This window comes from Microcaecilia unicolor, chromosome 6 (assembly GCF_901765095.1).
Source record: "Microcaecilia unicolor chromosome 6, aMicUni1.1, whole genome shotgun sequence".
Lineage (NCBI taxonomy): Eukaryota > Metazoa > Chordata > Amphibia > Gymnophiona > Siphonopidae > Microcaecilia > Microcaecilia unicolor.
The window spans coordinates 344,288,192-344,359,391 of NC_044036.1; the positions used below are offsets into that span (position 1 = coordinate 344,288,192).

At 47.3% G+C, this 71,200-nt stretch overlaps 2 protein-coding genes across 2 annotated transcripts; one reads left to right on the forward strand and one right to left on the reverse strand.

The window, feature by feature from the left end:
- Positions 1 to 8,414: 8,414 nt before the first annotated feature.
- LOC115472381 (baculoviral IAP repeat-containing protein 5-like) lies at positions 8,415 to 48,356 on the reverse strand. Its single transcript, XM_030206633.1, has 4 exons — positions 48,112 to 48,356; positions 44,541 to 44,650; positions 22,142 to 22,259; positions 8,415 to 9,229 (listed from the first exon to the last, which is right to left on the reverse strand). The coding sequence occupies exons 1-4, from the start codon at positions 48,244 to 48,246 to the stop codon at positions 9,128 to 9,130; spliced, it is 465 nt and encodes a 154-aa protein (XP_030062493.1). The 5' UTR covers positions 48,247 to 48,356; the 3' UTR covers positions 8,415 to 9,127.
- A 347-nt stretch (positions 48,357 to 48,703) lies between these two features.
- On the forward strand, positions 48,704 to 49,160 carry LOC115472382 (histone H2A-like). The gene has a single exon (XM_030206634.1). It carries the CDS (start codon positions 48,726 to 48,728, stop codon positions 49,158 to 49,160), a length of 435 nt encoding a protein of 144 aa, XP_030062494.1. The 5' UTR covers positions 48,704 to 48,725.
- Positions 49,161 to 71,200: the final 22,040 nt, after the last annotated feature.

The following is a 71,200-nucleotide window of genomic DNA, read 5'->3' on the forward strand; positions in this document are numbered from 1 at the left end:
GCTCCACTAAGGACTAGGTCTAGAATTTTTCCTTCTCATCGGCTCCTGTACCTCCCTAGCGTGCCCCAATGTTACATTTACCCAGTCAATATCGGGGTAATTGAAATCACCCATTATTATTGTGTTGCCCAGTTTGTTTGTGTGTCTAATTTCCTTTAACATTTCTGCATCCGTCTGTTCATCGTGGCCAGGTGGACGGTAGTACACTCCTATCACTATCTTTTTTCCCCTTTACACATGGAATTTCAATCCAGTGATTTCAAGAAGTTTTGTTTCTTGCAGAAGTTTTAATCTATTTGATTCAAGGCTCTCGTTAATATACAATGCTACCCCTCCACCAATTCGATCCACCCTATCACTACGATATAATTTGTAACCCGGTATGACAGTGACCTACTGGTTATCCTCCTTCCACCAGGTCTCAGAGATGCCTATTATATCTAATTTTTCATTTAGTGCAATATATTCTAACTCCCATCTTATTTCTTAGGCTCCTGGCATTCACATATAGACATTTCAAAGTATATTTATTGTTCCTATTTACATGATGCTTAGTACTTGACAGTATTGATTTGCAGTCTTTTGTCTGATTTTTGTTTAAGGACACCTGATCTACTATGGTCTCTTTTGCAACCTCACTATCAGGATACCCTATCTTCCCTGTTTTGGTGTTATCTTTGAAAGATACCTTATCCTGAACCATGCGCTTTTGAGCGACTGTCGGCCTTCCCCCCTTTCTAGCTGCTCTATCTCCTTTTTAAATGCCGCCAGCAGCCTGGTCCCACCCTGGTTAAGGTGGAGCCCATCCCTTCGGAATAGGCTCCCCCTTGCCAAGAATATTGTCCAGTTCCTAACCAATCTAAAACCCTCCTCCCTGCACCATCATCTCATCCACGCATTGAGACTCCGGAGTTCTGCTTGTCTCTTGGGCCCTGTGCGTGGAACAGGTAGCATTTCAGAAAATGCTACCCTAGAGGATCTGGATTTGAGCTTTCTACCTAAGAGCCTAAATTTGGCTTCCAGAACCTCTCTCCCACATTTTCCTATGTCATGGTGAAACGTGAGGTCCTCCACCTTCACACCAGGCAGGCAAGTCACCAATCAATCCTCACATCCACCAGCCACCTCTATGCCTAATGATTGATTCACCAACTAGAACAGCTGTCCTAACCTTTCCCTCCCGGTCAGCACTTGGAGACGTATCCTCAGTGCGAGAGGATAATACATCCCCTGGTGGGCAGGTCCTGGCTACAGGAGTACTTCCTTCTTCACCAGGGTGATGCTCTCCTTCTAGGAGACCTCCCTCCTCCAAGGTAGCACAAAGGCTACCAGACTGGAGGTGGGACTTCTTTACAACATCCCTGTAGGTCTCCTCTATGTACCTCTCTGTCTCCCTCAGCTCCACCAAGTCTGCTACTCTAGCCTCAAGAGAACAGACATGTTCTCTGAGAGCTAGGAGCTCTTTGCATCGGGCACACACATATGACATCTCACCAACTGGGAGATAATCATACATGTGACACTCAATGCAAAAGACTGGATAGTACCCCCCTCGCTGCTGGACTGCTGACTCCATCTTAGTGTTTTTGAGTTTTTCAATAATTTAAAACTTGCTACAGTATTAAGGATATTAGCCTAATATAAAAGTGTCTTTTAGTTTATATAGTATATTGCATGATTTATTTAGTGTTTCCTTCTTACATGGTAATGAAATGTATTTAAAACGCTGTAAGAGCTCACCTTGCTTGTTACCCTAAATCACAATAACTGACTATAAACTAATTCAGAGAGCTTACCCCAATGAAAAATCTTAACTGAGGGATCCTGTCATCCTCCTCTAGATCACTGAAGGCCCCTTCTGACCTCCAGGAGGTTATAACCTCCCAAGTTATCAGCCCAGGCAATCCTGGGGCGTTTAGCCATAGAGGAAGCTTGAGCAGGCAGGACTCTATCCCTCCCAGGCCCTTAACACCCACACAAACTCAGGAGGAAAAGTGCACGTCCCCCTCGAGTGCCAAAGATAAGCCAGAGTGTTTCACTGACAAGATGCAGAGGGACATCAGACGCATGGGCCATGTCAGAAATGGTGACGGTTCCCACCAAAAGCATCCCCGAAGGAACAGACACTGCCTCCGCAGCCAACTGAGGGATACTCTTCCACAGCGTGATCCTTACCAGACCCCTCTGAAGCAACAAGCACTGCCAACTTTGGCTCCCCACACAACTTAATAGCTGCCCTTCCACAACTGCACACTTTACAGTGCTTAAGCTTCAACAAACTCATGGCTGCTGGAATACTGCCAGACCATGGGACCACAGCATGGGAGCGAACTAGGACTACCCACAGAACTCAGTCGTGAAGGACCACACTGCTACAGCACTGGGCTCTTGCCTATGTCTTCTTTCTTTTTTTTTTCCACAGAAACAGAAAAAGTGCTGTAGACTAGAGAAGGCACTCAAGGCTGCAACTCACATTACAGCAGAGGCACAACTGTCTACCCAGAAAGAAGTCAGAGAGGGGGAGAGACCAGGACCCAGCCACTCAGGTATAAAACCCCATAGCTAGCAGGCTCAGAAATAGAACAGTTGGTGCCCCCCCCCCCCCCCCCCCCCATATGAGGTAAATCAGACCAGAATTCACTAAAGACTCCAGAAGTAAGGGATACCCCTATCCCCTTTGGGGCCTACTGGACAGGCACAGCCTGCAGGTCCACCATCTGATGAAGACTAAGAACAAAACTGGCAACTGCACAGGGATTTTATACAAGTTAAAGTTTGAGTGTTCTCAGTCTCCGTCTGCTGGTAGGCGGTCATAACCCACATGTTAGTGTCTGGACTAGAGTTGCACAGGGACAGAAATTTTACCGAGCCCCACTGGAATCTCCTCTATCCGCACCTGTCCTTGCAAGTAATCCCCACCCATCCCTTGAACATAAATAACCCGACTTGTGGGAAAATAACCCAACTTAACAGTAGCCCAGGTCGATAACTTCCCCTCTCTGTGCTTATGGGGATTTCAATGCTATTGACCTGCGTCCAGTTCCACGGGAGCCCCGTAGACCTTGAGGGGATCCCTGCTAACCCCATTCAGCTCTGTAGTCTGGACCAGTTTGGCATGGCCGACAAAGAAAGGGCTCCATTCCAGTCACTGAACAGTTCAAAAAAAGTCTTCATCACCATACCAGCACGAAAAGTGACTTATCTGACAGTTGTTTAGCAGTGAACCCAAATAGAACATACTTTTCGTGCTGGTACAATTGTGTTTATGAAGACTGAGTGGAAAAATATTCCCTGTTTGTTTAAAAGTATTTCCGTGAGGGGTATAGGCTGGGAGACCCCTCCTGCACACAGAGAGATAATTGCCAGGTGCTCAAAAAATGCTTGAGGATATGTGATGGTCCTTAAGGTGGTGACATGGAACGTGGGAGGTATCTCATCACCGATTAAACGGCAGAAGATCCTCCAAGCACTTCATAAGCAACAGGTATCGGTAGCAATGCTTCAGGAAACACACTTAACAGCCAAAGAACATGAGAAATTATGTCGATGGTGGGTAGGATCATATTATGATTCATCAGCACTGGGGAAAAAAGCAGGGGTAATAATACTGATCAAGAAAGGGATCCATATCGTTACCCATAAGATCATAGCAGATAAAGAAGGAAGATATGTGTTGGCACACCTGACAATAGAACGTCAACCCATGGTTTTGTGCAATATCTATGCTCCAAACACTTATAACAAAACATTTTATAAAAAACTTCTACATCACCTAACAGGTCTAGAAGGAGTTCCCCTGCTGTTAGGGGGAGATTTCAATGAAGTAGGAGATCCCAACTTGGACAGGTCACATGGGGATAAAAAGAGGAGAGCGGGAGCAGAATCTAGAGGAATTGGGCTACTGAGTGGGGTCCTTGACCTGGTGGATGTGTGGAGAACCTTACACCCGTTGGAACGAGATTACACCCACCTGTCCCGGGCGCACGACACCATGTCGAGGATCGACTATATTTTTATCTCCCGTTCACTATTTACAAAAATTCGCAAGGCGGAAATAGGACCCATAAAAATATCAGACCATGCAATGGTAATGGTCTTATGGGAACCCACAGAGAGTAAGGCTAGCACATACCAATGGAAGTTCCCTACAAGGTTATATAAAGACAGAAAATTTCGGGAATTTATACTAGCCAAATATAGACAGTTTCAAGACACTAATCAGGAGCATAGGGCGACCCCCATATTATACTGGGACACAGCAAAGGCAGTATTAAGGGGTGAGATTATTGCGTATACTAGCCACCAGAAAAAGATATGGGAAAAGGAACTGCAAAGGTTAGAAAAAGAAATCACCCGCTTGAGACGCGAGTATGGACGCCATCATGATATACAGCTGAAAGTTAAGCTTTTAGAAATGCAGCAAACACTGAATGAAAGAATACACGATAAAACACAAAAAAATTATATGTATTATAGGTATCAATTATACAAATATGCAAATAAAAGTGGTAGGATGATGGCCAGGATGGCAAACCCAAGACAAGGAAATTATAAGATAAACGCGTTATATTCTTCAGAAGGGGTGTTAGAAAATAAAGATGAGTGTATAAATCGTATCATGCAAAAATATTATCAGAGGCTTTATGCTTCACCTGACCCGCCCCCGATGGATAGTGAGATTTACCTGGCGGGACAGGAGCTCCCGCAGATGGACACACAAAGTCTGGCCATGTTAAATGCTCCCATGTCAACAGAGGAGGTATCATGGGCAATACAGCAAGCGCCACTAGGGAAGGCCCCAGGCCCTGATGGATATAGGGGAGAATTATATAAATTGATGGAGGAAATAGTAGAACCCCTTACCGCAATGTTTAACATGATAGTGCAAGAGCAACGAATGCCCACGTCACTACGAACAGCACAGATTATAGTACTTCCAAAACCAGGAAAAGATGTACAAAAGCCTGAATCATACAGACCTATTTCGCTACTAAATTTTGAAGCAAAATTGTTTGCAAAAGTCCTGGCAAATCGTTTGTCCCGAATATTACCAGATGTTATAGAAGAATCACAGGTAGGGTTTGTACAGGGCAGAACTATTACTAAAAATGTAAGAAAGATATTGGTAACATTAGAGGAGGTATTTATAAAGGACACGCCCTCAATATTAGTAAGTTTCGATGCCGAAAAGGCGTTCGATAGGGTGGTCTGGGATTTTTTATTTGGCACACTAGATGCATATGGCATAAGAGGATTATTCCAGGACGCAATCAAAGCCTTATATTATCTTCCACAGGCCCAGGTATGGGTTAATGGAATATTATCCCCATCATTCTCTGTCCATAGAGGGACCAGGCAAGGATGCCCCCTGTCACCTTTACTGTTTGTGTTAACGCTGGATCCACTGCTTAGAGATATCCAGCGCAACCCTGATGTGCAGGGAGTCAGAGTTGGCACAGAAATTTTTAAAATAGCTGCCTTCGCTGATGATTTGCTGGCTCATGTAATTTCTCCAGAGACATCACTGAAGGCGCTATTAGAATGTATGGCAGAGTATGGGGATTTCTCTGGCTTTAAGCTAAACCTGGAGAAATCAGAAGTATTAAGTAGGAAAGAGGATCAAATGGGAGAGTGGCACAGACAGCTGCCATTGAGGAGGGCAGGGGAATCCTTTCGATACTTAGGGGTACGATTAACTATGGATACTACCATCCTGTACAGGATAAATATTGACAAGCTGCTACAAGATACCAAAAGGGTTCTGGAAAGATGGAATTACCTGCCTTTATCATTAATAGGCAGAATAAATCTCTTCAAAATGATCATATTCCCGAGATGGCTCTATATCTTGCAGGTGTTGCCAATACATATACTGAGTAAAGATTTAAGGAAATTAAATAGGATGTGTCGGCAATTTGTGTGGGGGGGAAAGAAGTCTAAACTACGATTTGAATACTTATATGATGGGTGGGCTCAGGGTGGATTGGGTTTCCCCTGTATTAGACGTTACAATCAGGCATGTCTTTTAAGACACATCAGGGATTGGATACTTAACACACATCAACACACGCCAACTAGCTGGGAGCGTGCATTCTTTGACCCGTGGCACTTGAATTTCCTTCTGCAGGCAAAAACAAAGAGTTTACCAACTACCTGCAGAAGAAGTATACTGTTGCAACCATTGCGACGTGCTTGGCAGTCTCTTATGCATAACTGGGGACAAGACCCTAATGTTAGTGACCAACTTCCAATACAGGGAAATAGGGACTTCCCCCCCGGATTGGAGAAAGGGGTAATGGCTAGATGGTTGGAAATGGGAATCACTCTATTTGAACACTTAATGAATGAAGAGGGGAATCTGCATAGTTTTCAGGACCTGCAGCAGAGACAGGTATTGGCCCAGAGGGATTATTATACATATAGACAATTGCATCATTACTGGCATAGTTTGGATCAGGCAGCCCTGGGCGCAAAACTGGGTCAGAGGGTGCGGGAATTCCTGGAAGGGGACGCACATGGACAGGTATCAATATCGAGCCTACATAAAGCCCTGGTCCCACTTGGACCCCCCAGAACATATGAGAAGCTCAAAGACAAATGGAGCAAAGACTTGGGATATGAGCTGAAGGGAATAAATTTTGCAAAACTAATTGGAAGCATACCTGGGCAGATGGGGGGGGCAGAATTACAAGAGAGTCAATTCAGGGTTATTCACCGAGGCTATATAACACAATCTCAGGCTGTAAGGGCGGGATGGAGCTCTGATTCTCAATGCCTTAAATGCCACAGAGAGAAGAACACATTTTTGCATGCATTTTGGTGGTGTGATAAAATAAAAACATTCTGGAGAGCGATACAGGAGTACTTAGAACAACTATTGGGACAAAGGTTACACCCCTCTTGGAGAGGAGTACTTTTGAACAAAACTAATGCATATGGGATATCGGATAAAAATTTGGAGGTATTTTTATGTAAAGCATTTGCAGTGGGCAAAAAATGTATATTGAGACATTGGATGCAGGAAGAACCACCATCTGTATGGTTATGGAGGAATAAGCTACATGAGCTAATGTTGTGGGAGGCAAGAGAAGCATATGACAACTTGAGGAGAAGAAAGAAATTTCTTAACGTTTGGAATCATTATTTACAAAATATATCCCACAAAGCCAGAAGTGCTGTACTTAACAGGCTGGGGTCGATATAATGAAGCCAGAAGCCCACGTGTAAGCAATTAAGGACTGGGCAAGGTTTGATGAGAATGTTAGTAGGAATCATGAAGCTCAAACTCAGAGGTTGTTGCTTCTCATTTCTTGGAAGGGGGGGGGGGGGGGGGGGGGGGGCAGTAAATGTTTTAAAAAAATGATGGGATAGGCATGTTGTAAGTTATGTTGTTAATATAGAAATATTGGAAAAGATATAAAATGTAAACATTTCATATGCTTGAACTGGAGTATGTCCATCAATAAAAACCGTTTATATATAAACAAATCAATAATACACAGAGTAAAACAAGAGACATAATTATTGGAGATTAATATAAAAAGTTTATTGGTTAAGCAATTGTCTGGTAATAGTACAGGACCACATTCATGAATACTTAAGAAGGAAAGGTAGGGGGGGAAGTTTGGGGGAGAATTGGATGATAGAAGTTTTAGGTTCATTAATATATGACGGAATTATTTGTTATTAGATTTATGCTGATGGACACAGAATTGTCTACCATGGGATCTCATCAATAATAATTGTTGAAATATTAAAAGTTAAATATAGAGTACAGTTAAAAGGGGGAGGGGATAAAAGTTATATATAAAAATTTGATGACTGTACGCAATGCTGTATTCTTGAAATGTTACATCGCTGAGTTCTGTAAAACTGCATTGATGCCGCCATGTTAAGGTGGATTTGAACTTTTTGACTTGTCATCAATAAAAACCGTTGAAACATAAAAGTATTTCCGTGTAGCTTCTTGAATAAAAAGTAGATTCACTTCTACTCGTACACCACTCGGGATTTTGTAGACCTCTTATATCTCCCCTCAGCCGAAGAGCCCTAACCTTTAGCCTTTCCTCATATGAGAGGAGTTCCATCCCCTTTATTATTTTGGTCACTCTTCTTTGAACCATCTAATCACCGCTAAGTTTGTTTGGTTCTATGCCTTTCATATCTGGTTCTTTTGCGTTTATCCCATAGATTTTTGAACATAGGTTTGTTTCAAAGGAGGTAATACCAGTTTCTGGTTTGTGAAGTACTGGAAGCATGAAATTAAGACATTGTCCCTATGTAAAACTCCTTGCAATTTAGGGAAAAAAACACACACAGTCTTAAGTGTGGCTATTTTCTCATTGCAGAATTATTCATTAATTGAATGTACTTACATGTAAAGTAAAAATGGAAAATAAATTAACCTATAATTATGTATTTATCTTATATAATGCCTGCAATTTTATCAATACATAGTGCAGTTATCTGTTTTATGCTTGTACACTGCTTAATTACATTGTAGCAATCAAATAAATTGGAAAAACAGCAAATTGGAGAGGAGATTAACACCTTATTGGAAACATTTTAGATACCACCTTTTGAGCATCAATACATGGATGGGAAGGAAAACAATTCAAATTACACTCCCAGGAGAAAGTTAATATCCTTTATTGAGCTATACTCTGAACAGTAAGACTTATTTATCATGCTATCATTGTTGCAGACTGACAAGAAGGTACAACAGTTTTACCCACATTAAACCATCAGGTGCAGTATAGTTGAAGGAAGATCAAAAGCCCTAGAAATACTTAAATCTCTGCTGTAACAAAGAATACATGAGCTTTTTTTAATTGAGAAAAATTAGAAAATTGAGGGTGGCTGCTGATATGAAGCAGAGGAATGCAAGTAGGCAGCCCAAAGATTATGCCTACACCCTGCTACTGTACAGCAGAATCCAGCCTGCACAGAGAGCACTTTGCTCTGAGCAACTACCAAGTCACTGCTAAAATCTCTCTCTTTATAGATAAGAACCAGATAAAAGCCAACTATGGACTGCAATGTTCAGTGGGCTCATGCTGCCACTATTAACAAAACCAGGAGAACTTCAGAAGTCAGAATGCAGTCCCAGGCAGAGTGAAGAAATGACTCATTCCAGGGCAGACATGTCTAGTCCCATCTTCTGGATGGAAGATCGCACCTGCTTAGCTGCTTCTTGAAACTGATCAATTTTCTGCATAACTTTCTTTTGCTAGAAAAGTTAAAAAAAAGAAAAAAAGCTACAAATAGTAAAAATTACACCCATTAATTCAAATAGTAAAAATCTTTGCTTGGCAAGGCAGGTAAAATTATATCTCCTAGGTTTTAAAATCTCGGCAAACTTGTAAAACTAAGCTGACCTGTGTGAACTTCTCCAAGGAACCAAACAAAAATAATTGGGTTTCTGTGCAAATGCCCATCTGTATGCTGTTTGGCATCATTTTTCAAACGTTTTCTAGATCAGTGCTTCTTGATTCACACCACAAATTATGGATATCCTGAAAACCCAACCAGCTAATACAGAGGAGATAGATTTGCATATGGTGGATGCAGTGGATGCAAATCTTGCAAGTAATTTGTTGTGAAAATCCTGAAAACTCAACTGGCAGGGCCAGGACAAAGGCATAGTAAAGCATTGTTGCTTACCTGTAACAGATGTTCTCCATGGGTAACAGAACTCAAACATGAAATTGCTAATCTGTTGTTAGTGATCTGTAACCTGTTAAAATCATCCCAAGTACCTGAAGATTGGAAGGTAGCCACTGTAACGCCGATTTTTAGAAAGGTTTCTGGGGTGATCTGGGAGATTACAGACCAGTAAGCCAGCCTGACTTCAGTGCCAGGAAAATGCTGAAAATTATAAAGAATAAAATTATGGAACACATAAACAAACATGATTTAATGGGACAGAGACAGCCCAGGTTCAGCTAAGGGAAGTCTTGCCTCACCAATTTGCTTCACTTCTTTGAAGGTGTAAACAAAACATGTGGATAAAGGTGAGCCGATTGATATAGTTTATCTGGATTTTCAGAAAGCATTTGACAAAATTCCTCATGAAAGACTCCTGAGAGAATTAAAAAGTCAAGGGATAGGAGCCAGTGTCTGTTGATTAGGAACCGGTTATTGAACAGAAAACAGATGGTAGAATTAAATGGTCATTTTTCTCAATGGAGGAGGGTGAATAGTGGAGTAGCACAGGTATCTGTACTAGGACTGGTGCTACTTAACATATTTATAGCTCATCTGGAAAACAGAACGAGTGAGGTGATTAAATTTGCAGAAGACACAAAACTGTTCAAAGTTCTCAAAACACATGCGGACTGTGAAAAATTGCAGGAAGACCGGGCATCCAAATGGCAGATGAAATTTAATGTGGACAAATGCAAAGTGATGCATATTGGGAATAATAATCCAAATAAGTTACCTGATGCTAAGGCTCACCTTAGGAGTCAGCAATCAAGAAAAAGAATCTAGGAGTTGTTGTAAACAATACAGTGAAATCTTCTGTTCAGTGTGTGGTGGCAGCCAAAAAAAGCAAACAGGATGCTATGAATTATTAGGAAAGGGATGCAAAATAAGACCATTATAATGCCTGTGTATCGCTCCATGGTGCAATCTCACCTTGAGTACTGCGTTCAATTCTGGTCACCTTATCTTAAAAAAAAAGATATAGCGGAATTAGAAAAGGTTCAAAGAATAGTGACCAAAATGATAAAGAGGGGGGGGGGGGGGGGGGGGGGTTAGGGATCTTCAGCTTAGAAAAGAGACAGCTGAGGGGGGATATGATTGACATCTATAAAATCCTGAGTGGTGTAGAACGGGTAGAAGTGAATCAATTTTTCACCAGAGGGCACTCAATGAAATTACATGGAAATACTTTTAAAACAAATAGGAGGAAATATTTTCACTCAAAGAATAGTTAAGCACTGCCGGAGGATGTAGTAACAGCATTCAGCATATCTGAGTTTAAAAAAAGGTTTGATCGGGGATGGGGGGGGGGGGGGGGGGGGATAGGTGGGGAGAAGGGACAAAAAAGAGTCTGTATTCACTGTAACATTGTACATTTGGTTGATGGAACAATTTGCTTTTCTTTGAAGATTTTGAAGAGCTATTGTTTGTTTGTTCCACTTTTGTAATAGAGAGATTTAAACATAAAAAAGAAGGTTTGGACAAATTCCTGGAGGAAAAGTCCATAATCTGTTATTGAGATGGATATGGAGGAATTGCCCGCCACTGCTTGCCCCAGGATTCTACCAGGTACTTGTGACCTGGATTGGCCAGTGCTGGAAGTAGGATACTGGGCTAGATGGACCACAATGCAGACACACTGGTAGCCCTTTCTGCGGGCTGCCTGCCCGGATACACTCTGCTAGCTTAAATCTGATTGGAGTTGTCCAGTCAGTAGAGAAAGACTCCTTCCCGCCTTGTGTTTGAACCGCAAAATCACCAGTTAGCTGCTAGAACAGCTGAAAACTGAAAAGGAAGAGTGAATAGAGAAAGACCACATGCAAGATGTCAAAACTTCAAAATGAGAAGTATATTTAACAAGGAGAGAATAAAACAAACAGGAATAATAGTTTAGTTTCTAAAATAATAAATTAGACATGAACCCCCATTGAGGGGATGGAGTATCTGCATTATCCTGTTACTCATGGAAAACACCTGTTACAGGTAAGCAGCAATGCTTTCTCTGTGGGGCAGGATAATGCAGCCACACTGGAGATTCCCCACCAGTGGGCTGTGAATAACAAGTCTCTAAAGAGCAACCCAAAAATAAGACAGGATGAGGGCACAGTTATGAAACCAGTTGCAACATTTGCATAGGAAGCTATATCATGACAGTAATGCTATGCAAAGGTTATGTGGTGTAGACCATGTGGCTACTCTACAGATGCCCAGAAACGGAACTCCCTTGAGGAAAGCTGTAGATGTCACCTCTGCACGAAGTGAATGAGCCCCAATGTTGGATGTCAGTGGCTGGTTCTGCTGGAGAGACAGTCTGCAATCCAGGTGGATAAAGTTTGTTTGCTCACCTGTGAGCCAAGAGATTTTTGATGATAGGAAAGGAAAAGATGTGAAGAATGATTAAAAAAATGAGAGTGTGTCAACAATCCAGAAATGCTTCTGTGGGGGAACAGTGGGTTTTGGAAAGAAAACAGGTTAAAAAAAATACCTTGGTTGAGATGGAAAGTAGTGATAACTTTAGGCTAGAACTTAGGGTGAGTGCATCAGGTCACTTTAGTTGGGAATAATTGGGTATATGGAAGATAGTGCACCAATGCCTGAAGTTCACCAACTCTGAGGTTACTGCAATAAGGAATGTCTTTCATTTTTTATTTTATTTATTTATTGCATTTGTATCCCACATTTTCCCACCTCTTTGCAGGCTCAATGTGGCTTACAATACATCACGAATAGTGGAGATATATGAGAAATAAACATTTAGTATTACAGAAGGATCTTAGGTAACATAAGTAATGCCATACTGGGAAAAGACCAAGGGTCCATCGAGCCCAGCATCCTGTCCACGACAGCGGCCAATCCAGGCCAAGGGCACCTGGCAAGCTTCCCAAACGTACAAACATTCTATACATGTTATTCCTGGAATTTTGGATTTTTCCAAGTCTGTTTAATAGCGGTTTATGGACTTGTCCTTTAGGAAACCGTCCAACCCCTTTTTAAACTCTGCTAAGCTAACCGCCTTCACCACTTTCCCCGGCAACGAATTCCAGAGTTTAATTACACGTTGGGTGAAGAAAAATTTTCTCCGATTTGTTTTAAATTTACTACACTGTAGTTTCATCGCATGCCCCCTAGTCCTAGTATTTTTGGAAAGCGTGAACAGACGCTTCACATCCACCTGTTCCACTCCACTCATTATTTTACATACCTCTATCATGTCTCCCCTCAGCCGTCTCTTCTCCAAGCTGTATAGCCCTAACCTCCTTAGTCTTTCTTCATAGGGAAGTCGTCCCATCCCCGCTATCATTTTAGTCGCCCTTCGCTGCACCTTTTCCAATTCTACTATATCTTTCTTGAGATGCATGATATTAATATAACAAGCAAATGGTAAAGACAATTCTGGGTATATGTGAAGGAGTTCATATTTGTTGGTCTTTGCGGTATGCCATGTAAGGAACTGAAGGAAGCCGATGCCAAAGGCTCAAAAGGTGGATGCAACGGTTAAGTAAGAACTAGATTGAGGTCCCAGGAAGGAGGTGGTGATTTGATTGGAGGTGAGTAGATGTGACGGAAGTGATAATGATCCAGGTGTGGAAAGGACACTGGAAACTGCAGCTAGATGCACTCAAAGGAAGGCTTTAAACCTCAAATAGGTGAAGTAAAGTAGGACAAAAAGGAAGAAATTGAGAGTCCAGACTGATACCATTTGAATGACACCATGGAAGAGTGTGTGGAAGGTTTGTTGGCAGAGTTTAAAACAGCCAAGACTGTCAATGTGGCAGGAAGTGACATGACTCTTAAAGGCTCCACGCTGTCAATAATAATTTCTTGGTATTGGGATGCAGAAGTGTGCCGCTCCAAGAGGTATTGGGCTTGACTGAGAAAGTTTGAGGAGCCATGGACGAGGTCAATTGGGTGTTATGAGGATTAGCACCACTGCACCCTAAACCACCTAGCGGATAATCTTGGGAATGAGAGGAAATACATAATAGAGGCCTTTTGTCCAAGACAGGTAAAAAGGATCTTTGCAAAGATTGAGTGTGGAACAACAAAAAAATAAAATAAAAAAATAACTGTTGGCATTTGTAATTGTGATCTGAAGTAAATAGGTCTATGAGAGCTAGGGACTACTCATGAGGGTAGAGAATACAGATCAATTTGTTCACCACGGCATTAGACGGTGCTGGGAGGAAAGAAGCCCGGAGAGCTGCTTGAAGGCGAAGAAGGGGGGTCCATGTCTGGGATGCTTCTACACAGGACAGAGAGCCTGTGCTTCCCTGCTTGTTCACATAGAACATCGTGACTTGGCTTGTCTGTTTGTAGCAGAATTACTAGTCCTTTGAGGAAGAAATCAAGTGTCTGAATTGCATAGAAAACTGCTCCAAGTTCGAGCAGATTGATATGCAAATTGGCTTCTGATCGAGTTCAATGTCCCTGGGTACTGTAAGGGGGCAGGGGAAAGTTGGACCAAAAGAATACAGGAACAGGGGCTGAAACCGATAGGAGGTTGCAGAAAGAGAAAGTTTCAGTATTAAGTTCCCAGTACACCAAAGGTTCGCCCCCTAGTGGCTGAGAGACCAGCCCAAGTATTGAGGAGGGTGAGGGACTACCAGTCCCAAGAATCCTCTCTTCCTAGGCAAGTCACACAGAAGCTGGGAGGCAGGGATTGGGAAATGATTTCTGATGACAGTGATGAGGAACAGATGGGAGAGCCAGGGGAGGAGGTGACTAGGGATTATGATAAAATGGAGATAGCTGAGGAGCTGGAGGAGGAAGGTATGGAGATTTGCAGCCCTGGCTCAAACTGAGGAGAATGCAAGGAGAGGTTTCCTAGTGGCCACGCTGAGTCAGTTGTGGAAGACTGGAGAAAGCAGGTTGAGGCGATGGGGGAAATCCCTATGGGAAAGATGTGCAGGTAATTTGCCTCAGAGAATAGAAAGGAGTGTTGCAGAGATTAAGCACCGGAGTAGAAGAAATGCAAGAGATTGGCTGGTTTGATGAACTGTGACTATGTGAAGAAATATACTGACGTTGTAAAGGTGTAGAAGCACATTAACTGCTGAGAGTTTTGAAACAGTGCCCGAAAAGTAAAGGCACAGTAAAACTTCTGCTAGCTGTGTGTGGGACTGAGGGGAGAAAGAAATTTCACTGTGAAGCTGTAAGCAGTACTGCTATGAATTGCTCAAATAAACTTTCATTTATAAGAAGGTTTTGCCGTGGGTGTGCATTTGTGGATAGAAAGAGCAGCAATACGGGCAGTTAGGACTGAAACTGAGCCACACTGAGCCTGCAAAGAGGTGGGAAAATGTGGGATACAAATGCAATAAAATAAATAAAGAGTTAAGTGAAGATCAGAGTGTGGCAGACCTGTCCAGTTGGCAGTGCGTCTGAGGAAGCTAAGCAGGGCTGACCAAGGCCAGACCTTGGATGAGGGACCGGCTGACACTACGAAAATGGTGAAGATGAGCCCCCCCCCCCCCCCCCCCATGGGGTGAAGCATCTGTTAATGTTAGCGTTTTGTTCAGGGAATGGAAGGGAGCTCCCTCGAGCAGACTGGGAGAGAAAAGCCACCATTAAAGAGCCTATTTGATCTGCTGGGTGGTGGCATTGATCTCATTGTTGTTTCAAAACCCATTGTAGTGGGCAAATCCTGAGTCACACTGTAAAGACCATCACCGTGTGTGGGCTTAAGGAGGGCAGCTGTTGAAGTTGATCGAGATTTCCTCCCTCTAGGTCTGGGATGTTGGTAGAAGTTTGGTTTTATTGCCTTGATAGCAGCTGACTGAAATATGTTTGGTAGCATTTGCGGTTGAAGGTTGATACTGAAAATTCTTACGCAAGGAATAACAACTCCGTTTTAAAATTCAAAGCAGGATCTGCCGATGGATTAGAAAGTTCTTTAAAAGTAGATCTGTCATCTTTGACTTGCGAGACTGCATCCTGTACTTTGTTCCCATGGGGCATCCGTTAGTCTGATGCAACCCCCCCCCCCCCCCCCCCCCCCCCCAAACACAAGCATGAAATGAACATCATAATCCCAAAGGGAAGCAGGAAACAAGAACAGGAGTGGGAGACGGATCCCGACACTTCAAAATTAGACCGAGGAACACCAAAGATGAAAAGTAAACCATTATTAATAACTCAGAGATGAGTCGACACAGAACCGTGTTTCGGCACATGCCTCATGAATCTCTTTATATACGAATATAACAACTACATATAAGTCAGTCATCAAAGAGTGAATTGTGAAAAAGGGTCTTGAAAAAGACCGTTTGAAAATTACAGAGTCTCAAAAACCATGTGCTATCAGCTGTAATGGAAGAGTGGAAGGCTCAATGGACCCTATCCCATAAGTACATAAGTAATGCCACACTGGGCACGACAGCGGCCAATCCAGGCCAAGGGCACCTGGCGAGCTTCCCAAACGTACAAACATTCTATACATGTTATTCCTGGAATTGTGGATTTTCCCCAAGTCCATTTAGTAGTGGTTTATGGACTTGTTCTTTAGGAAACCGTCTAACCCCTTTTAAACTCTGCTAAGCTAACCACCTTCACGTTCTCCGGCAACGAATTCCAGAGTTTAATTATGCGTTGGGTGAAGAAAAATTTTCTCCAATTTGTTTTAAATTTACTACACTGTAATTTCATCGCATGCCCCCTAGTCCTAGTAGTTTTGGAAAGCATGAACAGAGGCTTCACATCTACCTGTTCACTCCACTCATTATTTTATATACCTCTATCATGTCTCCCCTCAGCCGTCTCTTCTCCAAGCTGAAAAGCCCTAGCCTCCTTAGACTTTCTTCATAGGGAAGTTGTCCCATCCCTGCTATCATTTTAGTCGCCCTTCGCTGCACCTTTTCCAATTCTACTATATCTTTCTTGAGATGTGGCGACCAGAATTGAACACAATACTCAAGGTGCGGTCGCACCATGGAGCGATACAACGGCATTATAACATCCTCACACCTGTTTTCCATACCTTTCCTAATAATACCCAACATTCTATTCGCTTTCTTAGCCGCAGCAGCACACTGAGCAGAAGGTTTCAGTGTATCATCAATGACGACACCCAGATCCCTTTCTTGGTCCGTAACTCCTAACGTGGAGCCTTGCATGACGTAGCTATAATTCGGGTTCTTTTTTCCCACATGCATCACCTTGCACTTGCTCACATTAAACATCATCTGCCATTTAGCCGCCCAGTCTCCCAGTCTCGTAAGGTCCTTCTGTAATTTTTCACAATCCTGTTGCAAGTTAACGGCTTCGAATAACTTTGTGTCATTTAATTACCTCGCTAGTTACTCCCATCTCTAAATCATTTATAAATATATTAAAAAGCAGCGGTCCTAGCACAGACCCCTGGGGAACCCAACTAACTACCCTTCTCCATTGTGAATACTGCCCATTTAACCCCACTCTCTGTTTCCTATCCTTCCAGTTTTTAATCCACAATAGGACATTTCTTCCTATCCCCCCCCCCCACACACACACACACACACACACAGTGAACCAAAGCCATATGGAGTCTTCAAGATATAATCATTGTTACACCTTTTCTGAAGCAACCTTGTTCTTGGCTAATTTGCTGCCATTTGAACAAGGCATTACTGCCATTCCAAATTCCTCATCCTCACAGAACATAATGACAGATGCATCCAATCTGGGGTGGGAAGCTAATATAGATAGGCTCCACACTCAGGGTCAGCAGTCTGCTCAGAAGAGGCAACATCAAATCAAACTCCTGGGCTTAAGAGCTATCTAAAATGCTCTAAAGGCTTTCAGATATTGGCTGGCAAACCAAATTATATTGATTCAAATAGACAACCAAGTTGCAATGTACCGTGCCTCCCTGCTTGGTGACAAATCATGACTCCTGTATCAGGAAGCAGTCATACGTGGAAATGGGCCCTCTCCTACAGAATGGTGGTCAGAATCACTTACTACTACTACTTGACATTTCTATAGCGCTACTAGGGTTACGCAGCGCTGTACAGTTTAACAAAAAAGGACAGTCCCTGCTCAAAGGAGCTTACAATCTAAAGGACGAAATGACAAGTTGAGCAGTCTAGATTTCTTGAATAGTGGTCAGGTGCCAAAGGCGTATGGGCTCAGGGAGTTTGTTCCAAGCATGGGGTGAGGCGAGGCAGAAAGGGCGGAGCCTGGAGTTGGCGGTGGTGGAGGAGGGTACTGAAGGAGGGATTTGTCTTGAGAGCGGAGGTTACGGGTAGGAACGTAAGGGGAGATGAGGGTAGAGAGGTAAGGAGGGGCTGCAGATTGAGTGCATTTGTAGGTTAGAAGGAGAAGCTTGAACTGTATGCGGTACCTGATCGGAAGCCAGTGAAGTGATTTGAAGAGAGGGGTGATGTGAGTATATCGGTCCAGGCGGAAGATAAGACGTGCAGCAGAGTTCTGAACGGACTGAAGGGGGGATAGGTGGCAAAGTGGGAGGCCAGTGAGAGGAGTAGGTTGCAGTAGTCAAGGCGAGAGGTAATGAGAGAGTGGATGAGAGTTCGGGTGGTGTGCTCAGGAAGCAAGGGGCGAATTTTGCTAATGTTGTAGAGGAAGAAGCGACAGGTCTTGGCTATCTGCTGGATATGCGCAGAGAAGGAGAGGGAGGAGTCGAAGATGACTCCAAGGTTGCGGGCAGATGAGATGGGGACGATGAGGGTGTTGTCAACTGAGATAGAGAGTGGAGGGAGAGGAGAAGTGGGTTTGGGTGGGAAGACATTAAGCTCGGTCTTGGCCATGTTCAGCTTCAGGTGGCGGTTGGACATCCAGGCAGCAATGTCAGACAAGCAGGCCGATACTTTGGCCTGGGTTTCCGCAGTGATGTCTGGTGTGGAGAGGTAAAGCTGGGTGTCATCAGCATAAAGATGATACTGGAAACCATGAGATGAGATCAGCAAGCCCAGGGAAGAGGTGTAGATTGAAAAAGAAGGGGTCCAAGGACAGAACTCCAACAGAGAGCCAAAGGATCACAACGTTGTCCTTACCCAGCTGATGAAAGCTCCTTTTGAGCCACTTGATACCTGCTACCTGAAGTACCTGACCTGAAAGATCTAGTTTTTGGTAGTGCTTACTTCAGCATGCCATGTCGGTGAGCTACAGGCCTTAGTAGTCGATTCACCTTTCTACATACATCCTACATTCCTTCCTAAGGTAGTGTCAGAGTTCCATCTTAATCACGTGATTGTTCTGCCAATATTTTCCCCCAAAGTAACATGTCCATCAAGGTGAAAGCACATGTCATACTCTGGACTGCAAGAGAACCTTGGCCTATCTGGAGAACACTAAAGCCCATAGCTCACCAAGCTTTGTTTACCTTTGACCCCAATAGGATGGGGGTTGCCATCTGCTACCCAATTTGACAGACTGTGGTAGTTGACTTCATTTCCTTTACTTATGCCCCAGCTGGGCTAACTCTAGTGGATTGTGTCATGGCTCACAATGTCAGAGCCACGGCTATATTGGTAGCCACTTGAGGTTGGACGCAATAGAAAAGATCTGCAGGGCTGTAACATGAACTTCAGTCCACACAATCACATCTCATTACTGTTTAGAAGAGGACTCAACTCGACAACTGGTTTGGTCAGACAGTCCTTCAAACTCTTTAGGTTCTAGAAGCCACCTCTTACCCCCCCAGGCCCATTTGTTTTCTGTTCCAAGCTATTAAAAAAATTACAAGCTTAAAAGTGCTGATATTTAGCCTGTTGCACAGCTCTATTTCATTCCCCTTTTCTTTCAGGTAGCCTAATAGCTAGGGATTCCTATCAGCAAGACAACTATATCCAGTTTGTCCTTTGAGAAAGAAAAGTTACTTAGCTGTAGCATGTGTTCGAAGACAAGCAGAATAAGTACTCTCACTACCCCGCCCACTTCCCCTTAAAGTTGAATTTTATCAGCTATTGTATCAGACTGAACTAGTTCCACACAATGAAAGTGGGTGGTATGGCACATGTACATGTAGGGAGCAATTTCCAAAAGCTTCTGGAGGGGATGCTGGGGAGATAACATAGTCCATCATTGAGAATACCCATACTGCTGTCATCAGAGAACATTTGCTACAAAAAACTTTGCTTTATTCTCTTTCCTATTAGCTGTCCAATCTTAGACTTAAATACCAAAACTAAAAACAGAAGAAACTTTCAATCTGTAATAACCTCATGAGGAGAATTTAAAAAACTGAAATCTAGCAAACCCAATAGAACATAACCAAGTATTCACAGAATGTCTGGGAGGGTTTCTGGACTGGTGTGGTAGGACTAAAAAAAAAAAAAAGGCAAGCATAATTTTGCCTTCCTTAGCATTCTTACCAGACCAGGATCTGTTGGATGCAGCAAAGCAATCCTTAAGAGTGGGGATAATGAGATCCTTGCTCGAACTTGAGCACCAAAAAAAAAAACATCTGCTCGGACATACAGTGGGGGAAATAAGTATTTGATCCCTTGCTGATTTTGTAAGTTTGCCCACTGACAAAGACATGAGCAGCCCATAATTGAAGGGTAGGTTATTGGTAACAGTGAGAGATAGCACATCACAAATTAAATCCGGAAAATCACATTGTGGAAAGTATATGAATTTATTTGCATTCTGCAGAGGGAAATAAGTATTTAATCCCTCTGGCAAACAAGACCTAATACTTGGTGGCAAAACCCTTGTTGGCAAGCACAGCGGTCAGACGTCTTCTGTAGTTGATGATGAGGTTTGCACACATGTCAGGAGGAATTTTGGTCCACTCCTCTTTGCAGATCATCTCTAAATCATTAAGAGTTCTGGGCTGTCGCTTGGCAACTCGCAGCTTCAGCTCCCTCCATAAGTTTTCAATGGGATTAAGGTCTGGTGACTGGCTAGGCCACTCCATGACCCTAATGTGCTTCTTCCTGAGCCACTCCTTTGTTGCCTTGGCTGTATGTTTTGGGTCATTGTCGTGCTGGAAGACCCAGCCACGACCCATTTTTAAGGCCCTGGCGGAGGGAAGGAGGTTGTCACTCAGAATTGTACGGTACATGGCCCCATCCATTCTCCCATTGATGCGGTGAAGTAGTCCTGTGCCCTTAGCAGAGAAACACCCCCAAAACATAACATTTCCACCTCCATGCTTGACAGTGGGGACGGTGTTCTTTGGGTCATAGGCAGCATTTCTCTTCCTCCAAACACGGCGAGTTGAGTTCATGCCAAAGAGCTCAATTTTTGTCTCATCTGACCACAGCACCTTCTCCCAATCACTCTCGGCATCATCCAGGTGTTCACTGGCAAACTTCAGACGGGCCGTCACATGTGCCTTCCGGAGCAGGGGGACCTTGCGGGCACTGCAGGATTGCAATCCGTTATGTCGTAATGTGTTACCAATGGTTTTCGTGGTGACAGTGGTCCCAGCTGCCTTGAGATCATTGACAAGTTCCCCCCTTGTAGTTGTAGGCTGATTTCTAACCTTCCTCATGATCAAGGATACCCCACGAGGTGAGATTTTGCGTGGAGCCCCAGATCTTTGTCGATTGACAGTCATTTTGTACTTCTTCCATTTTCTTACTATGGCACCAACAGTTGTCTCCTTCTCGCCCAGCGTCTTACTGATGGTTTTGTAGCCCATTCCAGCCTTGTGCAGGTGTATGATCTTGTCCCTGACATCCTTAGACAGCTCCTTGCTCTTGGCCATTTTGTAGAGGTTAGAGTCTGACTGATTCACTGAGTCTGTGGACAGGTGTCTTTCATACAGGTGACCATTGCCGACAGCTGTCTGTCATGCAGGTACTACTACTACTACTACTATTTAGCATTTCTATAGCGCTACAAGGTAACGAGTTGATTTGGAGCATCTACCTGGTCTGTAGGGGCCAGATCTCTTACTGGTTGGTGGGGGATCAAATACTTATTTCCCTCTGCAGAATGCAAATAAATTCATATACTTTCCACAATGTGATTTTCCGGATTTAATTTGTGATGTGCTATCTCTCACTGTTACCAATAACCTACCCTTCAATTATGGGCTGCTCATGTCTTTGTCAGTGGGCAAACTTACAAAATCAGCAAGGGATCAAATACTTATTTCCCCCACTGTAAGTCTTATAATGCTCTGAAAGTTTATGAAGGGACAACCATGTTGCCATTTTACAAAATGGCAAGGAAAGTTACTGCACTGAAGTTCACTCAGTATGCAGACACTCCTCTTGTTATATGTGCCCTTAAAACCTTGTGGTAGCTGCTTCCTCTTTGGAACATAGGTTGAAGAATCATTTCTTTAAGACTCAGATAAGAAGCATGCAAAATACACCAGTGTTTCCCAAGTTCAGTCCTGGAGTACCCCTTGCCAGTCAGGTTTTCAGGATATCCAATTGGGAAATACTGGAATACACAACCATCCGCCACCTAATCCCCAGCATGCAAGAAAAATAAATCTTCTCCAAGCTGGAGAGAGCCCAAATGCACAGATATTACACACCGTTTCATTCTTCAGCCTTTCCTTGTCCAATTTGAGAAACTCATTCTGACTTAGATTTTCAATCTTCTTTTTGATGTTGATGAAAGCACAGCCAGAAGAATGTTTCTTATGTTCTTCCCTATAAAAACGACAGACAAATTTCTTTTGTTAGGAAAGCTAGCCTTATTGCTAAATAATGCATTCTTACACATTAGATAAATGAGGGGTCTATTGGATCTCACTTTGTGGAGAAACCAAAACACAATTTAAAGAGAATGACAAGATCTGTGTCAAAGGCTGGGGGGGAAAAAGTAGTAGTAAATTCCTGCAAATATGAGATCATTTCCTTGGATCATTAATGTGTCTCTGCAGTGCAATCCTTAACACATTCAAGGTATAAGAGGGGAAGAGGGAAAGGGGGTGGGATTGGGTTAAACAGATAAAAAGTTGCTCTAAGACATGGGCGATGACATGAGGCTATTAGATGTATATAGAAGCTGTATGAGATAAGCCTGAATAAAACATCTGATATACAAAGAGCACTGAAAATGACAACCATCTGTTTCTGAATTAAGTACATATAAAGCTATACAATAAAGGCCATAAGAACATAATAGCAACCATATTCAGTAAGACCAATGGTCCATCTAGCCCTATTTCCAACAGTGGCCAATCCAGATCACACATACTCAGCAGAAACCCAAATAGTAGCAAGATTCCATGCGAACAATCCCAGGGAAAGCAGTGGTTTCTCCATATCTATTTCAATAGCAACTATGGACCTTTCCTCCAGTAACTTTTCTAAACCTTTTTTAAACCCAGATACACTAACCACTGTTACCACATCCTCTGGCAAAGAGTTCCAAAGATTAACTATTCATTGAGTGAAAAAAATATATTTGTTCCTACTTGTTTTAAAAGTATTTCCAGATCACATGATGCCACAACCACAGGATGCTGGTCTGTTCTGGCTACCCCATTCTAAGCCCCGATTTTAAAAGTACTCTGGTTCCCTCAATCGGCTCAAAAACTTTCTGCCATGCTAGCGGAAGATCTCAGGATCTGCAAGTGCATGCCGGTGTAGAGCGACAGCAACAAAATTACAGCAAAAAAAAAAAAAAAAGAATGGGAACATGGCAAGATGGCACCTTCAAGCCAGACCACAGAAGGTGCTTCCACTATTCCCCAGGGATGAGCTATGGGGACACAGTTTTTCCATTTGCCACTCGATGGCTTTTTTCTGGGGAGATTGCTCTCGACTGGTATTGAGTACCTTTCATGCACTACCCTTCATCTTTTGCTCATAAGCAGGATTTTGGTTTTGATTTGCTCCTCTCTATAGCATCCTTTTGAACAGGCTTGCTATTGTTTTTTTCCTTCAATGGAGCTCCAATTGCACTCGTTGGTGGGTCTGAATACATTACTTGGAGACCTCCCTGCTTGATGTTTGGAATCTTTTCACTGCTATCAAATTGTGCAGGAGAATTGATAAACCACTGGTCCAAGGCAACAGAAAAGATGGTAATCGTTCAGTCAGGAGACTTGGGGATGTCTTACTGGGATGGACCTTGCTCTCTACTGCCCTGGCAGAATCAGGACCATTTGGGGGTGCCTGATGGAGGTCTGGCATCTCACTATTCCATATCATCAAGCTGATCAATCCATAGACTGGTGGGTTGTGTCCATCTACCAGCAGGTGGAGATAGAGAGCAAACTTTTGCCTCCCTATATGTGGTCATGTGCTGCCGGAAACTCCCCAGTATGTTCTCTATCTCAGCAGGTGGTGGTCACACACAGCAGCAGCTCTGGCTAGGCCTCCAAGCCTAATTTTTAGGTTTTGTTGAGTGCCTGGGGTTGAGGGCTCTTCTTGAGCAAGTGCAAACCTGGTGGCGCCAGGTCCCTCCTTTTCTCCCCCCTCCCGCTGGCTCCGTTAAAAAAAAAAAAAAAAATTTTGAACGTCCTTAAAGGCGTTTATTTCGACGTTTATTTAAACGTTTATTGCAGCTACTCACTGGGACACCAGGTCGTTACAGCTCGGAGCGGACAGCAGGTAATTTTTACCTTTTATAGCGGGCAGGGGGTTCCCCGATTGGTCTCCACGTGGCCCATGGCGTCGGAGGGCGAGGGTGCAAAGAGTCGCTCCCCGGATCGCGTGTGCGCTTCCAGAGGGGATGCGGGGGTCTTAAAGTCTGATTCGCCCTTGTTGGGTGACAGTTTCGTGACCGATGAGTGTCCCGGCCCTTCCTCCGGCGTGGCGGTTTTTCCCGCCATAAACGCCCATCCCCCGCGGCTCGCCTCCGCCATATTGGTCGGCCACGCGGCTCGGACGGCTTCTTCTTGGGCCGCCCTTGAGGTGGGAGACATTGATGCCATGAACGCCCTTAATTTGGGCGACGGCACAGAAGCGGCTAAAGTTAAGCGCCGTTCTTCCCGCGCGGCTCCTTTGCGGAGTGTCGCGCCGGACGCCATCTTGGATGCGCAGCATGTCTCTCCCCCGCTCTTACGAGCGCCAGTTGAGGGTGCGTCTAGGGCTGTAGCCCAGGCTGCGGAAGTGCACAGTCTGGGGGGTTTCTCCCCCGAGTTTGTTTTGCTGCTGCATCAGGCCTTCCTTATGCAAAACGCTGCCCCTGCTCCCTCGTCTGGTAAAGAGGTTGAGGCCCCCGGAGGTAAACGCCCTCGGGTTGATTCCCAGGCCTTGGAGGACTTTGTCTCCTCCGATGTAGATGAGGGCAGCGTATCTGAGTTCTCCCAACGGTCCTTTGCGGATTCCTTGGAGGAGACGGATCCCCGCTCGGATGGAGCGGATGACCCCTCTGCAGCGCGGCTCTTTAGCTCAGAGGATTTGCCCAACCTGTTAGTGCAGGCCATGGGCATTTTGAAGATTTCCTCTCCGGAGGACGTCTCTCCCTCAGCCCCTGTTGGCTCTGCCATTATGCTGGGGACGAAGCGCCCGCCTAGAACCTTCCACGTGCATGATGCCATGCACACCTTAATTTCGGCTCAATGGGATGTCCCGGAAGCGAGCCTTAAAGTGGCTAGGGCTATGTCCCGCCTCTATCCTTTGCCCGAAAGTGAACGTGAGGCCTATCTGTGGCCTACCGTGGATTCTTTAATCACTGCGGTGACTAAGAAAACGGCGTTGCCGGTGGAAGGTGGCACGGCCCTAAAGGACGCCCAAGACAGAAGATTGGAGGCGGCCTTAAGGTCGTCCTTTGAGGCGGCTGCTTTAAGTTTGCAGGCCTCAGTTTGCGGCTCCTATGTGGCCAGGGCGTGCCTGACTTTGGTGCAGCGGGCTTCCCCCTCGGATCATTCCTTGAGGGCTGATTGGCCGGCCCTGGAATCGGGCTTGGCCTATTTGGCAGACTTGCTGTATGATGTCTTGAGGGCCTCAGCTAAAGGCATGGCTCAGACAATCTCTGCGCGGCGGTGGCTTTGGCTGAAGCATTGGTCTGCTGACCACGCCTCTAAATCCCGCCTAGCGAAATTGCCTTTTAAAGGCAAGCTGCTCTTTGGGGTCGAGCTGGACAAAATCGTGACCGATCTCGGCACGTCTAAGGGCAAGAAGTTACCAGAGGTCAGGGCTCGGGCTAGTACTCGTCCCGGTACCTCCAGAGGACGGTTTCAGGAAGCCCGTCGGTACCCGCCCGGGCAGGTCGGGCTCTTCTGCCTCCTCTTCCTTCAAGAGGAACTTCTCCCCCAAGCAGCATTCCTTTCGCAGAGACCGCCGTCCCGGAGGTGCTCCCTCCGGTCCTCCCCCAGGGTCTCGTACCCAATGACGGGGCCTTGGTCCACACCCCAGTGCAGATTGGAGGACGGCTGTCCTCGTTTCTGGGCGAGTGGACCACAATAACTTCAGACGCTTGGGTGCTGGAAGTCATCAAAGACGGCTACAAGCTAGAGTTCTGCCGACCCTTAAGAGACGGGTTTGTACTCTCTCCCTGCAAGTCTCCGGTCAAAGCTGTGGCAGTGCAGCAGACCTTGGACAATCTAATCCGCCTGGGTGCGGTCGTTCCGGTGCCAGAAAATCAGCTTGGCAAGGGACGTTACTCCATTTACTTTGTGGTACCAAAGAAAGGAGGTTCTGTACGGCCTATCCTCGACCTCAAAGGGGTCAATCGGGCCTTGAAAGTTCGGCACTTTCGCATGGAGACTCTCCGCTCTGTTATAGCGGCAGTGAAGGCAGGGGAGTACCTGGCATCCTTGAACATCAAGGAAGCGTACTTGCATATTCCCATCTGGCCTCCCCATCAACGCTTTCTGCGTTTTGCAGTCCTGGGCCGACACTTCCAGTTCAGAGCCCTCCCGTTCGGGTTGGCTACTGCTCCGCGGACCTTCTCCAAAGTCATGGTGGTCATCGCGGCCTTCTTGAGGAAGGAAGGAGTACAAGTCCATCCTTATCTGGACAACTGGTTGATCCGAGCCCCCTCTTATGCAGAGTGCGGCAAAGCTGTGAACCGGGTGGTTGCTCTTTTGAGCTCCCTGGGGTGGATCATCAACTGGGAGAAAAGCCAGCTGCGCCCGACTCAGTCCCTGGAGCATCTGGGAGTTCGATTCGACACCCAAGTGGGCAGAGTGTTCCTGCCAGACAATCGGATTGTCAAACTTCAGGCTCAGGTGGACAGTTCCTAGTAGCCTCTCCTCTTCGGGCTTGGGACTATGTGCAGCTGTTGGGCTCTATGACGGCCACGATGGAAGTAGTGCCCTGGGCCAGGGCTCATATGAGACCACTACAACACTCTCTGCTGCAGCGCTGGACTCCGATGTCGGAGGATTATGCTGTGCGCCTTCCCTTGGACCCAGCAGTGCGCAAGGCGCTGAGCTGGTGGATGCAGACAGACAAGTTGTCCGCAGGAATGCCTCTGGTGACCCCGGAGTGGATTGTTGTCGCGACGGACGCCTCTTTGTCGGGCTGGGGAGCCCACTGCTTGGGAAGGACAGCGCAGGGGCTCTGGTCTCCTGCAGAGGCAAAGTGGTCTATCAACCTCCTGGAACTCAGAGCCATTCGGTTGGCGCTTTTGGAGTTCATCCCGGTACTGGCGTTGAAGCCAGTACGGGTCCTGTCGGACAATGCCACGGCTGTGGCCTATGTCAACCGCCAGGGAGGTACCAAGAGCGCCCCTCTAGCCAAGGAGGCTATGAGTCTATGCCAGTGGGCGGAAGCGAACCTGGAGCAGCTGTCAGCGGCCCACATTGCCGGAGTCATGAATGTCAAGGCGGACTTTCTCAGTCGCCATACCTTGGAGCCCGGAGAGTGGCAGCTATCTGCTCAGGCGTTCTTGGACATCACGAAGCGCTGGGGCCAGCCGAGCCTACATCTGATGGCGTCTTCGGCCAATTGCCAAGTGCCGCGCTTTTTCAGCAGAGGACGGGACCCTCGATCCCTGGGAGTAGATGCTCTTCTCCAACAGTGGCCGACACAAGAGCTTCTCTATGTGTTCCCGCCCTGGCCCATGCTGGGCAGGGTGCTAGACCGGGTGGCAAAGCATCCAGGCCGGATAATCCTGGTGGGTCCGGATTGGCCCAGACGTCCCTGGTATGCGGACTTGATCAGGCTCTCAGTCGACGATCCTCTGCGGCTGCCAGTGGAGCAGGGCCTGTTGCATCAGGGTCCCGTGGTGATGGAGGATCCCTCCCCCTTTGGTCTTACGGCCTGGCTATTGAGCGGCAGCGTCTGAGGAAGAAGGGCTTCTCAGACAAGGTCATCGCCACTATGCTGAGAGCGAGGAAGCGCTCTACTTCTACTGCTTACGCCAGGGTTTGGCGTACCTTTGCAGCGTGGTGTGAAGCAGGCTCATTTTCTCCATTCACTGCTCCAATTTCTTCAGTGTTGGCATTCCTGCAAGAAGGTCTGGAGAAAGGCCTGTCGCTCAGTTCCCTTAAAGTCCAGGTAGCGGCCCTGGCTTGCTTCAGGGGCCGCCTGAAGGGTGCTTCCCTGGCTTCGCAGCCAGATGTGGTGCGTTTTCTCAAGGGAGTTAATCACCTGCACCACTCTGTGGTGCCGGCGTGGAATCTCAATCTGGTGCTAAGAGCATTACAGAAGCCGCCTTTTGAACCCTTGTCGAGGGCATCTCTGAAAGACCTGACGTTGAAAGCAGTCTTTTTGGTGGCTATCACTTCAGCCAGAAGAGTTTCCGAGCTCCAGGCGCTCTCATGTCGAGAGCCTTTTCTGCAGTTCACTGAGGCAGGAGTGACTATTCGCACAGTGCCTTCCTTCCTGCCCAAGATTGTCTCTCGCTTCCATGTGAATCAGCAGCTCTGTCTCCCTTCCTTTCGTAGGGAGGACTACCCAGAGGAATACTCTGCTCTTAAATATCTGGATGTGAGACGAGTCATCATCAGATACTTGGAAGTGACCAATGATTTCCGGAAATCGGATCATCTGTTTGTCCTGTTTGCAGGTCCTCGTAGGGTTCTGCAGGCTGCTAAGCCTACAGTGGCAAGATGGGTCAAGGAAGCCATTGCAGCGGCTTATGTGGCCGCGGGGAAGGTGCCGCCTATCCAGCTGAAGGCTCACTCCACAAGAGCTCAGGCGGCCTCGATGGCAGAGGCCGGTTCCGTCTCCTTGGAAGAGATATGCAAGGCGGCAACTTGGGCTTCGGCCCATACATTCTCCAAGCATTACCGCTTGACTGTGGCTGCTCGGGCGGAGGCCCGGTTTGGAGCTTCAGTGTTGCGGTCAGGGATTTCTATGTCCCGCCCTGGGTGAGTACTGCTTCGGTACATCCCACCAGTCTATGGATTGATCAGCTTGATGATATGGAAGGTAAAATTATGTATCATACCTGATAATTTTCTTTCCATTAATCATAGCTGATCAATCCATAGTCCCTCCCAGATATCTGTACTGTTTATATTCTGGTTGCATTTCAGATTCAAGTTTAGTCTTCAGTTCCTGTTCAGGAAGACTTCGTGTTCAAGTTATTTTTTCACTTGGATTCTTCAAGAGTTGAGACGAGTTTGTGTTACAGTGAGCTGCTGCATTCCTCTCCCCTCCGTTTTACGGGGCTGGATTGAGACTTAAATTCTGCCGGCACTCCCTCCCGCTTCGTGCGGCTGTAGGGCAGCTTTGTACCCCTCCCGCTTCGGCGGTGTTAGGGTCAGTCAGCTCCTCCCGCGGTTGCAGGATAAGCCAGATCCCCCCGCATCGGCGGGTGTGGTGTCCCTCCCCCGCTCCGCGGGGATGAGCTGGACGGATTCCCCTCCCCCACTTGTGTGGGGATGAGCTGGGTTAATTCCCCTCCCCCGTTTCGGCGGTGGTGAGCTGGGCAGAGTGTCCCTTTGTGGGTGTAATTCTCTAAGTGCTGAGTCCTGCGGATGGAGCTTTGATATCGACATACTGAGGAGTTTCCGGCAGCACATGACCACATATAGGGAGGCAAAAGTTTGCTGTCTATCTCCACCTGCTGGTAGATGGACACAACCCACCAGTCTATGGATTGATCAGCTATGATTAATGGAAAGAAAATTATCAGGTATGATACATAATTTTACCTTATGCCTGTTGCACTGGGTAGAAGTACCTATCAATTATTCTATTACCAACCCCAGGGTAAATTCACAATAGTCAGTCATATATACTACTAGTAAAAAAGGCCCGTTTCTGTTTTAAAGGAAACGGGCGCTAGCAATGGTTTTTTTTTTTAATTTGTTTGGTAACCATACAGTTGTAGACTCTGTGTATGTGTGTGTGAGTGTATTCTGTATGTGACACTGAGCTACAGTGTGCCAGTGTATGTGTCTGTGTGTGTGCGTGACCCCCTCATTCCGTCCGAAGTGCAGGTACCCCCACCCTTTGTGTTCAAAGCTCTGGGACCACAGGGGCGGGCAGTGAGACAGAGTGTATGTGTGAGTGTGGGTGTGACAGAGAAACAGTGTGTGTGTGTGTGACAGTGAGACACAGAGAGTGAAAGACTGGTTGCGTGTGAGAGAGAGCGTGTGTGTGTGTGACAGAGTATGTGTGTGTGTCTCCATATCATTCTCCTTCCAATAAGCCATTGCAGGATCACAGGGGTGGGCAGTGAAACAGAGTGTATGTGTGACAGAGAGACAGAGTGTGTGTTCTAGAGAGTGTTTGTCACAGTGACACACAGAGAATGAAAGACTGTGTTTGTGTGTGTGTGCATAACCCCCTCCTGTCTGAAGTGCAGGCCCCCCCCCCCCCTTTATGTTCAAAGTTCGGGCCCTCCTCCCTCCTGTGAGTTGCAATGTAAGGTTCCTCTGCATGACAGAGTATGCGTGTGTATGTGTGTCTTTCCATGACCCCCTCCTTCCGTCCGAGGTGCAGTGTCGTCCCCCCCGTCCCCCCCGTGTTTAGATTTTTAGTTCCTTTTCCTTTTTTTATCCAGCGACTGTGCTCTCTTTCCCATGGCCTCCAGCTGCAACATTTGTCCTCTCCCCTTCCCTCCCGTTCTGTTCTCTCCCCACCTCTCCATGTCTCTTTGTCTGTCTCCCCTTCAAGTTCCAGGCCCCCTCCCTCGCTCCCCTTCAAGTTCCTGCCCCCTCCCTCCCCTCCAAGTTTCTGAGCTCTCCCTACCCCCCTCCCTCCCCTTGAAGTTTCTGGCCTCTCTCTCCCTTTAGTGTACCTGCTCGCATAGACTTTGCACTGCTGTGCGTGAACCTCATCCAGCTTGCGTTGTGTTCGATGTCCCCTGTTGAGGCACTGGGAGGGCGGCAGTGTCTTCACCCTTTTTTTTTTTTGTTAGTGCAGCAGGTTCGGGAGGGCGGTTCGGGGCGCCATGAACCTCGGCTTGCGTTTTGGTCGACGTCCCCCCCCCCCCCTTTTTTTTTTTATTGCGGCAGGTTCGGGAGGGCGATTCGGGCCGGCGGTATTCTCGTCAGCTGGGCGGCAATTTCTGGAGGGCGGCAGTCTCGTTAGGTGCAAGCATTGTCAGGGCGGTTGGTTTGCGCAGCAGGTTTGGGAGTGCGTCTCGTGCCTTTTTGTTTTTCCGATTTGTTTTTTTTATTTTGCGCGTACCAGTTCCTCCGATCAGCTGTGTGGGTTCACTAACGTCATCACGTTCTAACCTGCTTAGCAGACCACCTCCGTGGGGTCCATGGTCCCAGGCAGGTTAGAACGTTGGAGGTGAGTATTATTATATAGGAAATGCCACTACCATTTAACTAATACATTACTTTTTTCTTTTAAACATATTACAAACACATTATTATGTGCATTAAATTTTACAATCTTTATTATGAAAAGCTCACTAACAATAAAACACTCTCTATCCAGCACTCTCACAGTATGCTCTCCATGTAATGCCTTTTACAAACCGCTCATCCCCAGTACCAATAATCAGCTGTGACTCTTCCCAATGTTCCAAATTTGAGACCCATTTCACCTTACAGTTCTTACTGTTCTCCTAAACCGGAGACATCACACGTTAAACAAAATGTTTCTTTCAGCTTGCTCTCAAATCCTTATTAGTTTCTGAGAAGAACTTATTAATCCATGAAGAAAAACTGTGGATTGCTTGACAGGAAGTGAGGTAGAAGTACTGGATGCTGGAGAGCTCCATATGGTATGCCTACGGAGTTTAGAGGTCGGAAACAGTCTCCTGATGAAGTGGCAAAAAGAAACACGGCCAGTGTTGGGACCAAAAAGTTTATGAGACCAGAAGATATTGTGTATAAGTGGATGGAATAGATGTCAAGCAATCCACAGTTTTGTTTGCTTTGGAGGAGGCAAGACGGCAGGACTTTGAGTGCTGGCATGTGCTCAAGGCCCTGAGCTCAGTTTTTAAGATATGAAAGTACAACAGCAGCAGCAGAAACAGCAAAGGCAAGTGAAATGAAGTGAAGTATAAGGAAGAAGGACAGATGCTGGCCTATGGAGGGGAAGGAGAAGGAAGTAATGGAGGGAGGAATGGTGGATTTGGGAGAGGGAATTGCTGAAGGTTTTAACTTAGGGCTGGCCCTGCTTCCCCCTCTGTTCCGCTGGCAGAAGAGCAGTACTTCTTTAAAAAAAAAAAAAAAAAAGCCATACGCATCACCATAGCGGGACAGACTAAGGTCTATCAAACCCAGTATCCTGCTTCCAACAGTGGCCAATCCAAGTCACAAGTACCTGGCAGAAATCCAATTAGTAGCTTCATTTCGTGCCCCTAGTACTTGTATATTTGGAAAGCGTAAACAGATGCTTCACGTCTACCCGTTCAACTCCACTCATTATTTTTATAGACCCCTCAGCCGTCTCTTTGCCAAACTGAAGAGCCCTAGTCTCTTTAGCCTTTCCTCATAGAGAAGTCGTGCCATCCCCTTTATCATTTTCACAGTGCTTTTTTTGTAGAAAAAAAGGTGCCGGTACTCATTGTGGGCGGGGTCACCACACATGGCACCGCCCCTATTATAGCCACACCCACATTAGTCACACCCCTTATACCAGCCATGGCGCATATAAACAGACATCATTGAAAATATAAAACTAGTATAGGAGAAAAAATAATGTGATTTCTTTTCATTATAAATAATTTCTGTAAGCTGTTACAGCTCCAGTATACCCAGTGCAAAATAAGACAAATTCCAAACACTAAAATGAAAATAAAATGATTTTTTCTACCTTTGTTGTCTGGTGACTTTGTTTTTCTATCCATATTAGTCCCAGTCTCTGATTCTGCTCCTATCTGTTCTCTTAACTCCATTTCCAGGGCTTCCTTTCCATTTATTTCTTTACTTTCTTCCTTTCTTCTTCTTTTGTTGCCCTGCATCCATAAGTAAAAGCTGGGTCCTCCTCCATGGAATTGAATGGAGGAGGTATAACATGGATCCAGCTTTTGCCTATTTTCTCCATCCATGTGCAGTTTTTCTCCTCTTCCCTTTCCCTCAGCTCCATCCATGTGCATCTTTTTTCTTTCCTCCCCTCCATTCATGTCCAGCACTTCTCCTCTCTCCTCCCCTCTATCCATGTCCAGCATTTCTCATCTCTCTTCCCTCCTCTGTATCCATATAAAGCAATAATTCTCTCTCCCCTCTCCTCCATCCAAGTCAGCATTTCTCCTCTCTCCTAGCCAACTCCTCCATCCATCCATGTCCAGCAATTCTCCTCTATCTCCTGCTCTCCTCTCCATCCATTTCTAGCATTTCTCCTCTCTCCCCTCTCATCCATGTCCAGCAATTCTCTCTTCCCTGTCCTCCCCTCCCCATCCAGCGATTCTCCTCTCTCCCCTCCATGTCCAGCAATTCTCTCTTCCCTGCCCTCCCATCCCATGTCCAGCAATTCTCTCTCCCCTGCCCTTCCCTCCCATCCCATGTCCAGCAATTCTCTCTCCCTTGCCCTTCCCTCCCATGTCCAGCAATTCTCTCTTCCCTGCCCTTCCCATGTCCAGCAATTCTCTCTCCCCTGCCCTTCCCTCCCATGTCCAGCAATTCTCTCTCCCCTGCCCTTCCCTCCCATCCCATGTCCAGCAATTCTCTCTCTCTCTTGCCCTTCCCTCCCATCCCATCAATTCTCTCTCCTCTGCCCTTCCCTCCCATCCCATGTCCAGCAATTCTCTCTCCCCTGCCCTTCCCATGTCCAGCAATTCTCTCTCCCCTGCCCTTCCCTCCCATGTCCAGCAATTCTCTCTCCCCTGCCCTTCCCTCCCATCCCATGTCCAGCAATTCTCTCTCCCCTGCCCTTCCCTCCCATCCCATGTCCAGCAATTCTCTCTCTCTCTTGCCCTTCCCTCCCATCCCATCAATTCTCTCTCCTCTGCCCTTCCCTCCCATCCCATGTCCAGCAATTCTCTCTCCCCTGCCCTTCCCTCCCATGTCCAGCAATTCTCTCTCCCCTGCCCTTCCCATGTCCAGCAATTCTCTCTCCCTTGCCCTTCCCTTCCCTCCCATCCCATGTCCAGCAATTCTCTCTCCCCTGCCCTTCCCTCCCATCCCATGTCCAGCAATTCTCTCTCCCTTGCCCTTCCCTCCCATCCCATCCCATGTCCAGCAATTCTCTCTCCCTTGCCCTTCCCTCTCATCCCATGTCCAGCAATTCTCTCTCCCCTGCCCTTCCCTCCCATCCCATGTCCAGCAATTCTCTCTCCCTTGCCCTTCCCTCCCATTATTTCCAGCGATTCTCTGCCTCTCCCCTGCCCTCCCATCGACGTGCAGCGATTTTTCCGTCCCTCCCCTGCCCTCACCTCTCCCATATCCAGCGATTCTTCGTCCCCCAGCGTCCTCCTTCACTGCCTGCCAGCCAGCGTCGGAGTCAGAAGCGAACGGTGCAGGCAGCGATTGGCTGGCAGCATCGTAGCTTCCCTCTGCAAGTCCCGCCTACAACTTCCTGTTTACGCATAGGCGGGACTTGCAGAGGGAAGCTACGACGCTGCCAGCCAATCGCTGCCTGCACCGTTCGCTTCTGACTCCGACGCTGGCTGGCAGGCAGTGAAGGAGGACGCTGGGGGACGAAGAATCGCTGGATATGGGAGAGGTGAGGGCAGGGGAGGGACGGAAAAATCGCTGCACGTCGATGGGAGGGCAGGAGAGAGGCGGAGAATCGCTGGAAATAATGGGAGGGGAGGGGAGGAGGAGAAAAAGGTGCCGGTACGCCGTACCGTTGCGTACCGGCACAAAAAAAGCACTGCATTTTCATCACCCTTCTCTGTACCTTTTCTAATTCTGCATTATCTTTTTTGAGATGGGGTGACCAAAATTGCATACAATATTTGAGAGACGGTCTCACTATGGAGCAATACAAATGCTTTATAATATTAGTTATGTTCTCTGGTCCTTTCCTAGTAATTCCCAACATTCTAATTTGCTTTCTTAGCAGATGCTGCACACCGAGCAGAGGGGTATCAAAGAACCAGCAATGACAACACCTAAATCCTTATTCTGGGTGGAGACTCCTAAGTTGTAAGCGTACATCATGTAGCTATAGTTTGGGTTCCTCTTCCCTAAATGTATAGCTTTACACTTGCTCACAATAAACATCTCCTGCAACTTGGATGCCCAGTCTGCCAATCTCATTAGGTCATCTTACAGTTGTTCACAATCCTCTTGTGATTTAACAACTTTAAATAACTTTGTGTTGTCAGCAAATTTAATCACCTCACCCCTTATTCCCATTTCTACATCATTTATAAAAATGTTAAAAAGCAGTACAGACCCCCTGAGGAATCCCACTATTTAACCCTTTTCTTAGAATATTGACCATTTAACCCTACTTTTTTTTTAAAATCTTTTAGCTGGTTCTTAATCCACAATGGGACACTGCCTCCTATCCCATGACTATCTAATTTCCTCAGGAGTCATTCATGAGGTACCCTGTCAAATGCCTTCTGAAAATCCAGATACACAATATTGACCGGCTCACCTTTATCCACTTGTTTATTTCTCTCTTCAAAGAAATGCAGCAGTTTGGTGAAGCAAGATTTCCCCTGACTATATGCTCAATAGTTTTTGCATTGCCTTCTATATGGACTTTAAAATATATGACTTCACCAAAGACAATGCTCACCAGGAACCCTGTGAATTCTCTTATTTTCTGTACCTTGTGACTTACTGTTATTACTATTACTTTATAAATGCTTTTTTTAAATCTCTTTTAACTTAACCTATAAATGCATTATTTTGCCAACTGGGGTTAATATCATGCCAACAAAGTGTCACAGGATCCACCAGTACTGTAATCAGGCTACTGAGGCATAAAGTGCTGTTCTCCTGCCAACAGGAAGAGGAGGATCATAGTCATAGCACTCCTAGACATATACTTAATGAAAAATCCAACCCTGAATGTAATAGCTTTTAGTATATATACATCATATACAGAGCTATGGAGTCGGTACACCAAACCTTCAGCTCTGACTCCAACTGATATTAGGCTTTACAAAGCAACCTACACATCCAGCTTCTCCTATATAAGCACAAAATTATGGAATGCACTGCCAAAAACTGTGAAAACAATCTACGACCATCTAAACTTTAGGAAATCACTAAAAACCAACTTGCTCTAAAAGGCATACCCTACTGACCCAACATAAATGCCTACACCCTGCAACACAGCAAAACCAAAGATCGTATTGGACACTATATAACCTTCCCTTTAGCCGACCCACATTTTTTTTATTTTTTTGTTACATTTGTACCCCGCGCTTTCCCACTCATGGCAGGCTCAATGCGGCAGGCAATGGAGGGTTAAGTGACTTGCCCAGAGTCACAAGGAGCTGCCTGTGCCGGGAATCAAACTCAGTTCCTCAGTTCCCCAGGACCAAAGTCCACCACCCTAACCACTAGGCCACTCCTCCACTCCTCCATTGTGCCTGAAACGCACGAACCTCTTTCAAGCACACATTACTATGTAACTGTCTATCTACCGGACTTGGCGAACACCTTTACAGTACTATGTAAGCCACATTGAGCCTGCAAATAGGTGGGAAAATGTGGGATACAAATGTAATAATAATAATCTAAAATCAAACAGGACAAAGATATGTATATGTAAGTATAAAACGATATAAACAGGAGTTGGTACATTTTAACCGACTTCGACTTCACAACTCCAACGACACAGCCTGTTTCATATATATGATTTGTGTATACGGAAAAATTAGGTTCTTACCTTGGTAATTTTCTTTCCTTTAGCCATAGCAGATGAAGCCATTACGTATGGGTTGGGTCCATCAACCAGCAGGGGGAGATAGAGAGCACTCAACTTTTCACAGTGCCTCATGGCCAGCCAGCTCCACTGCCTCTTCAGTATTTGAAGCTTCCAAAGCAATATGGCAAACCTTGGGGTCATCTTTGACTCTTCTCTCTCCTTCTCTGCTCATATCCAGCAGACCGCCAAGACCTGTCGTTTCTTTCTTTACAACATCCGTAAAATCCGCCCCTTTCTTTCCGAGCACTCTACCAAAACCCTCATCCACACCCTTGTCACCTCTCGTTTAGACTACTGCAATCTGCTTCTTGCTGGCCTCCCACTTAGTCACCTCTCCCCTCTCCAGTCGGTTCAAAACTCTGCTGCCTGTCTCATCTTCCGCCAGGGTCGCTTTACTCATACTACCCCTCTCCTCAAGACCCTTCACTGGCTCCCTATCCGTTTTCGCATCCTGTTCAAACTTCAACTAACCTATAAATGTATTCACTCTGCTACTCCCCAGTATCTCTCCACACTCGTCCTTCCCTACACCTCTTCCCGTGCACTCCGCTCCATGGATAAATCCTTCTTATCTGTTCCCTTCTCCACTACTGCCAACTCCAGACTTCGCGCCTTCTGTCTCGCTGCACCCTACGCCTGGAATAAACTTCCTGAGCCCCTACGTCTTGCCCCATCCTTGGCCACCTTTAAATCTAGACTGAAAGCCCACCTCTTTAACATTGCTTTTGACTCGTAACCACTTGAAACCACTCGCCTCCACCTACCCTCCTCTCTTCCTTCCCGTTCACATTAATTGATTTGATTTGCTTACTTTATTTATTTTTTGTCTATTAGATTGTAAGCTCTTTGAGCAGGGACTGTCTTCTATGTTTGTGCAGCGCTGCGTATGCCTTGTAGCGCTATAGAAATGCTAAATAGTAGTAGTAGTAGCTCAGGGCTCTCCATCTCTACGGAGGCCGCGCCTTGCAGAGAATTCAAAATGGTGTCCGCTGCCAGCGCTGAGCGGGAAGAATCATCGCTCGCCGTGCTCGGGCTGGCTCTTACACCTGTGCAGCATGATTTACAGAGCCCCGCTGCTGATTTGCGCTTGCCACACCGGGAATAGCGCTTTACATTCTCTGCAGCCATCGCCGAAAATGGCGGGAAAATTCAAAATGGCGGTTTTGCGCCAAAAACACCCCGATTGCGGGCCCACCCCGGAGGAGTTAGAAAACACTCTTACCTCACCGGACCGAGTATCATAGTTCCGGTCCCATAGAAGAATCAAAGGAAAGGAGAAATTAGATCTTACCTGCTAATTTGCTTTCCTTTAGTCCCTCCGGACCGGACCAGGATTGGACTGATGGGTTGTGCTCGCCTACCAGCAGGTGGAGACTGAGAAAAAACTCTGACTCTAGAGAGCCAATAGGAGCCCTGGCCATGTGACCTTAGCCTCAGTATTTGAATAACAAAGCAGGAAAGAAAGAAAGACCTTCTGTGCCGTATGGAATCCTAGCAGCCACAAAGCACTCGGCAACGCCAAGTATCAGAGCTCACCAGCAACTCTCACCAGAGAAGTGGTATGGCCCGATATGTATTACAGCTCACCAGCAACTCTCACTAGAGAAGTGGTATGGCTCACTTGTACTATAGCTCACCAGCAAATCTCACCAGAGAAGCGATATGGCTCACATGTAATATAGCTCACCAGCAACTCTCCCCAGAGAAGTGGTATGGCTCACTTGTCTTATAGCTCACCAGCAACTCTCACCAGAGAAGTGGTATGGCCCTCTTAAGATTTTATATATATTCCATCAACTGAGCTTACCAGCAACTCTCACCAGAAAAGTGGTAAATCATATTTAAGGTTTTATAGATATTCCAGCAACTGAGCTCAGCCACAACTCTCACCAGAGAAGTGGTATGGCGTATTTAAGGTTTTATAGATAGATTCCAGCAATTGAGCTCACCAGCAACCACCAGAGATGTGGTATAGACCACGTAAAGTTCTGTATATATATAGTATTGTTCCACGAATCGTAAAGGAATGAATACACTTCCTACTGAATACACTTCCTACTTAATAAAAGAAGCTAAAGAGTAGAGAGAACATGGGAGGGGCCTGGTCCGGTCCGGAGGGACTAAAGGAAAGCAAATTAGCAGGTAAGATCTAATTTCTCCTTCCTTAGCGTCCCTCCGGACCGGACCAGGATTGGACTGATGGGAAGTACCAAAGCAGTAATCTGAAGGGAGGGACCCTATGAAAACTGCAGAGAAATGTTCATGCTGCATAGACCACCTGGCGACAACTAACATGTAGTGTGTCCCAATGAGCAAAATAAAATGAAACTAGGACTAAGTTGCCAACTTACCAATGTGCACCGAGAGCACCAAAAATCGCCGTAGTAAGAATAGAGCCCGCTTCTGAAGTTGTGGAATATGTTGTAATACGCTGTGGAACTGCCCTCTCAGCGAGAAGAGAAATAGACATTCTCATTTCCTTGATCCTTCGCGATATAGCGGGTTAGAAACAATGAAAAACTTTTACGCCTACTGGCTAGAAGGACAAAACCAATAAGAAAAAACCGATTGGGAAAGGTGAAAACTTTAAACTACAGCAGACCGAAAAGAAGTTACCAACCGTAGAAGTATTCCACACATAGATCTACTTGCTGCAATGGCTACTGGGAAATACTGCTTGAAGAGGAAAACTTTATAGAAAAAGTTATGGCTACTAGAAAACAGAACTTTAAGAGTCTGTTCACCTAGTTCACCTAGCTGGTGGACGAAGCGGGAGGTACAGGTGCAGGACTCCTTTAAGAAACCGCTTTGACAGTGGATGCTGCATAAGCGTGCGGTTGTCAACAGTATCATGCATCACTGATAGAGCTGCCAAATGAACTCTAATGGATGAGTAAGACAGACAAGATTTCGCAAGATGCAGAAGATATTCCAAAACATGCAAAATGGATACTGTTTGTGGAATGAAGTGGCGAGAGGAGTACCACAGAGTGAACCGTCGCCACTTTGATTCATAGGACTTTAATGTAGATTTCTGTCTGGAAGCAATTAAAACTTGAAGTACTTCCTGCGAAAATATCAAAGATGTTGCAGACCCAGTAACCACGCCATAAGTTTGAGTGACTGGGGGTCCGGATGTAGAAGGGTGCCTTGGTTCTGCGTAAACACCTAGTGAGATGATGGAAGAAACGCATAAAGAAGGTTGAAAAACCCCTGCTGGACGTTGGCATCTGTCCCTGTCTCCGTCAAGACTGTTGCTGAACGGAAGAAGCAAGAAATGTTCGTGAGCCTGAAGGCAAAAAGAGATAGCCCTGAAGTGTCGCAGTGAGGAAGTAAGGCTGAAAAAATGAGAGTCCATTCACCTAAACGCAGGGTGACACAACTAAGAAAAAATGAGTACAAACTCAAGAGTATACTCTTAACTCCTCCTTGGCGGATGACATAACCCATTGCCATGGCAAGGACCAACATAGCTCTCTCCGCCTTGTTTGTCAGTAGGGAAAACAAAATTCACCCGAAGGTAAAACGAATTGCTGAGGTCCCCCAGAAAAAAAATATATAAAAACAAGCTTCTGCCAAAAAGTGTACTGCACGAAGCATCCCAATGACAGAACTAAGGTTCTTGAGATAACTAGATGACACTTAAATAGCGCGATTGATGACCCTGAGATTCGCAATAGGATGAAGGAAAATTCCTTCTTGGGCATTAGAAAGTAAAATTGCATTCTGCAGACTAGAGCGAGGAAATGGCCGAAGGCCCAAGGTCACCAAGAAAAATATAAACTGGGATGTTTGCAGAGGAGACAAAAGACTGTGCGCCAACCTGACTAAACAAAGAGAAAATCAGAGATATCTGATGAGAGATCAAATGAGAGATCAAATGAGAGGCCTGGCTACAATCACCACCCAACCTAGAGACTGTAAGAAATGCAACACCCGGTGCGTGTCCTGAGAACTCTGCTGATAAGACTTTCTCCAATTAGGCAGTCGTCTAGGTAAGAATGAAATGACCCTAAGAGCGCAATGAACATCCTCTTAGATCTATAAAAGAACGGAAGAGAGAGTACTGCTGAAAATGACCGGTTAATGCATAAGCAAAAAACTAGCCATTCTCTGGATCCTGAGGAGAAGAGGAAGGGTGACCAAGGACACCAGTTAAATAGGGCTACAAACTCCAACCCTATCTCTATGGCGTTCCATAGTTGGGTAAGTTCTGAATATAGAAAGTTCTGAATATAGGAGTCCACCAGCTATGGTAGTACGCTCCGGACAGAAAAAAATTGTCCCAGTATGAACGTCTGATTCACCGGCCTGTAATTTCTTGGATCTCCCTAATCCACATACCACTAATCCACGTACCACGGTCATGCGTCCTCCCTCACTGAGATGTAGATTGTAAGCTCCTTTGAGCAGGGAACGTCCTTCTTTGTTAATTTGTACAGCGCTGCGTAACCCTAGTAGCGCTCTAGAAATGTTAAGTAGTAGTAGTAGTACCAGACTCACACCCAATAGATATGAATGTTGAGCTTGTTTCAGGTTAAAACACCGAACCTAGGCCCAGGGTCCCCGGTGTTCCTAGTGGTGAACAGCCATGGCAAATATTGTATGCGTTAGTTTGCAGAATTACTGCAAAGCCTTGCTTTTGGAGCAGAGATTTCTGTTCGATACTCTCGTGAGAGGTTTTTGTTTTTTTTTCTTTAATGCTGTTCTGGCTGTAGAAAGGTGGACATTTGAGCTTCCCCAGAATGGCAAAACTTATGTACCTATGCCCATTAGATATGAATGCTGGACTTGATGGACTTTAGGCCTTACCCAGCATAACCATACTTATGTACCTATGGTATAAATACACAGGAAGTGAGTGAATCCCCTTCCAATTGAAAGAACACTCTGGAGTGAAGGCGCATAGAATGAAAATGAAAAAGGACAAACTTGGAAATTACCTGTAACGAAAAAAGTGAAGTTGTGCCACAGCCACTTGGTGAAGGCAGTGTAGACAAGACTGTATCTGAATTCAAGAAAGCTTGATATAACATCAGGTCTCTAAGGAAGAGGAAGAGATAGCAGATGGTATGTATAGGCATACTGGACCAAACCAGGATGTTTATAATCTGCCAGTGCTGAACTGATAGAGTAGAGACAAACACGAGTAGATGGTTTGAGGACCGTCCACTATCTTTAAGTGAAAGGATGACTTTATTCTCTAAGTGACCATATGTCCTGTAAAAACCAGAAGAAAGCTAAAATGAAATATGAGAGGCTTCAAGGCAGTTGGAAAAGAAGGGAAGACATGAATAAAGCATGCCTGCTAAGGCAGCTGAGTGACTGGGAGCTTGGTAGACAGGACTGTCCCTCAGAGAATATGAAAGAGCTGATATATCCCCATGGCATCTGAACAATATACTGTATGCCTCTAGAGAAGGCTTCTTAAAGCCGGAAAAAGAAAACACTGTATAACACTACAGCCATTGAGAGTGATTGTCTGTTAAGTTCTTAAAACACTATATAACATCATAGGCATGGAGTAAAATGCTTGAAAGGAACTAAGATATTATGGTCAGAATTGCAAAGTACCAATCAATTGACTCTTAGACAATGTAGTCCTATTCATCAGGGAATGAGAAAGACAGAAATTTACTCTATGCCTATAGAGAAAGTTTCTAAAGTTCTTAAAACACTGTATAATACTACAGCTATTGAGGAAAATGCTTGAAATGAATTATGATATTATATTATGATAAGATGTAGATTTTCCACCAGGCAATGAAAAATGACTGAGCACCAGAAAAAACTAGTGTTAACAGCCCCGTGATACATAGAAATTTAAAAGAAGAAAAGCTTGTTATATATCCATATATGAAAGGAGCCCCCTTTCAACCAAATATTGCCTGCTGATGTGAAGAGCATTTTAGAATACGCCGTTCAGCACATACAAAAGTGTACACATTTTGGAGCAGAACTGCTCTATGAACTGCAGCCTTACCTTCAGCAGAGAGATCCCCGACTGATAAGATGGAGGGAGAAACAAAATGGCCGCTGTTCGCGCCACTGGCCCCGTGGCAATCGACAGCGCGCCAGACACCTCCGAACAAGTGGAGCCCAGTGGAACGTTGAAGAAACAACAGCCGGCGAAAAAGGCCCCGAAAAAACCGGAGGCAGCACCGGACCCGAAGAAACCTAGAAGGGAGAGCAAAATTTACACGTTCCGGCTGCGTGAACTGCGCGACGCTGACCAACAGCAGCTGTTTGAACTTTTAAGCCATATCGGAAAAAACAGGTGGTTGCGCTTACGCGGTTCGCACCTTTCTTTTTTTTTTTTTTTTTCATTTGTTTAAACTGCCGCCGCCGCCAAAACGCAAGAAAATGGAGGAAATTAAATCTGACGAGAAAAATCGCTGTTTAAAGTCACAGATACTGAATTATTTTCTTCTGTTTGTTTTTTGTTTTTTTTTTTTTATAACCCCTCAATCATAATAAAACACTGGAGCTGCTTGCTCGTTAGAAGTCTGGGGAAAGAAAGGCTGCTTCTTTGAATTTCCTTTTATTTGATTTAATTCTTTTAAAGCAGCTACCTGTTAAAAGTGGCTGCCTCTCCCAAAGACGGTACACCTTTCCAGAGAAAGGGACGGCCCTTCCCTGCTAAGCCAGGGAGATGGGGAGGAAGGGGGGTGGACTCGAGACACCCGAGTTTAACACCCCCGAGGCTGTCAAAGAAAGAAGAGAAAGGAAACCCTGTCAAGCCTCTAAATAAGATTCCAGGCACAGAAGAATTATCACAAATATCTGTAATATCTAAAGAGAAAAGGAGAGAGACTAATGGGCTCACTTCCTACCTGCTGGGAGACTGAGAAAATACTGAGGCTAAGGTCACATGGCCAGGGCTCCTATTGGCTCTCTAGAGTCAGAGTTTTTTCTCAGTCTCCACCTGCTGGTAGGCGAGCACAACCCATCAGTCCAATCCTGGTCCGGTCCGGAGGGACGCTAAGGAAACCTCTGTTCCATTTTTTTTTTTTAACGCTGTGAGGAAAGCAGAAGTAATAAGAACTCCGGAGGCTCAGATGAGTGGGAAAGGCAGGGAAAGGCGAACCAATGTGCCTGCATCCACTGAGTGGGAAAGGACAGGGAAAAGCAAGCTAATATGTCCACATCCACGGGGGCATGGGTAAGGCAGGGAAAGGGCTAACCTATGTGCCTTCAAAGTGAAGCTGCTAAAGCCTCTAACACCCCAGCTAACAACTGGCAAGCCAGGAGCCACCCCCAGGCAGATTTTTGATGGAGCTCGAAGAAGCTGCAGCCACCCTGCTTAGGGAGATAGAGAATACTGAAGAGACAGTGGAGCTGGCTGGCCATGAGGCACTGTGAAAAGTTGAGTGCTCTCTATCTCCCCCTGCTGGTTGATGGACACAACCCATATGTAATGGCTTCATCTGCTTGATGACAAGGAACATCTGTTTTTGCTGCAAAGGATAGGATGGGCAGTTTTACAAATATTGAAGTAAATAATATGCCACAGCTTATACACTAGTAACATGCAACTGGCCTAATTATGCAAGGCTTATACAATAATGAAAATACCATAATAAACAGAAATGAGGAATCACAAAACAGAAAGCACATCTGAAAAAGGGATATGCAGGAGGGGGGTGGGGGTGGGGGTGTTAACAGAAACCAAGCAACTTTATCATGGGATCTGAAAGAAATGCAGGAGTAGCCTGCACTGAGCAGAGAGCCAGCGTTTAAAACCTGCCCCTTGGGACCCTGGGCAAGTCATTACCTCCATTACCTGAGGTGCAAATCACCACCCTCACTATGGGAAAGGTAGGTAACATGTATATGGATGCTTACATAGGGTCGTCATCAGGCTCCCACCCCTCCAGCTCCTTGAAACAGAAGAAGCATTGAGCCACATCAGGGCTGTTCTCGCTTGGACAGTGGATGAATCCTGCAGCAGCCATCTAACGAAGGGGAAAAACAAAACAAAAGAACTCACCTCTTAACAAACTTACCAAATCCTCCAACACCCACATCTCTACCAACTACTTAAACACAGCACTGGTAACTTTACAAAAGAGCACAACCCATCTTTTGAGGACCCTTTACTGGGGCACAAATGCACCCCTACCACTCTGAATCCCTCTTACCCCTGCTATAGTACTGGCACCCCCCCCCTTCCATTCTTACCTTCCTGCAAGGTACAGGTGCACACCTACCCTTCCTCCCTCATCCCACTTACATTCCCCACCTATGACATCTTGGCATCTTCTAAAAAGGTAATATACAAATCTGTATTCTCATTTTGGCTGCAGAGTGGTGGAATGCTTTACCAGTCAGAGCCAAGTAGGGATGGACCAAAGTCTCATCAGCTGAGGGCTGATTGAAGTAACTTTACTGCACCAAATACTTGTATGTGACCCGATACGGGTCAGTGTTTCAACGGTTCTACCGTCTGCCTCAGGGGTCAAAATACTTCTGGGAAGTATTATGAATGCAAAAAATGAAATCTTAGTAATACAGTATGGTCGCAACGGACGCTACTGAAAAGCCCACCAAAACAAAAAAGCTTTACCAATCACAAAAAAAACCCCATTATCTCATTACAAACTATTTTGCAAAGCAATTGAAATTATTTTATTTCTATTATTTGTGTTGCTTAAGAAGTAGCCTGATGGTTAGGGCAGAAAGTGTTGATCCTGGCAACCTAGGCTTGATTCCCACTGCAGCCACTTGTGACCTTGGGCAAGTTATTCAACCCTTCATTATCCCAGGTTCAAAAACTTAGATTGTTTCGTCTAGTAGCATAGTAGTAGTATTAGTACCTAAGGATTGAAAGATGTTGGTTCTGCTTTATTTTATTGTTAAGCTCCTAGGAATTCCTCGTTCTCCTTTAGATAAGCACACAATTTCATGGAAGGTTACAAATACTAGATGTTAGACTGAGTAATCTTTCTTGGCAAAGTAGACTCCTTGTGACCCTGGGTGACTTACCCCAGGTGCAAAAATTAGATTACATAAGTATTCCCATACTGGGAAAGACCAAAGGTCCATCAAGCCCAGCATCCTGTTTCCAACAGTGACCAATCCAGGTCACAAGTACCTGGCAAGATCCCAAAAAAGTACAAAACATTTTATACTGCTTATCCCAGAAATAGTGGATTTTCCCAAGTCCATTTAATAATGGTCTATGGACTTTTCCTTTAGGAAGCCGCCCAAACCTTTTTTAAACTCCACTAAGCTAACCGCCTTTACATTTTCTGGCAACAAATTCCAGAGTTTAATTACACGTTGAGTGAAGAAACTTTCTCCGATTCGTTTTAAATTTACTACAGGATACTTCCTAACATTTTTCTTGAGTCTGCCCCCCTTCAATCTCATTTCATGTCTTCTAGTTCTACCGCCTTCCCATCTATGGAAAAGGTTTGTTTGCGGATTAATACCTTTCAAATATTTGAACGTCTGCATCATATCACCCCTGTTCAGGTCAGCAAGTCTCTCCTCATATGTCTTGTAACGCAAATCCCATACCATTTTTGTAGCTTTTCTTTGCACCGCTTCAATTTTTTTACATCCTTAGCAAGATACGGCCTCCAAAACTGAACACAATACTCCAGGTGGGGCCTCACCAACGACAGAGCGATGGGGTCTGATGGGATACACCCGAGGGTGCTTAAGGAACTCAGAGTTCTTTCGGCTCCGCTGATGGACCTATTCAGTGCTTCCTTAGATACTGGAGTGGTCCTGGCGGACTGGAGAAGGGCGAATGTGGTTCCTCTGCACAAGAGTGGAAGTAAGGAGGAGGTTGGGAATTACAGACCTGTCAGTCTGACCTCGGTGGTGAGTAAGCTAATGGAAACGCTTCTAAAGAGGAGGACTGTGAGCTTTCTTGAACTACATGGAATGCAGGACCCGAGGCAACATGGCTTCACTAGTGGCAGGTCGTGTCAGACGAATCTGTCTTCTTCGACTGGGTGACCAAACAGTTGGATGTGGGAGGGGTGCTTGATGTGGTATACTTGGATTTCAGCAAAGCCTTTCACATGGTTCCGCACAGGCGACTGATAAATTGAGTGCCCTCGGTATGGGACCTAGAGTAACAGATTTGCTCTGAAAAAAAGGATGTCATCAGTGGAGTACCACAGGGATCTGTCCTAGGGCCGGCTTTTTTAAACATCTTTGTGAGCGATATTGTGGAGGGGCTGTCTGGTAAGGTTTGTCTCTTTGCGTATCATACTAAACTCTGCAACAGGGTGGACGCTTTGGAGGGTGTGAATGACATGAGGAAGGACCTAGCGAAGCTAGAGGAATGAACCGATATTTGGCAACTAAGGTTTAATCCCAAAAAATGCAGGGTCATGCACTTGGGTCTCAAAAATCTGAGGGAATGGTACAATATAGGGGGTGTAGTGCTTCAGTGTGGGAAGGAAGAGCGGGACTTGGTGGTGATTGAAAGCTTTAAGGTCGTCACACACAAACAGGTAGAAAAAGCGACCGCCAAAGCCAGAAGGATGCAGGATGCATAAAGAGAGGCATGACCAGCAGGAAAAAGGCGGTGATAGTGCCGTTATATAAGTCTCTGGTGAGGCCCCATTTGGAGTAGTGCGTGCAGTTCTGGAGACCGCACCTATGGAAAGATATAAACAGGATGGAGTCGGTCCAGAGGGCGGCTATGAAATTATTAAGTGGTCTTGAATGTAAAAATGATATGGACAGGCTTATGAACCTCAACATGTACACACAGGAAGAGAAGAGGGAGAGATAATACATGATAGAGATGTTTAAATATCTCAAGGGCATTTATGTACAGGAAGGGAGCCTTTTTCAAATGAAGGAGAACTCTGGAATGAGGGGGAAGAGGGAATAGGCTTAGGAGAACCTAAGGAAGTAGTATTTCACAGAAAGGGTGGTGGAGTCAAGGACTGTTCCAGAACAGGAAGAATTAGGGGTTACAGAGGATGGGTCATATGGCCTTTATCTGTTGTCATGTTTCTGTATTTCATCGCATGCCCCCTAGTCCTAGTATTTTTGGAAAGCGTAAACAGACGCTTCACATCTACCCGTTCAACTGTACTCATTATTTTCTAGACCTCTATCATATCTCCCCTCAGCCGCCTTTTCTCCAAGCTGAAGAGCCCCAGCCGCTTTAGCCTTTCCTCATAGGGAAGTCGTCCCATCCCCTTTATCATTTCCGTCGCCCTTCTTTTCACCTTTTCTAATTCCATTATATCTTTTTTGAGATGCGGTAACCAAGCCTCATTTTTGTTTTCCATTCCTTTCCTAACTAACATTCTATTTGCTTTCTTAGCCGCAGCAGCAGAGCCACAAAGGGCAAAGAAAGTGCAACACATGATATATAAACTGTAGTAGAGGAAGGTGGAAGATAAAATCCTTGAGTCCACGTTCCCACCGTTACCCCTCTTACCCTGGCCGGGGTACAAGCACAACCCTCGATAAAGGGCCAATTGCTGTACGTTCGGATACGAGAGTCTAAGAGATAAAGGCGCCATTGCTCCGGGATCTCCGAGTCCCCCAGTGAAGCGAGCGGGGCTTTTAACATCTGGATCAAGGTAGAGCCCCTTCCCTTCAATTGAAAAAGCCAAGAAAGGTAAGGCCGAGTCGGCGGTTAGAACAGCGCCCGCGCGCGCCTTCATTCAAAGCTAAAGGCGCCTAAACCGCCCTCTGAGCGGAAGCTGTCGCAGGGCGCTCTGGGATCAGTGGTCCCGGCAGTCGCAGGCTACGGGCATTGTGGGCTGCGCTGAACTACCCTTCCCGGCAGCCTCGGCCCGATTATCACGTGCTGCTCGCTGTGTTCAAATCCTTAGCGCTGCGCTCGAGGCTCAAGGCGGCTAAACCGCCCAGGCTCTGAGCGGAAGCTGTCGCAGGGCGCTCTGGGATCAGTGGTCCCGGCGTCCGCAGGCTGCTGGCATCGTGAGCGGCGCTGAACTACCCTTCCCGGCAGCCTGGGCGTGAGGATCACGTGCTGCTCGCTTGTGTTCAAATCCTTAGCGCTGCGCTCGAGCTCCTAATTTCACAGCCATGTCTGGCAGAGGAAAGACCGGAGGGAAGGCTCGCGCCAAAGCCAAGTCGCGCTCGTCCCGCGCTGGCCTGCAGTTCCCCGTCGGCCGCGTGCACCGCCTCTTGCGCAAGGGCAACTACGCGGAGCGGGTGGGCGCCGGGGCCCCGGTGTACTTGGCCGCCGTGCTGGAGTACCTGACGGCCGAAATCCTGGAGCTGGCGGGCAACGCGGCCCGGGACAACAAGAAGACGCGCATTATCCCGCGACACCTGCAGCTGGCTGTCCGCAACGACGAGGAGCTGAACAAGCTGCTGGGCGGCGTCACCATCGCCCAAGGCGGCGTCCTGCCCAACATCCAGGCCGTGCTCCTACCTAAGAAGACGGGGGGCTCGGCCGCGCCCACTGCCCACCCCAAGGGCGGCAAGAAGATGTCGCAGCACTCGCAGGAGTATTAGAGGGGGGAGACCCCCAACACAAAGGCCCTTTTCAGGGCCGCCTGGCGCCTCCCCGAAAGAGCTGACTCACAATGTGGGCACACGGGGGAGGGGGTAAAAGGATACTTAAAGGGTGCTGGCGGAGGGGGTGAAAGGATGCTTAAGGTGTGTTGGTGGGAAGGGGTAAAAAGACACTTAAGTTGTGCTGGGGGGAGGGGGTGAAAGGATGTTTAAGGTGTGTTGGTGGGAAGGGGTAAAAAGACACTTAAGTTGTGCTGGGGGGAGGGGGTGAAAGGATGCTTAAGGTGTGCTGGGGGGAAGGGGTAATAGGATACTTAGGGTGTGCTGGGGGGAGGAGGTAAAAGGATACTTAAAGGGTGCTGGGGGGAGGGGGTGAAAGGGTGCTTAAGGTGTGCTGGGGAGAAGGGGTGAAAGGATACCTAAGGGGTGCTGGGGGGGAGGGGGTGAATGGATGCTTAAGGTGTGCTGGGGGGAGGGGGTAAAGGATGCTTAAGGTGTGTTGGTGGGAAGGGGTAAAAAGACACTTAAGTTGTGCTGGGGGGAGGGGGTGAAAGGATGCGTAAGGTGTGCTGTGGGGAGGGGGTAAAAGGATGCGTAAGGTGTGCTGGGGGAGGGGGTAAAAGGATGCGTAAGGTGTGCTGGGGGGAGGGGGTGAAAGGATGCTTAAGGTGTGCTGGGGGGAAGGGGTAATAGGATACTTAGGGTGTGCTGGGGGGAGGAGGTAAAAGGATACTTAAAGGGTGCTGGGGGGAGGGGTGAAAGGACGCTTAAGGTGTGCTGGGGGGGAGGGGGTGAAAGGACGCTTAAGGTGTGCTGGGGGAGGGGGGTTAAAGGATGCTTAAGGTGTGCTGGGGGGAGGGGGTGAAAGGATGCTTAAGGTGTGCTGGGGGGAAGGGGTAATAGGATACTTAGGGTGTGCTGGGGGAGGAGGTAAAAGGATACTTAAAGGGTGCTGGGGGGAGGGGGTGAAAGGATGCGTAAGGTGTGCTGTGGGGAGGGGGTAAAAGGATGCGTAAGGTGTGCTGGGGGAGGGGGTAAAAGGATGCGTAAGGTGTGCTGGGGGAGGGGGTGAAAGGATGCTTAAGGTGTGCTGGGGGGAAGGGGTAATAGGATACTTAGGGTGTGCTGGGGGAGGAGGTAAAAGGATACTTAAAGGGTGCTGGGGGGAGGGGGTGAAAGGACGCTTAAGGTGTGCTGGGGGGAGGGGGTGAAAGGACGCTTAAGGTGTGCTGGGGGAGGGGGGTTAAAGGATGCTTAAGGTGTGCTGGGGGGAGGGGGTGAAAGGATGCTTAAGGTGTGCTGGGGGGAAGGGGTAATAGGATACTTAGGGTGTGCTGGGGGAGGAGGTAAAAGGATACTTAAAGGGTGCTGGGGGGAGGGGGTGAAAGGGTGCTTAAGGTGTGCTGGGGAGAAGGGGTGAAAGGATACCTAAGGGGTGCTGGGGGGGAGGGGTAAAAGGATGCTTAAGGTGTGTTGGTGGGAAGGGGTAAAAAGACACTTAAGGTGTGCTGGGGGGGAGGGGTAAAAGGATGCTTAAGGTGTGTTGGTGGGAAGGGGTAAAAAGACACTTAAGTTGTGCTGGGAGGAGGGGGTGAAAGGATGTTTAAGGTGTGCTGGGGGGAGGGGGTAAAAGAATGCTTAAGGTGTGCTGGGGGGGAGGAGGGAAAGGACCCCACTTTAGTTGTACTGCTGAATGCGCCACTCCTTAATCTGGACATTAAATAGTCCAAGACTTTTCTGTGCTAAAAGTTGTAACCTTTCCGCATAACCACGGAAGATACCGGCAATGGACCACTGCACTAAAGATCTTCCTAATCCTGCAGCAAAAACTTTGAGACTGTACAATCAAGAGGATTGGCTTAACACTACTTAAGCTTCTTTGGACACCTTTGCTTAAAATGGTCCTTTACCATATGACTTTGCCTGTAGATTGATGAAAGGGAAGCAGTGAACAGTGTAGTTCTAGAAAATACAATAGTTGGAATACATTGTATTAACTACAAATCTTGTTTAGATTTCACACGTTCCGAACTGATAAATATAATGACATTTTTAAATGCTATTAAATCCTGACAAATTGATAACATTTTCTGCTATTTACTACTACTTATCATTTCTATAGCACTACTAGACATACGCAGCGCTGTACACTTGAACATAAAGAGACAGTCCCTGCTCGACAGAGCTTACAATCTAATTAGGACAGACAAACAGGACAAATAAGAGGTAAGGGAATTACTAAGGTGAGGATGATAAAATAAGGGTACTGAACAACATTTAACTATAATTTAAATAAGCTCTGCGGTATTCCCTGGTGCTCTCACGCCAAACCCTCTCTGATCATCCCAGAGATGAAGATATGATTCCATGTACCCCAATGAAAGGCGAATTTAATTTCAATATATTCCATCTTAATAACACCAGGCGTCCCACTGCACATTAGAACAACAGTTAAGATGAACACTATAAGGAAACAACATATACTCACTGAGATTTGACCATGTATTACTGTATTCTACAGAACAGTGTAGAAAAATGAACACAAAATACAGCGTTTAATACTGCTGTTTCTACCAGCTACAGTAATTTTTAATACTATTTTAGTGATTTTCCTTCCTTCCTTTTCAGACGCATTGAGGTTGCTAAAGATTTTTTTTTATAGCATTCAGCGTAATTAAACTGGATATTGGCTCCAATTGCCTTTTTTTTTTTTTTTTTTTTAAGTGCAAGAAAGGAGTGTTTTGGGGCAGAATTGGGGAGGAGCTGACAGGCATGCAGGTGCTGATAATAAATGCCAAATAGCTGTATAGCTATGCAACCAAACAGGATTGTATAAATAGCAGACTTCTTTGTTTGGGCACGAGAGTGCTGGCATAAAATTTTGGCAGGCACCTGCATAGCTGATAGTCTGACCGAAACTTATCGCTCCCCTCTTTACTGGCCCTGGTATTGGTGCCCTATGGCCTACTCGGCCAATCAGCTTTTCATGATCCCTCATGTGAAACCTTTTTTTCTTTGAAGGGGTAAAATGTGATACATGGTCTTAAAAATGCTGAAAACAAGCTGTTGGGATACTAGGTATTTTATTTCATTCCTAGAAATAGACTGATATTCTGGGTTGGTTGTTTTGAGGTCAGTTGTGCCAACTTGAATGCAAATGGCCATATGAGTTGTCAGAAATGCAAAGTACAAAGTAACATTTATTACTAGGAGATTTTAAAAATATATATAAATTGTTATGCCGTACTTCACTTTTTTAACTGTAACATAATCAGTGGGTACCATTACTAGCAGTTCCTTGACTGCAACTGTTTTTCCTGATTATTTTAATGAGGTGTCAAAATTGAGTTTGTTGAATAGCAGTGCTGGGTCGTCGTCCCCCCCCCCCCCCCATCAGATTTGTCTGAGTCCGAACAGTCTTCTGATTCAAATGGATTAAGTGCTGTTTGAGATCAGTTTCAATCTGTTAAATAAGGTGTTAAAATTGAGTTTGTTGAACAACTGAATAACAGTACTGAATCGTTGCCTCCCCCCCCCCCCCCCCATATTTTGTCTGAGTTTGAACAGATTTCTGATTCCAATGGATTAAGTGGTGTTTGAGATCAATCTGTGTTAAATATCGTTCCATAGATTCATCAGTTATTTTATTAGATACAATTGCTAGTCTGTGTACAACTATTTCTCCGAGGACAAGCAGGCTGCTTGTTCTCACTGATGGGTGACGTCCAACGGCAGCCCAGGATCAGAAAATCTTCCCTAGCAACAAAAGTTTGCTAGCCCCATGCACACCGCGCATGCACGGCCGTCTTCCCGCCCGAACGCGAACGTGCTCGTCAGTCTTCTTTTTTTCTGCGGTTCGGGAACGCTGCTTTGCCACTTCTCTGCCCAGGATTCCTCTTGCGCTATTTGTTTCTTCGCCCGTTTTCAGCGATTTTCTTTTTTTGAGTCTTTGACTCTTCTTTCTTAGTTTTCCCCTTAAGTTTACTTTCTTTTTTTTTCGCGGCCATTTTGGGCCGCCCGTGTGGGTCTTTTTCTTGAATGGCGTCTTTTTTTCAGACACCATCGCGTTCGACCTCGCCGGCACAATTTTTCTGCTCATGTCCGCGAAGCCTACCAGCAGCTTCAAAAGGTGCACGCAGTGCAGCCGGACCATCTCCCTTACTGACAGACACGCTTTGTGTCTTCGGTGCCTAGGTGAGAGTCATCGACCTGATGCCTGTCTTCAGTTGAAGAAGCAGACTCAGGCGGTGCGTTTGGCTCAGTGGAACGTCTTGTTCGGAGCCCGGTCCGGTCCTTTGGCGTCGATGGAGCCAGCGGTACCGAGGTCATTGCAGGTATCGATGTCTTTATCGGAGGGTGCATCGTAGGTTATGGCTGTCCAGAGACCCCATGCTGGTAGCAGTGAGCCATCGAGTGGGTCTCCACCTGCCTCGAGGACTCCTGCGCAGGCCCACCGGGACTGACCTTCTTCGGACCCGGCCCCGAGGAGCCATTTGGATACAATGTCCTCTTCGGCACCAGGAGGTACCAGTACCGAGCTTCGAGCTAAGGCTAAGAAGCATCGGTCACCGTCCCGTCATGGTGCCGAGAGCTCCGGGGCGCCGAAAGAGTCAGCACCCGAGAAGCGCCGATGCCGGAGGGACCGCTCGCCCTCTATTCAGGAGGTGTCAGTGCGCTCATCTCCAGACAGCCCAGTACTGCCTCCGCACTCCAGACAGGTTCTTACATCTTCTCCTGTACAGGTGCCTTTGCCTTTTTCAACAGCCACTCTCAACGAGAGCCTCCAAGCCGTTCTCCCAGAGATTCTGGGGGAGCTGTTGCGCCCATCTCTGGTACCTTCAGTGCTTGCACCGTTGGTACCGTCTTTTTCAATGCCGTCGAGGGAGGCGGCAGCTGGCTCATCGCCCGTGGTGCGGTCTCCGACTCCAGTACCGCTTGCAGTGCCGGGGACGAGTGCCACCCAGGCTGATTCCCCGCCGTCGTCGATGGAGGGAGCTTCATCGCCTCCGGCGCGGGAGTCTTCCTCTCGACGACACTACGATTGGCATCAGTCCTCGGAGTCGAGACGGGCTCGGCTTCGGACTGAAGTTCATGAATTCATGTCCAACTCCACAGAGGAGGGCTCGTGGGAAGCAGAGGCGGATACCAGGTACTTCTCGGACGAGGAGTCCTGTGGTCTGCCCTCTGACCCTACTCCCTCGCCCCAGAGGAAGCTTTCTCCCCCAGAGAGCCTTTCCTTTTCATCTTTTGTCCGGGAAATGTGTATGGCCATTCCCTTCCCGGTGGAGACTGTGGATGAGCCCAGGGCTGAGATGTTCGAGGTCCTGGACTATCCATCCCCTCCTAAGGAATTGTCCACTGTTCCTCTGCATAATGTCCTCAAGCAGACATTGTTGATGAACTGGACGCATCCATTAACTAATCCCCACATTCCCAAGAAGATTGAGTCCCAGTACCGAATCCACGGGGATCCGGAGTTGATGAAGACTCAGTTGCCTCATGATTCTGGAGTTGTGGATTTGGCCCTTAAGAAGGCCAAGAGTTCTAGGGATTACGCCTCGGCGCCCCCGGGGCGTGAATCTATGTCACGTGCTCGAGGACCTTGGCATACTGTCAGGCTTCTTCCCTGGGAGCACTGGATTCGTGAGTCCTTGGGCTACTACTGTGGGGCGGCAGTGGCAGGCAAGATCACCTTCAAGGTAGAGATGAGACAAGACTGGATCGGAACCCCGGACTGGAGTTCTACACAGGAATACTCGGAACTGGAACGCACCGGACGGGTGCGCACTGGAGTGGAGCCCGCTGGACTGGAACACACTGGAGTGGCCCCACTGGACTGGAACATACAGGAGTGAAACCCGCTGGACTGGAAACACACTGGCCCGGAACCCGCTGGATTGGAACACACTGGACCTAGGCTTCACCTACGCTTGACCACCTTTCCCCGAGGGTTGAGCCCTCAGGTTCGGGCGGCCGGCAGGGCTTACAGGAAAAACCGGAACTGGAACTTGCAAGCAGGAACAGCAGGAATGAGGATCCAGGAGTGCCCCCTGGCACCTCGGCGAAGGCAAGGCAGCCAGGCAGGGAATGTCCGGGTTCTGGCAGTCGGCAGGTTAGACACAAGGACTAGTAGACTGTACCCAAGCTAATAGGAAAGCTATGCCCAGGCAAACCAGTCATACACAGGAAACATACACTAGGTAACTCAGGAGACTAGTAAAGCTATACACCAGCTAACAACAAAGCTGTGCCCAAGCTAACACTGGAAACAAACACAGAGAACTAGCAAAGCTATACACAGGCTAACAAGCCACACGGTGCCTAAGCTGGCTAGTCTAACACTAGGAACAAACACAGAGAACTAGCAAAGCTATACACAGGCTAACAAGCCACACGGTGCCTAAGCTATCTAGTCAAACATAGAAACTCACACAGAGCAAACACTGAAACAGTGTACAGAGCACTCTATACACCAGGGCCCTTAGATGAAATGCAAAGGCCAGGGCTGTAGTCTCTAAGTGATTAATAAAGCCCTTCCACACCAGAGGCACAGCTGCAGCAATCACCTTGCATCCAAACAGAGGCTTGACACACAGAGAAGTCAGCCCGCGGGAGCCATCTTGGATACTGGCATAGAGGAGTCGGCGGCAGCCATCTTGGAAAAGGCATAGCCCACACAGGTGAGGTTCAGTAGGGCAATCAGCACACAGAGCCAGAGAGAAACTAAGACAGACACAGAGACAAGCAGAAGCCAGCACAGCCACTGACTCCCAGAAACAGGGTAAGTCTGAGGGTGGTCACGGCCACAGACGTAACAGTACCCCCTCCTCAAGACCCCCTTCTCGGTCTCCCTGAGGAGTTCAGGTGTCCAGGGGTAACTATGGTGAAACCTCCTGATGGGTCTCAAAAGCCAGACATAGATCACTGGACTGGAAGTCACAAGGAAGTTCAAAACTGGCAGACAAAAGTAGAACCTGTGACCAGGAGGCTCCTTCGAATCACCACGGGGCAACCTCAGGAACATGGATGCATCAAGAGGAACAAAATTCAAAAATAACCCTTCCCAGAGGGAACCCACAATGTCCTGGACCTCTTGGCAATTCCGTGTAATGGCAAGAGCAAGGCTGAAGCCACTACCCCAGCTGACATCAGAAGCTGGGCTGGGGCCCGAAGTGGCATCCCAGTCTTGACAGGAACTAGAAGTCTGAACAGAAGCAGATCTGGAACTGGAACCTGGGTTGGCATCCAAAACGGAGCCGGGATTTGGACCAGGACTGGAATCAACCCCTTGACTGTAACTGGAACTGCAACTCGGTCCAGACTCAGCATCTTGCCTGGAACTGCAACTCGATCCAGACTCAGCATCTTGCCTGGAACTCCAACTCGATCCAGACTCAGCATCTTGCCTGGAACTGCAACTCGATCCAGACTCAGCATCTTGACTGGAACTGCAACTCGATCCAGACTCAGCATCTTGACTGGAACTGCAACTCGGTCCAGACTCAGCATCTTGGCTGCCACTGCTGCAACTTGGAGTGGACACAGCATCACGGCTGGCCTCAGTACTCGGAGTGGACACAGCATCACGGCTGGCCTCAGTACTCGGTGTAGACTCAGCCCACAGCACGGACTCAGCATCTCGGCTGGGACTGGCACTTGGTCCGGGACTACTAAGCCACCTTCTTTCAGCTTGGGCTTCAGGAGTATCCCGTAGGGTTGGCTCCGAGAGGAGTCGGAAGCGGTATAAGAACAGCTTGGTAGAGGGATCAATAGCAGAAATTGGGTTTTCTTCAAACCCAAGCCAGGAGACACACTTTCTCTCTGCGGCAGCTTCAGGGGTATCCTTCAAGGCTGGATCAGACAAAAGGGCAACCCGGTACTCCTGGAGCGTCATAAACGGATCCAGCTCAAAAATGGGGTTGGAACTGGGATCCACACTGGTACTAGGAGACTCCGTAGACAGCGCCACTTGAACTGGGATAGGAGGCTCGGTTCGAAGCGCCCTCTGGACTGGACTCGGAGGCTTGGTCAGGAGCATCCCTCGGACTGGACTCAGAGGCTTGAGTGGAAGCGCCACTTGAACTGGAGTCGGCAACTCGGTTAGGAGCTTCCCTTGGACTAGGCTCCGAGGCTTGAGTGGAAGCGCCCCTTGAACTGGCATCGGAGGCTCGGTCAGCAGCGTCCCTCGGACTGGACTCTGAAGCTTGGCTGAACGCGCTGCTCGGACTGGATTCAGAGGCTTGTCTGGACGCTCTGCTTGAATGGGCCTGGACCCCTGCTGGGCCCAGAGCGTGGAATTCCCAAGACGTCTTCTCTCAGCGACAGCTTCCGGAGTATCCCACAAAGCTGGATTCAGGACAAGGCTGCGGCGATACTCTGAGAGCGTGATGAAAGGGTCCATATCTGAAACTGGGCTTTCAGTGATTCCAAGCCACCGGACACGTTTTCTCTCAGCTGCCGCTTCAGGGGTCTTCTTCAAAACAGGATGAGACAACAGTTTCCCACGATACTGACGAAGAGTCATAGAAGGATCAAGCACAATGACGGAGCTGGACCCCAGCTGGGTCGGCTGGGTGGGGGTTCTTGCCGGGCTCATGGCCTTTGCATTCTGTCGCGTGCTCGAGGACCTTGGCATACTGTCAGGCTTCTTCCCCGGGAGCACTGGATTTGTGAGTCCTTGGGCCACTACCGTGGGGCGGCAGTGGCAGGCAAGATCACCTTCAAGGTAGAGATGAGACAAGACTGGATCGGAACCCCGGACTGGAGTTCTACACAGGAATACTCGGAACTGGAACGCACCGGACGGGTGCGCACTGGAGTGGAGCCCGCTGGACTCGAACACACTGGAGTGGCTCCACTGGACTGGAACATACAGGAGTGAAACCCGCTGGACTGGAAACACACTGGAGCGGAACCCACGGGACCGGAACCCGCTGGACTGGAACACACTGGACCTAGGCTTCACCTACGCTTGACCACCTTTCCCCGAGGGTTGAGCCCTCAGGTTCGGGCAGCCGGCAGGGCTTACAGGAAAAACTGGAACTTGCAAGCAGGAACAGCAGGAATGAGGATCCAGGAGTGCCCCCTGGCACCTCAGCGAAGGCAAGGCAGCCAGGCAGGGAATGTCCGGGTTCTGGCAGTCGGCAGGTTAGACACAAGGACTAGTAGACTGTACCCAAGCTAATAGGAAAGCTATGCCCAGGCAAACCAGTCATACACAGGAAACATACACTAGGTAACTCAGGAGACTAGTAAAGCTATACACCAGCTAACAACAAAGCTGTGCCCAAGCTAACACTGGAAACAAACACAGAGAACTAGCAAAGCTATACACAGGCTAACAAGCCACACGGTGCCTAAGCTGGCTAGTCTAACACTAGGAACAAACACAGAGAACTAGCAAAGCTATACACAGGCTAACAAGCCACACGGTGCCTAAGCTGGCTAGTCTAACCCTAGGAACAAACACAGAGAACTATCAAAGCTATACACAGGCTACCAAGCAACACGGTGCCTAAGCTATCTAGTCAAACATAGAAACTCACACAGAGCAAACACTGAAACAGTGTACAGCGCACTCTATACACCAGGGCCCTTAGATGAAATGCAAAGGCCAGGGCTGTAGTCTCTAAGTGATTAATAAAGCCCTACCACACCAGAGGCACAGCTGCAGCAATCACCTTGCATCCAAACAGAGGCTTGACACACAGAGAAGTCAGCCCAGCGGGAGCCATCTTGGATACTGGCATAGAGGAGTCGGCGGCAGCCATCTTGGAAAAGGCATAGCCCACACAGGTGAGGTTCAGTAGGGCAATCAGCACACAGAGCCAGAGAGAAACTAAGACAGACACAGAGACAAGCAGAAGCCAGCACAGCCACTGACTCCCAGAAACAGGGTAAGTCTGAGGGTGGTCACGGCCACAGACGTAACAATCTAGAACTATGGATTCTTTTGGGAGGAAGGCCTATCATTCTGCAATGCTCGTGTCCAAGATTTAGTCTTACCAGCTCTACAAGAGCATCCACTTGCGGAATAATGTGAGGCAGTTGGCGGGTTTGGTTGATCAGCTCCCGCAGGATTAGGCCAAGCCATTTCAGGAGGTGGTCAGGCAGCTGAAGGCGTGTCGTAAATTCCTGTCCAGGGGTGCTTACGATACTTTTGATGTTGCATCCAGGGCTGCCGCTCAAGGTATAGTGATGCGCAGACTCTCATGGCTGCGTGCCACTGACCTAGACGGTAGAGTCCAAAAGCGTGTTATGGATGCTCCTTGCTGGGGGGATAATATTTTTGGTGAGAAAGTCATACGGGTGGTAGATCAGCTCCACCAGCGGAATACCGCATTCGACAAGCTCTCAGCATCTACCTCTACGGGTAGACGTTTTTCGGGGGTAGGAGGACTGCTCCCTACGCTTATAATAAGAACAGGTACAATCCACCTTCCCGGCAGCCTGCGCCTCCTCAGGCCCCTGCGGCTCCCCAGCAAAAGCCAGGGACGGGCTTTTGACTGGCTCCAGCAGAGCATAGCTGAGACGACGGACGATCTGCCGGTAGGAGGGAGGTTAAAGTTTTTTCCACCAACGGTGGCCTCTTGTAACCTCCGACCGGTGGGTTCTTCAAATAGTCCGGCTGGGATGCTCCCTCAATTTGATCTCCAAATTGTCCCCCGGGAGCTCAGTCCTTCAGCTTCCAGCACAAGCAGGTACTTAGAGGAACTCTCTGCCCTTCTCAGCGCCAATGCGGTCGAGCCCGTGCCACCGGGGCAAGAAAGGCTGGGATTCTATTCCGGGTACTTTCTTGTGGAAAAGAAAACGGGGGGATGCGTCCCATCCTAGACCTAAGGGCCCTAAACAAATATCTGGTCCGAGAAAAGTTCAGGATGCTTTCCCTGGGCACTCTACAGAATTCAGGAAAACGATTGGCTATGCTCTATGGACTTAAAGGACGCCTATACTCGCATCCCGATATTGCCAACTCACAGGCAGTATCTGCGATTCCGTCTGGGAACACGGCATTTTCAGTACTGTACGCTACCCTTTGGTCTCACCTCTGCGCCCAGAGTGTTCACAAAATGCCTGGCTGTAGTAGCGGCGTCTCTTCGCAGACTGGGAGTGCATGTGTTCCCTTATTCGATTGGCTGGTGAAGAACACCTCAGAAGCAGGAGCTCTACAGTCAATGCAGATGACTATTCAACTCCTGGAGCTGCTAGGGTTTGTGATAAATTAGCCAAAGTCCCACCTTCTTCCAGTTCAAAGACTAGAATTCATAGGAGCTCTGCTGGACTCCCAGATGGCTCGTGCCTACCTTCCCGAGCTGAGGGCCAACAATCTTCTGGCTCTCGTCTCTTGGGTACCGGCATCTCAGCAGATCACAGCTCGGCAGATGTTGCGATTGCTCAGCCACATGGCCTCCACAGTTCATGTGACTCCCATGGCCAGTCTTCACATGCGATCAGCTCAATGGACCCTAGCTTCCCAGTGGTTTCAGGCCACGGGGGACCTAGAGGATGTCATCCTACTGTCCACAAAATTTCTCAAATCCCTGCATTGGTGGACAATTTGATCCTGGGACGTCCCTTCCAAATTCCTCAGCCACAAAAAGTGCTGACGACGGATGCATCTCTCCTGGGTTGGGGAGCTCAAGTCGATGGGCTTCACACCCAAGGGAGTTGGTCCCTCCAGGAAACAGGTTTTCAGATCAATCTCCTGGTTACGAGCGGTCTGGAACGCTCTAAAGGCAATCAAATTATTCAAATTCAGACAGACAATCAGGTTGCCATGTATTATATCAACAAGCAGGGGGGCACCGGTTCTTGCCCCCTGTGTCAGGAGGCCGTCAGAATGTGGCTTTGGGCTCGCCGGAATGGCATGTTTCTTCAAGCCACGTATCTGGCAGGCGTAAACAGTCAGGCCGACAGGTTGAGCAGGATCATGCAACCTGGTGGAGATGAAAACGGTAATGGAATTCAAACATGCGTGGGATATACATAAAGGGATCCTGTGCAGAAGGAATGGATCCTCAGAAGCTTAGCCGAAATTGGGTGGCGGAGCAGGTAGGGGGGAAGAGAGGGTTGGTGGATGGGAGGCGAGGATAGTGGAGGGCAGACTTATATACGGTCTATGCCAGAGCCGGTGATGGGAGACTGGACTGGTGGTTGGGAGGCGGGGAATCCTGCTGGGCAGACTTATACGGTCTGTGCCCTGAAAAGACAGGTACAAATCAAGGTAAGGTATACACATATACTACTACTATTTAGCATTTCTATAGCGCTACAAGGCGTACGCAGCGCTGCACAAACATAGAAGAAAGACAGTCCCTGCTCAAAGAGCTTACAATCTAATAGACAAAAATAAAGTAAGCAAATCAATTAATGTGTACAGGAAGGAGGAGAAGAGGGTAGGTGGAGGCGAGTGGTTACGAGTCAAAAGCAATGTTAAAGAGGTGGGCTTTCAGTCTAGATTTAAAGGTGGCCAAGGTTGGGGCAAGACGTAGGGGCTCAGGAAGTTTATTCCAGGCGTAGGGTGCAGCGAGACAGAAGGTGCGAAGTCTGGATTTGGCAATAGTGGAGAAGGGAACAGATAAGGATTTATCCATGGAGCGGAGCGCACGGGAAGGGGTGTCGGGAAGGACGAGTGTGGAGAGATACTGGGGAGCAGCAGAGTGAGTACATTTATAGGTTAGTAGAAGTTTGAACAGGATGCGAAAACGGATAGGGAGCCAGTGAAGCGACTTGAGGAGAGGGGTAGTATGAGTAAAGCGACCCTGGCGGAAGACGAGACGGGCAGCAGAGTTTTGAACCGATGTAGAGAGGGGAGAGGTGACTAAGTGGGAGGCCAGCGAGCAGCAGATTGCAGTAGTCTAAGCGAGAGGTGACAAGGGTGTGGATGAGGGTTTTGGTAGAGTGCTCGGAAAGAAAGGGGCGGATTTTACGGATGTTGTAAAGAAAGAAACGACAGGTTTTGGCGATCTGCTGGATATGAGCAGAGAAGGAGAGAAAATATGAATTTATCTTGTTGGGCAGACTGGATGGACCATGCAGGTCATTTTCTGCCGTCATCTACTATGTTACTATGTAACCTCACGAGTGATCTCTCAGCTCGAGAGTAGTGCGCGAGATCTTTCAAGCGTGGGGCACCCCCTTGATCTTTTTGCCACTCAAATCAATCACAAGGTCCCTCAGTTCTGTTCCAGGCTTCAGGCCCACAGCAGACTAGCGTCGGATGCCTTTCTCCTTCATTGGGGGGAGGGCCTCCTGTACGCGTATCCTACCATACCTTTGGTGGGGAAGACTTTGCTGAAACTCAAGCAAGACTGCGGAACCATGATTCTGATTGCTTCGTCAGATCTGGTTCCCTCTTCTTCTGGAGTTGTCCTCCAAAGAACCCTCATCACTCAGAACGAGGGGGCGCTTCTGCATTCCAACCTCCAGTCCCTGGCCCTCACGGCTTGGATGTTGAGAGCGTAAACTTTGCCTCCTTGGGTCTCTCGGAGGGTGTCTCCCGAGTCTTTGTTGCTTCCAGGAAAGATTCCACTAAAAAGAGTTACTTCTTTCTATGGAGGAGGTTTACCGTCTGGTGTGACAGCAAGGCCCTAGATCCTTGCTCTTGTCCTACACAGACCCTGCTTCTACACTTATCCGAGTCTGGTCTTAAGACCAACTCCGTAAGGGTTCATCTTAGTGCTATCAGTGCTTATCATTACTGTGTAGAGGGTAAGCCGATTTCTGGACAGCCTTTAGTTGTTCGCTTTATGAGAGGTTTGCTTTTGTCAAAGCCCCCTATCAAATTTCCTACTGTGTCATGGGATCTCAACGTCGTTCTCACCCAGCTGGTGACACCTCCTTTCGAGCCTCTGCATTCCTGCCATCTGAAGTACTTGACCTGGAAGGTCATTTTCTTGGTGGCAGTTACTTCAGCTCGCAGTCAGTGAGCTTCAAGCCTTAGTAGCTCATGCTCCTTATACCAAATTTCATCATGACAGAGTAGTCCTTCGCACTCACCCTAAGTTCTTGCCAAAGGTGGTGTCGGAGTTCCATCTGAACCAGTCAGTTGTCTTGCCAACATTCTTTCCCCATCCTCATATCCGCCCTGCTGAACGTCAACTGCACACATTGGACTGCAAAAGAGCATTGGCCTTCTATCTGGAGCGGACGAGCCCCCACAGACAGTCCGCCCAATTATTTGTTTCTTTTGATCCCAACAAGAGGGGTGTGGCTGTAGGGAAACACACCATATCTAATTGGCTAGCAGATTGCATTTCCTTCACTTACGCCCAGGCTGGGCTGACTGTTGAGGGTCATGTCACGGCTCATAATGTTAGAGCCATGGCTGCGTCAGTGGCCCACTTGAAGTCAGCCACTATTGAAGAGATTTGCAAGGCTGCAACGTGGTCATCTGTCCACACATTCACATCTCATTACTGCCTTCAGACAGTCGGTTTGGGCAGTCGGTGTTAAAGAACCTGTTTGGAGTTTAGAATCCAACTCCTCCTCTCTAGGCCCATTTTTATTCTGTTCCAGGCTGCACTCTCTGTTAGTTGTTAACATGTTAGGTCAATCTCAAGTTATGTCCTCGCCGTTGCAAGGCCCAATTGACCATGTTTATTGTTTTGAGTGAGCCTGGGGCTAGGGATACCCCATCAGTGAGAACAAGCAGCCTGCTTGTCCTCGGAGAAAGCGAATGCTACATACCTGTAGAAGGTATTCTCCGAGGACAGCAGACTGATTGCTCTCACAATCCCGCCCACCTCCCTTTCGGAGTTGTGTGTTCCCTTGTCTTAGCTCTGTACGGGACTGACGAGCACGCTCGCGTTCGGGCGGGAAGACGGCCGCGCATGCGCGGTGCGCACGGGAGCAAACTTGCTGCTAGGGAAGATTTTCCGATCCTGGGCTGCCGTTGGACGTCACCCATCAGTGAGAACAATCAGCCTGCTGTCCTCGGAGAATACCCTCTACAGGTATGTAGCTTTCGCTTTCTGACCTATCTTATTTCTTTTAGTACAGGTGCTGTTCCAGCTTATTGACCATTCAGTTGCCTGCCATCACAGCACACTACAACCCCCCCCCCCCCACCCCCCCCACCCCCAGGCCTACCTTTAAGGGCCATGGTAGGCTCTGTTGGGGGGTAGGGAGCCATGAATCAACACATTTCTTTCCTGCCCGGTGCGACTTGTTTTAAAAATGGCTGCTGAGAATCCCTGTGGCAGCCTTGCAAGACTGTTGAAACCTGTGAGATTACCGCGGGGAAGTCTGTTATTTTGAAAACATGGCACCAGGTAGAATAGCTGTAGTAGGCAGGAAAGGGGGGCTCTCTCCTACCCCCAAAGAAGCCACTAGACTACCAGGGCCCACTGAGGCTTGTGAAACAGGGTGGCGTGGTGGCCAGGGGGGGGGCCCAGATCACTGTCAGTTCGCCCTTGCCAGCTCATCTTAGAGGTTATAATCACTCCAGTTCTTAGGAAAGGGAAAATTTCATGTGATGGATATTCAGTCTTTTGACCAGTTTCAAATTTATCATCATTAACAAAGGTTCTAGAGAATTGTTCTTTTATAGTTGAATGATTGTATGCCAATGATCTTTTACATCAACAATTAGGGTATTGCTGTGACTATAGTATTCAATCTTTATTGCTGGACATAGTGAATGAGAAGCTGGTAAAGGCTGATCAAGTCCACGATGCCCTTTGCTACGGTGTCTCATCGTTAATGCAATATCTAGTCACACTGGCATCAGATCAGTGGTATTCTACTGGTTTGGTACCTATTTTTTGTATCGTACACTGCTTGTTGGAATCACAAAATTCCTTATCGACCCTCCAGACCAGCCAAGATGCTTGGGTTATGCATACCTACCAGCAGACGGAGACTTGAGAACCACCGACTTTGAATATCCTATACCTAGCCTTTGCAAATCCCCAGCCAGCCAGTATTTCTCAGTCTCCAGCAGAGGGTAGATGTATAGCCTGTCTAGTCTGGTAGGCCAAAGGGGTTCTTTTGGGGGCCTTTGGCTTTTTCTTTGTCTCGTGGTTTTAGAATTAAAAAAAAAAAAAAAAATAAATAAAATCTAGATCTCTCTTTGTACTTCTGTGCCCATGTGCTTCTAGGGGAGTGGGTCCAGTGGGGCTCCTGTTTTTCCCTTTGGGGTGTTACACCTAGGTGGCCAGGTCCCTCCCCCTCCATTGCCCTCCAGTTGGAGTGGACATCATTGTGCCTCGGCTGCCGTGTCTACACAGGAACCTTGAGTGCCCAAAGCCTGCAGCAATCTGCTTTTTATTAAAAAAAATAAATTTCAGAATGGCTCTGGTCCACCTCTGGTAAAACTCCCATAACTGAGCACCCATCACCAGAGGGTGGCCCTGTGCACCTTCATTGGGAACTTGCCAGTTTGGAAGCCTGCTGGAAAAATTGATCCCTGGAGGCACCTGGCCTATAACGCCTAGCCTCTCAAATGGCCATGTGATGACCCGCCACAGCTACTTGCCTTGGACCGATCCTCTGACAACCAAGGAATCTTAGCATCCCCAAGAACTCGTACCAGCTTGTCTAACTCGTCACCAAAACAGCATCGAACCTTTAAAGAGGAGAGAACACAACTTAGACTTGGAAACTGCATCTGCAGCCCAACCATGAAGCCAAAGCACTCTATGAGAAGCCACTATGAGGGACATTTTTGTCCAAAGCTCACAACAAATCATACAGGAAGTGAGCCAAGAACAAGGGGCCCATTTCCACCTTGGCTACCTCCTGCAGTACCACTACCCGGTCGAATGCCGGCTCATCCAACACTTTCTCCACCCAGCGAAAGCAAGCTCAAGCAACCAGGCCCACGCAAATGGATGCCTGCAGAGCAGACAAATCAAAGTTGCGCTTGAGGAGGGTCACCATATTCTTATCCCAAGTGTCCCAAAGGGCCCTACCACCATTCACCGGGGTGGTAGCGAGCATGAGCGGCGATAGAGAAGCTTGATAATGTCTGACCAGTGGGTCCTTGAGGTGATTCAAGATGGCTTCGCATTGCAGTTTGAGAGCCTGCTGTCGGATTTGTTTCTCAAGTCTCCATGTCGTTCTTAACCGAAGCTGGGGCGATTTGGGAAACATTGCTTCATCTAGTTTGGCTTTGGGCAGTGGTACTGGTACCCGAGGGGGAGCGAAAAATGGGTGTGGTGTTCCATTTATTTTGTGGTGCCAAAAAGGAGGAATCTATCAGCCCGTCTTAGGTCTCGAGAGAGTCAACGGGGCCCTCAAGGTCCCGTCTTTTCACATAAAGATGTTGCACTTGGTCATTTCACAGTTTGGCACAGCGAGCGAGTTTCTCACGTCCCTGGATCTCACTGAGGCATAGCTGCACGTTCTTATTTGCCCAGATCACCAGCAGTTCCTTCAGTTTGCTGACTTAGGGAGGCATTTTCTGTTTTGTGTGCTGCCATTCGAACTCGCAATGGCACCACAGATGTTTACAAGGTCATGGTGGTTGTGGCTGCAGCCCTCTGGAAGCAGGACATCTTGGTCCACACATCTGGATGACTGGTTGTGCGAAGTCCCATCTGGAGAGCAAGAGGGCCACAGCCCATGTAGTTTCCTGGAGTCCCTGGGTTGGGTGGTGAATGTCGACGCAGCCGGCTCAGTCCTTCAAATATTTGGGGGCTTGTTTTGATACATTGGTGGAGCGCTTTTGTTTTTGCCTCCAGCTCAGATTCACAACCTGCAAGGGCAGATTCAGATGCTCTTGTCAGAGATTTCCCTCAGTCCGCTTGTTTCTTCAGGTTCTGGGCTTGATGGTGGCTGCATTGGAGGTGGGGCCAGGGCTTACATGAGGCCTGTACAGCACTCTGTTTTCCCACTGGTCTTTGCAGATGCAAGATTTTGAGGTGCATCTCCCTCTTCGAGCAATGGTGGCTGTGCACGTCCCATCTGGAGGACATGCCTCTGGAGCCACAGGAATGGATAGTGGTCACCACGGATGCCAGTCTGGTGGGCTGGGGAGCCCATTATCTTAGGTAGATGGCTCAGGGTCTTTAATTGCTGGACAAGTCTCACTGGTTGATGGTGTTGGGAGTCATTCGGCCGCTTCTCATCAGCAGAGCTGGGCAGGTCCTCACCAATGCGACGGCCATGGCCTATGTCAGTTGGCAGGGTGGCACAAAGTCGGGGTGTGGTGGAGCAGACAGTGTTGCTGGGAAGAGTCCATCTTCAGGACTTATCCATGGTTCATGTGGCAGGGTGGACAAAGTGCGGGCGGATTTTCTGAGCAGGTATAAGTTCAATCCCAGCGAGTGGTCTCTTCATGCGTCAGTGTTCCAGCGCATTGTACAGAAGTGGGCCATGCTGAGGCATGGATCTCATGAGGTGGATCTCATGGCAACGGTAAGCAATGCTTGGGTGCCTTGCTTCTTCAGTTGTTGAAAGGATCCTTGTTCTGAAGGGCCTGATGCATTGGTTTTCCCATGGCAACCTTGAGTCCTGCTTTGTGTTTCCGCCTTGGCCTTGGGTTGGGTTGTGCAGCAGATAGAGCGGCACTTGGGTCCAGTGATTTTGGTTGCTTCAGCCACGGATTGGGAACATAATTCATCTAGTGGTACAGGATCCTCTGCTGCTTCTGGGGCTGGAGAATTTGTTGCATCAGGGCATGATTGTGATGCCAGACCCATCTCTGTTGTTGCTTATGGCTTGGCTCTTGAACAGGCGCGGCTGAGGAAGAATGGATTTTCTGTTCGGGTGATTTCTATGATGCTGCAGTTGCGCAAAAGGTCAACTTCTTTGGCTTATGTTTGAGTGTGGTGCATTTTTGAGAAGTGGTGCTAGGATAAGTCTTAGCAGTCTCTTCAGGCTTCTTTTGTGGAGATCTTGTAATTTCTGCAAGATAGCCTAGAAAGAGGTCTGGCTTTGTCCTCCTTGAAGGCATGCAAGTAGCAGCCTTGGCTTGCTGGTCTAGCTGTGTCCTATTTGAAGGCATGCAAGTAGCGGCCTTGGCTTGCTTCCAGGGTAAGGTTCAGGGGGTTTCCTTGGTTGCTTCTCCAGATGTGGTGTGGTTTCTTCATGGGGTGATGCTTCGGCCTCTGCCCTTTTGTGCCTCAGGATTTGAACCTTGTTTTGGAGGTTCTGGTTGATGCTCCTTTTGAGCCGCTGGAGTCCTCCTGTAAAGATCTCACCTTGAAGGCAATGTTTTTGGTGGCTATCTCTTCGGTGTGGAGAACTTCAGAATTTTAGGCATTGTCCTGTGGGGAACATTTTTACTTTTTTTTTTCCCTCAAGAAAAAAGTTTCTTTGAAGACAGTTCTCTCTTTTGTTCAAGGTGGTTTCAGATTTTCATGTGAATCGGGTTATCTCTTTGCTGGTTCTTGGAGATAGGACAGGGAATACGGAACACAGTCGTTTGGTGAAGGTGAAGTTGGATAGAAGGAGTGTTTTGAAGCATTATCTGAGATGGACGGAGGATTTTTGCGCCTTGGACCAGTTTGTGCTATATGGCAGCCCCAAGAAGAGGATTGCGACTTGCTTGGTGGTTGAAGGACGCAATTGCTTTGGCATATTTACTCGGAGGTAACAGTCTTCCAATGGCATTTAAAGCACAGCTTCCTGGGCAGAGAGCAGTTTGGTTCCACCCAGTGGCGTTCCTACCCTCGATGACACCCGGGGCGGATCGCCAATGCGCCCCCCTGCGAAATGACACCTCCCCCCCCCCGGGCGCACCTGTGGGCTCAGAGTTCGCTGCGCTAACTTCGCTGGTTCGCTGCAGCTCCCTCTGCCCCAGAACAGGAAGTAACCTGTTCCGGGGCAGAGGGAGGGAGCTGCAGCGAACCAGCGAAGTTAGCTTAGCGAACTCTGAGCCCACAGGTGCGCGTCGCGGCACCCCCCCACCCCCCAGTGGCGTGCACCCGGGGTGGACCGCCCCCCCTTGGTACGCCACTGGTTCCACCACAGGATATCTGTAGAGCAGCGGCGTGGTCTTCCTTGCCTTACAGAACAGGCAAAAGAGGATGCTGGTTTTGAGGCTGCTGTTTTGGATTCTAGTTTTCAGGGGACCCGCCCTTAGAGGTTACTGCTTTGGTACTTCCCAAGCATCTTGACCAGTCTGGAGAGTCACTCAGGAAGGAGAAATAAGTCCTTACCTGCTCATTTTCTTTCCTTTAGACCCTTCAGACCAGTCAAGAGCCCTCCCTGTTTGTTTTATTTGTGGTTTGTTGTGGAAGCTTGCTGCAGTTGTTTACTAGGATACATGAGTTCATGTTCTCGCACCACGATGCTACTTTAAAAAAAAAAAAAAAAAAGACGAAAATCATAAGAGCAGACCTCGAAGGGGGGAAGGTGGACTCCGTGTCTATTATTCCTCTTTAGGCTACAAGTGGTGCCTGACAGGAAGCGTGATCTTTTGTTGTGCTGAAATACAGGGTTCTGCAGGTGTCTTTCTTCTTTGCACTGATACTTAAATACTGACTGGCTGTGGGGGTTTGCACAGGCTAGCCATAGAATATTCAAAGTTGGTGGTTTTGTCTCCCTCTGCTGGTAGGCGTGCATAACCCAAGCATCTTGTCTGGTCTGGAGGGCCTAAAGGAAAGAAAATTATCAGGTGAGGCCTAATTTTTCCTTTCTACGCACAGGGTCTTAAAATGAAGTGTTCATAAGGATCACTTCTTTTGCTGACTTTAATTTGTATCTGACAGCTTTAGAAAAATTATTGGACAGTTGGGAAATTTATTTCTACCTTTTTTTTTTTGCTGATGACATCCAGCTCCATTATTTAAAAAAATGATCAGGAAGAGGCTATTTCTTAGAACCTGAAGTTTGGTTTTTTTTTTTTTTTAACACTGGATGTGCATGCATGATCTAATTTAAAAACCAGATAAATCATCAGTAATGTGGCTTTCTCAAAAATGTAGTGTCTTATGATCCTTTCCTGAATGTTCTGCTTTCACAGCATATAACAACTTTAGGTTTTCATTGTGATGATACATTATGAAATCCATGTTTCGTTTTAAATCTTTAGCTCTGTTCTTTCCACAGGTTGGACACTTTAACCATACAATCATTTGGAGCTTTATAAGTCCCTGGAGCACTGTCCCTAACGGGCTGCACAGGATAAATACACAGTCATTTCTTATCTTGGGCTTTTGAAGTCTCTCTCTTGCAATTTTAAGGTAACAATCTCTGCAGGCTACTCCTGTTCCCTTTGCACTCAGGTGCCTCTGATCTGTTCAACCTCGGTGGGGGGGGGGGGGGGGGGGAGGAGGTATTTAACTCCAGTCTGCCTTGAGTCCTGCCCTCTGACTCGGCTGAACTGGAGTGGGAGGAAGTGCTCTTCACTATCCCATTCATTCCCTTACGGGATGTTGCAACAGTTGAAACCTGTATTGACTGAAAGCAGTTTGATAAAACTGGTACATGCTTTTGTTATGAGTAAGCTTGACTACTGTAACTTTTTGCCAGACTGAGTTTGTGCTTGTGGACTGCACACTCAGCCTTGTGACATTGCCTGTAGCACTGCAGTGCTGAAGGCGTGCTGCTATTTTCACTTGCCTGAAGCGTCTCTGTAATATCCTGCTATCTGTTGGTGTTCCCCAGGGATCTGTCCTTGGACCCCTTCTCTTCTCAATCTACACCTCTTCCCTGGGCCCCCTGATCTCATCTCATGGTTTCCAGTATCATCTCTATGCTGATGACACCCAGCTGTATCTCTCCACACCAGACATCACCGCAGAGACCCAGGCAAAGGTATCAGCCTGCTTATCCGACATTGCTGCCTGGATGTCCAACCGCCACCTGAAACTGAACATGTCCAAGACCGAGCTCATCGTCTTTCCACCAAAACCCACTTTTCCTCCACTTTCTATCTCAGTTGATAACACCCTCATCCTCCCCATCTCATCTGCCCGCAACCTCGGTGTCATCTTTGACTCCTCCCTCTTCTTCTCTGCGCATATCCAGCAGATAGCCAAGACCTGTCGCTTCTTCCTCTTTAACATCAGCAAAATTCGCCCTTTCCTCTCTGAACACACCACCCGAACTCTCATCCACGCTCTCATTACCTCTCGCCTTGACTACTGCAA

Bases quoted from the DNA above. Each gene is read 5' to 3' on its own strand.
- LOC115472381 (XM_030206633.1), bottom strand. From the start codon at position 48,246: ATGTTAAAAGCCCCGCTCGCTTCACTGGGGGACTCGGAGATCCCGGAG. The intron at 44,651-48,111 runs GTAAGAGGGGTA...CCCCTTCGTTAG, and splicing joins GTGCTTGTACCCCGGCCAGG to ATGGCTGCTGCAGGATTCAT. The intron at 9,230-22,141 runs GTGTGTAATATC...TAACTTTTCTAG, and splicing joins AAAGGCTGAAGAATGAAACG to CAAAAGAAAGTTATGCAGAA.
- LOC115472382 (XM_030206634.1), top strand. From the start codon at position 48,726: ATGTCTGGCAGAGGAAAGACCGGAGGGAAGGCTCGCGCCAAAGCCAAG.